At 37.6% G+C, this 65,854-nt stretch overlaps 4 protein-coding genes across 5 annotated transcripts; 2 read left to right on the top strand and 2 right to left on the bottom strand.

The window, feature by feature from the left end:
* Positions 1-5,391: 5,391 nt before the first annotated feature.
* LOC141532031 (cell adhesion molecule Dscam2-like) lies at positions 5,392-29,221 on the top strand (the record flags this gene model as incomplete). The annotated part of the gene is given in 19 exon segments (XM_074250187.1): positions 5,392-5,556; positions 6,694-6,981; positions 7,052-7,483; positions 7,553-7,706; positions 7,802-8,093; positions 8,095-8,230; positions 8,315-8,460; positions 8,529-8,964; positions 9,089-9,382; positions 9,481-10,233; positions 10,291-10,599; positions 10,676-10,892; positions 25,373-26,660; positions 28,020-28,065; positions 28,135-28,309; positions 28,379-28,560; positions 28,642-28,753; positions 28,884-29,060; positions 29,170-29,221. Coding segments are annotated over 19 exon segments (5,654 nt in total), but the record flags the coding sequence as incomplete, so codon positions are not given.
* A 15,070-nt stretch (positions 29,222-44,291) lies between these two features.
* LOC141532030 (uncharacterized) lies at positions 44,292-46,409 on the bottom strand. The gene is made up of 4 exons (XM_074250186.1): positions 46,230-46,409; positions 44,605-46,147; positions 44,405-44,521; positions 44,292-44,334 (listed from the first exon to the last, which is right to left on the bottom strand). The coding sequence occupies exons 1-2, from the start codon at positions 46,384-46,386 to the stop codon at positions 45,873-45,875; spliced, it is 432 nt and encodes a 143-aa protein (XP_074106287.1). The 5' UTR covers positions 46,387-46,409; the 3' UTR covers positions 44,292-44,334; positions 44,405-44,521; positions 44,605-45,872.
* Positions 46,410-46,460: 51 nt separating this feature from the next.
* Positions 46,461-49,312, bottom strand: LOC141532029 (uncharacterized). Of its 2 annotated transcripts, none has more exons than XM_074250183.1 (5): positions 49,175-49,312; positions 49,049-49,108; positions 47,282-47,643; positions 47,029-47,070; positions 46,461-46,644 (listed from the first exon to the last, which is right to left on the bottom strand). In XM_074250183.1, exons 2-5 carry the CDS (start codon positions 49,067-49,069, stop codon positions 46,476-46,478), a joined length of 594 nt encoding a protein of 197 aa, XP_074106284.1. In that variant the 5' UTR covers positions 49,070-49,108; positions 49,175-49,312; the 3' UTR covers positions 46,461-46,475. The 2 variants fall into 2 exon arrangements, with proteins under 2 accessions (XP_074106284.1, XP_074106285.1); XM_074250184.1 differs by having other exon boundaries at positions 46,461-46,626.
* Positions 49,313-49,469: 157 nt separating this feature from the next.
* Positions 49,470-52,787, top strand: LOC141532028 (uncharacterized). The gene is made up of 3 exons (XM_074250182.1): positions 49,470-49,603; positions 49,976-50,110; positions 50,186-52,787. Exon 3 carries the CDS (start codon positions 50,944-50,946, stop codon positions 52,522-52,524), a length of 1,581 nt encoding a protein of 526 aa, XP_074106283.1. The 5' UTR covers positions 49,470-49,603; positions 49,976-50,110; positions 50,186-50,943; the 3' UTR covers positions 52,525-52,787.
* The last annotated feature ends 13,067 nt before the right edge of the window (positions 52,788-65,854 follow it).

Raw genomic sequence — 65,854 nt, 5'->3', positions numbered from 1 at the left:
TATTCCTCAGGAAGTTTCCTACAAAGATTAGTATGTTTTATAAGTCTAAAATAATTTTTTTTTGGAAATATCGGGACTTAAATAAAATTGGATAATTCGGAAATTCTTAATTTCGACTTTGGATCATGAAAGTGGCCATAATTCCTTTTGAGTCTTAAATAATCGTAAGGGTTCAAAGTTCATTTGGTACTTGCTCTTACTTCTGTCATTGAATCCGATTCAAAAAGCATAAGTGATTGTACACTTGTGATTCGTGAATACTTTATTCCGATATACATACTTGTCTCTATGTATGTATATTATCTAGATTAAGGATCTTGTGTATATGTTAAACAAAGGGTAAGTGCAAACTTTAGAAAGGGCAAAGACGCGACTTAACAGTATTGAAAAGAACCTCGACTTATCTGAAATTACATCGAAGAAAACGGTTCTCTAGGGGGCTTATATATTATATTTTTTATTTTTTCCTTCTTATAAGCCCATATACTCATTGTTCAGGTTCAATCTTTTATGACGACCCCTTCTTGTTTCTTGTTTCGTTCTTCTTGCTTCTTGCTTCTTGTTTCTTGTTTCTTGCTTCTTGCTTCTCGCTTCTCGCTTCAAGCTTTCATTCTATTCTCCACCCGCTGCTCTACTCTTGTTACCTATACTACTTTTTATATAAAAGTTATATACTGATGCATGCATCTTTACCCAACACATCCACTCGATTTCATCAACAACTAAACTTTATTTTCTTTTAAATATAACTTATAAAGCTTTTATCCCAGAGAAACATAACACAAAGTATACTCATTAAAATATATATATATATATATATTTTTTTTTAAATCCGGCTTTGCGAAATTATTATTATTATTATTATTATTATTATTATTATTATTATTATTATTATTATTATTATTATTATTATTATTATTATTATTATTTGTTATTAATTGCTCAGGGGGGTTTTCCCCGGAGTCCGACTCTCCGAGGGCCCAGCCTGAGCGCCATCCATTACTGCTGCACCACTCCACACAACAAGGCGGTTAGTGAGTGCAGCAGGCCAAATTCATTTGCCTAAGTAGACGCAGGGATCCCAAAATGACAGCCTTTTGCATCCGCACTGCTAGAGACACGGCTGCTGAACTGCAAGCCGGTATCTTCGCAAGTGAAGACACAAAAGACTGTTTCATCCCTCCAAGGACGCCGACAACCAAAACGACGAGCTTGACACGGTAACCTGGGTACAGTTTGCCAATTTCAAACAGGAGATCCTGATATATCTGGTGTTTGTGCTCTTCTTTGGTCGAGATATTGTATTCGGCTGGGGCCGAAAACTCAATGACATAAATGTCACGAGTAGCCTTGTCAAAGAGCACAATATCAGGTTTGTTGTGGTCAATCCGCCGGGTTGTTGCGAATGGTATGTTCCAATAAATTTTGGAACTGTCATTCTCAACAACCTGCGGAATATCTCCTGGCAGATAAGGCAGCACTGGTGTCTCATCGATACCGCAGCTATATCTGAGATGATAATAGAGTACTCGCAGGGCAGCATTGTGACGCTGTATGTAGGCACCTCTTGCCAGCACAGGACATGCCGACAAAAGGTGCATCAGCGTCTCCGGATGTTGTTTACACGTCCGACAGGACGTGTCCGGAAGCTGCGCCTGGAGCACCTTGCTACGGTATTCGAGAGTGTTGATAACACCATCTTGGCAGGCAAATATAAACCCTTCGGTGTCGGACATCAGGCCAGCTGACTTCAAGAAGGAGAATGTCAGCTGGGTGGACAAGCCATGGTCACGGACGTGTTTGAAATACACGCTGTGCATGGACTTGTCCATGTGTTCACCGAGGAGTTTTTTTCCTCGGCTATCCTGACGACGCTCTTGAACTCCTTTTCGGGAGTTCAATGAGAGCGTTTATTTCTCCGAGACCTAAGGTATTTGCCGCGTAGATTGCTGCCTTATACAAGAACGACCCCTTCCGCGCATTTTCATGACTATGAACAAATTGCATCAGGAAGTCGTCCTCGTCTGCTGTGAAATTGGCAACCTCGTATGTTAAACCCAGAACCAAACGATCGTGAAGCCGCTCCAAGCTCTGCAATCCTCTCCCTCCGATGTTCCGGGAGAGGTACATCCTGGCGACTGATGAGTTAGGGTGCATGCTCTGATTCATATTGATGACTTTACGGGTTTTGATGTCGAGATCTTTCAACTCATTTCGAGGCCATTTCAGGATCCCAAAAGAGTAAAGTAGGACCGGGACAGCGAGCATGTTAGTAGCTGAGACTTTGTTCTTGCCGGAAAGTTCTGATGACCAGATCTTCCGGAGTCTCCTAACATACTCACTGCGAAGAGTTGTTCGGACTTCAGAGACGGCATGCATTTGCCGCTCTTCAATCCCTAGATATCTGTACAACTCTCCGGCGTCTAATTCTCTTAAGACGCTCCCATCCACTAATTCGACATCTCCACCCGTATCAGAGCACTTACCCTTCGCCAGGTGTACGACCGCACACTTGTCCAACCCAAAAGACATTCCGACATCTCGTGTGTACTCTGCTACGATGTTGATGGCCGTTTGTAGATGATCTTTGTTGGCACTGTATATCTTTAGATCATCCATAAACAGTTGGTGAGTGATCGAGTATACTCGATCACTCGGTAGCCCCGCAGAGTACCCGCGAGTTTGTCGGAGGGCAACAGATATTGGCAGCAGTGAGATGCAAAACAACAGAGGGCTCAGAGAATCTCCCTGAAAGACGCCTCTCTTGTACTGAACAGTTCCGGTTACGTGCAATGCATTTCCACTTCCTATGTGAAAACGCGTTCGCCAGAGCTGCATCGTACGTTGTATGCATCCCACTGTTTGGCGATTGATTCCGAGGCATTTGAGCAGATAGAGAATCAACTCACGTGAAGTTGAGTCAAATGCCTTACGGTAGTCAATCCAGGCCATAGACAGGTTGCGTTGGTAGTAGATTGCGTCTTGAATGACGCATCTATCTACCAACAAGTTGATCTTGCAACCTGACACGCCCTGTTTACTGCCACGTTGTTCGTATATCTGTTGCCACACAGGCTCTATCTCCTGCAAGATACGGTTATTTAAGATTTTTGTAAAAATCTTGTAAACCGCATTCAAGCAAGTGATAGACCTGTAGTTCTTTGGGTCGGACAAGTCACCCTTTTTAGGGATGAGTACGGTTTGCCCTTCTACCAGCCAGTCTGGAATTGGTTCGTCGCCCTGAATGTATGATGTAAAAATCCGGGCCAGATGAGCATGTGTAGAAGAAAATTTCTTCCACCAGAAGATGTTTATGCCATCTGGACCCGGGGCAGCCCAGTTCTTGCTGCCATTCAGGGCTTTACGGACCTCTTGCACACTGACTGCAGGGCTCTCTTCGGCGATATCCTGCCGTCGGTGTTCTCGACAGAATGCCTCGAAGTCGTGCAGAGCTGGAGTATCCGGGTTGACGTTTGGTTGATCTCCGTACAATTCACTCCAAAAGGCTTCCACTCGCTCAGATGATGGATAATTCTCGGGAACAGCGGTCTTAGGTGACAGAAAGCGTGAAGGGTTGGATCGAAACAAAGAGTTGTCGATCAACCGCTTCAGCCTTTTCTCTAGTGACTTTTTGGAAGCCACCAGAGCCCGCAACCTGTTAAGAGACTCTTCTTTGATGACAAGAAGAGTACTCTTGTTCAGTGTGTGATGTCGCCTTCGAAGTTCTGCCGCCAGGCGACGAACTTTGGCGTGTACGGTCTTTGAGTACTAACATACTCTATCACACACTGAATGCGGGAGACTTGTTTCCGAGAAATGTCTATTTTGTGTCCAAGTTGAGCGATGCGCAGCTTCAACTTCGCCTCGAAGGAGAGAGAATGTCTTCTCTCTATCGGCAGAAGCGAAGCCGCGGCACCGTAGACAACTTGGTTGACAGTGAGCAGAGTGGAGTCCTCTTGAAGCTGTGTGGGAGATCTTCGTTCACCGTGTCGAGCTGTTGTTTTGAGTGAGTCATCTTTTTGGAGATGCTCACTTGTCGACCTGTAAAGAGGTTGTCGTTGTCCTCGGAGAAACGGTGCCGTTCTTGGTGTAGCGGTGCTGGAAATGAAGGCCGATTAGACTGCCTTCTATTTGGCAGCAGCGATCGTCGATTATGCCGAAGGTATGAGGCGTAATTACGCAGGTGTTTGGGCGTAAAATGTCTGTGCTCCGGATGCATGCCACACCAAAGTGTGTGCATCCGGGCCATATACCCTGATACCTCCGGCTCGCTGTTCTGCCAGCACACCAAGAGATCGGCGCGAAGCTCCTCCGTCCACTTAAACTTAATGCTATAAGCGCCGGGGTCGTCATAAGTCATCGGGTCCGGTGTGCTCCTCCCACCTGATGACTGGTCCTCATCCGAAGAGGACCGGTTGTGGGGAGCACTTCTGAGATTATACTGTTTTGGAACTCAGATATTACGGTGCAACGGGTAGTTGGCCCGTTGCTCCGGTTACGTTGTTAGCCTACAGACCAGATGTTGCGGTCTGCGTTTCCCGCGGTGCGCCACTAGGAGGCCACGTAACAAGCACCGCTTATTATTATTATTATTATTATTATTATTATTATTATTATTATTATTATTATTATTATTATTATTATTATTATTATTATTATTATTATTATTATTATTATTATTATTGAATTGAGAATTGTAAATGTTATTGAAGCATGTAAAGAGATTTATATAATAAGCCAATTTATCAATCACTGATATATAGATATATTGGGTTAATTTAAACATTTTGCATCATCCGTCTCGTTTCACTATGATTCTATTTGCATCTTCACTCGACGATGTCGCTTCATCATCCCTCAAGCTACAACCGCACAGTAGTAATCCCTCGAACCACCCACAAACGGCATGCGTCGATGAAACATCCTTTTCAATTTTATATATTCAGTCTATATTTTCCCCTTCTGATGATCTATCAGTGAAAAGAATTCATCATCGATCGAAAAATCCTTGTCTCATTCCATTCGATCGTAATCAATCACGTTCTTTAAAGTCAAGTTATATTTATAGTGAAATTGGAATCCGTCCCGAATGGATACAGCGGTAAAAGTTTATTGAAAAAAAAAAAAAAAAAAAAAAAAAAAAACTAAACTTTTCTTTTTTATTTTTTTATCTTTTATTCTTCTGATCATGTCGACGTAACCATCCACAGTATATATTGTAACTTTAGCAATCGTAGGACGTCGAAAGAGACTTTATGCAGAACTTTTCTTTGTTATATTCTCTGATATATATATATATATATATATATATATATATATATATATATATATATATATATATATATATATACATTTCACGTCTATTTAACTACTCATATATTTCTTTTTTAGTTCTCACAGTGCCTGGATATGATGTGAGAGTAAACCGATTGCCGGTCGTTGAAGGCTGCAATGCCGTGTTATCTTGTACTGCTAGAGAAGATGTCAAGGAACACTTGACAGATACGTCTTGGTATCGAGACGACGTCATTTTGTTACCTGGAAGTATCGATACAGGTAAAAGAAAAAAGAAAAAAAAAAAAAAACGATTATATTGACCAATTTAATTATTTCAACCCTTTCATATGATGATAAAACCTCGGCCTTATATAACACACACACACACACACACACACACACACACACACACACACACACACACACACACACACACACACACACACACACATACATACACAGGAACCTATCACCGTCAAATCTCTTTTGTTTTAAACATTTTTCTCTTGTCTATTTCCTCTCTCTCTCTCTTTTTTTTTCTTCCCCGTCCATACAACTATTGTGCCTTTGTATTTTCACTTCGACAGCCTCCCGGGGTTCTTTATCTTCTTTTTTTTTTTTTTTTTTTTTTTTCTATATTAATTTCCATTTTTTTTTGTCTCTTTGTATTTTTGTTCTTCTTTTTTAATTTATTATCGAATATGATGATGATGATGATGATGATTATGATGATATTGGTTAGCAAATGGTATGAGGTGGGTCGAGTTTAATCTCCTGACCAAGTATGCCCATCTAGGATACTCGAGCATTCATGTCCCATAGATATTTATGCTACTTGGTTTAACGTAACAGGTTACTTGTCGTGTGGTATATACTTACCAGTATTATTATAGCATTTCGGTTGAGAATATAAGACTATAGCTCTGTGATAGTCCCAAACTACTACTGATGAAAACCCACTTTTGCCCCTACATACATACATACAATCTATCCGCTACATTGATATAGATATATAGATATGAATAATATTGTGCGGGGTTGTTGAGGTGCGATACGTTTGTTTCACCGATATAATACCACACAAAACACACTAGAGCTCCATTGTTGAATTATGTAGAACACGCGTTAAAAAAAAAAAAAAAAAAAAAAAAAAAAATGTACTTTTCAATAATTCGCATGATCCTTGTTTCTCAAGATCAAACAAATTCAATTCTCCAAGAAAATGGTTTATAGAGTGAAAATTTTTCGAATAAGACATATCTCTTGTTCTTATAACGTATACAAAATATATGTTATGTAATATACCAAGAGAGGGAATTCAAGCTATTTATCTCCCGTATTTTTATTCCATCCGCAATGGTGATATTAAATTGCTTTTTTTTCTTCGCATGAAATAATGAATTTTTGTGTCTTCAGGTGGAAGATTTGTGGTAACATCTCAGGGTGATTTGCACATCAGAAATACAAGGGCCGATGACGGAAGGGCACTCTATTGGTGCTTAACTTCGCATACCTTAATTGGAGAGCGAAGAAAAAGCGAACACGTAACGCTGACAGTGACGGAGCCAAGTGGATCGATACCTCCTAGATTGATGCAGCACTCTCAAATTGCTATTTCTGCAGAGAGAGGCTCCAATGTTCATCTGACCTGTTCTGCCCAGGGAAGTCCTCCTCCTCAATTCACCTGGTACCGCGATGTAAACGGTGAGTAGTATATTGTTATTATTATTATTATCTAAAAATTACAATTACCACAATACGGAGGAAATTTTAGGACACTCGATACCGGTGGAATCGTTTGGGAGAATTCAACTTTGGGGCGATTTGATGCAAATCCGTCGGGTAGATGCCCAAGACGCCGGAAGGTATATCTGCCGGGCGAGTAATAAATTTGGAGAGCAAAGAGCTGAAACTCATTTATCTGTTACGTCGAAGCTGAACGCGAGAATTCAACCACGGCTTCAAGTTATTAATTCTGGGGAATCAGTAACTATGAATTGCACCGTAGAAGGGTATCCTGTTGAAAGTGTAGAATGGCTTCACGACGGAGTCCCGGTTCTCAGTTCTCAGGACACCAAAATACGATTGTTGGCGCCTCTGGTTCTTATTGTCGGTTCTGTTGGCCGCAGAGACAAGGGAATGTACCAGTGTTTGGTTCGAAGTGACAAAGAAAATGCCCAGGCGACTTCAGAGCTCAAATTAGGAGGTAAGACTTTTTTTTTTTTTTTTTTATAACGATGATGACCATTTTAATTTTTTATATTTTATTTTTTAGACACTATTCCCGAACTTCAGTACACATTTATCGAGCAAGCCTTGAGACCGGGTCCACCAGTGTCGTTGAGATGTTCGGCAACGGGGTCACCACCTCCATCGTTTACCTGGTTATTGGACGGTGAACCCTTGAGCGAAATAGCTCAGGGACACAGGTAATTCTCAAAGTTATTTTAAATTAAAAGTTGGTTGAATTTAAATTGATAGAGTAACGAAGTAAATTGATATTATTATAAAATAATTATTATAGATACGCTATAGGCCAGTATGTTGATCAGTCTGGGGACGTTATAAGTCACTTGAATATTACATCAGCCGGGGCTGAAGATGGAGGACTGTATGAGTGTATAGCTCGAAATACCCTTGCGGGTGTTGAGCACAAAGCTAGATTAAACATATACGGTCCTCCTTATATTCGTTCGATCGGTCCAGTTCGGGCGATAGCTGGGATTGATACAACAATAGCCTGTCCTTACTCCGGGTATCCTATTACAAGTGTTGAGTGGTCCAGAGGAGGAGTTGAATTGCCTTTGGATATGAGACAGACATCGCGTTGACATTGAGGGATACTTGACTATTGCGACCGTTGATCCGGATGATGCTGGTACCTATACTTGTACTGTTCGCAGTACAAGTACCGGAGAAACAGCCAGCAGAGATATCAAATTAACTGTCAGCAGTGAGTTATTATCTCTTGTATCAATCAAAATTATTAAATATGATAAATATTTAATTTAAAAAAAAAAAAATAATAATAAAATAGGTCCTCCGGTAATGACCCCATTTACATTCCCACTGAATTTACAAGAGGGCAGTCGAGCACAAGTGACATGTGGTGTTACGTCTGGTGATTTACCAATTTATTTTTCTTGGCTTAAAGACGGAGAGCCTCTTCCTTCTTCGCTTCGGGTAATTTTACATTTTATTTTTCCTAATTGTAATATCGAATAAAATAAAATAAAATAATTTTATTTTAGATCGAAGAGAGAGGGGCAGAATTTTTTAGTCTGTTGGTCTTTAAAGAACTTACATCTAAGCACAGCGGAAAGTATACGTGTGTTGCAACAAATAATGCCGCTAAAGTGAATCATACTACGGAATTATTGGTAAAAGTTCCACCACAATGGACGTATGAGCCTCAGGATGTAGCCAGTCTGTTGGGTAATCCATTAAATGTTCACTGCGAAGCTAAAGGTTTCCCACCACCGCGTATTACCTGGTTAAAAAGTAAAGGAAGAAATTCAAATGATTATCAGCAGTTGGCTGACAATTTGGATAGTAGGATTATGATTCTATCCAATGGATCTTTGTGGACTGCTGCAGCGGAGACTCTAGACGAAGGTCACTATCTTTGTCGGGCCAACAACGGAATTGGCTCTGGGCTCAGTAAAGTTATTTACGTTTCAGTAAATGGTAATACCATCTATTATTATTATTATTATTATTATTATTATTATTGTTATTATTTCTGTTATTATTGTTATTGTTGAGAAATTATTGTAGATTTATTTTATTTTTATGGATTATTAATTCACAGAACCAGCTAGATTTGAAAGCCAGAGTAAGAATGTCACCATCAGGCGTGGTGACGCGATTACACTAGACTGTATTGTTATCGGTGATAATCCAATAGAAGTACACTGGCTTCACAATAACGACCGAATAGATACTAATATTCACAGATTGAGTATCAGTCAAGTTAAAACTGATACTGGATTAAAGTCACAATTGTCAATTGGGATAAGCGATAGGCAGGATTCTGGAATTTATAGATGTACTGCCGATAACGCCTACGGAAGAAGTTAACATCTAATATATTTGGCTGTTCAAGGTAACAACAACAACAACATTAACAACATTAACAACAACATAAATAATCATTTTAAATTAATTATCAATACTATTTTTTTTTTTTTTTTTTTTTAATAGAACGGCCAGATCCACCAACAGCCCTCGAAGTTATTGAAATTGGCTCGAGATCAATTCGGCTATCCTGGCGCAAGTCTTTTGATGGAAATAGTCCAATCAGAAACTATATTATTCAGTACAGAGCGCTAAATCATGGTCCAGTTGATGATTGGGAGCCTTCGAAAACACATAATGTTACATTCACCCCCGGCAGTAATTCCAATAACATTGTTATTAACAGCGGTTCTTCGATAAATCAAAATAATAATGGATTAATAAAATTCCAATCAACCTCATCGCCATCCACTTACGAAAATACTGCTACAGAGGATCAAGAAATTGCCCTAGTGGGAGGTTTGCATCCCGCTGTGACCTACACATTCAGAATTATTGGAATAAATTATATTGACGCGAGTGAGCCTACTGAGCCTCCGGTTATTGCCAAAACCCAAGAAGAAGCACCCACCGAGCCTCCGCAGAGTATTAAAATTCAGTCAGCCGGATCTGGAGAGCTGATAGTCAATTGGCAGCCTCCGCCCAAGGAATCCTGCAATGGTGATCTTCTTGGTTATATTGTCACTTGGTCAGAGCACTCATCAGCGACTTTTGGCGTTAATCAAAGCAAAAGTTTGACTGTTAATGGCTGGGCTACGACCAAAGTCCAGCTGACTGGTTTAAGAAAATTCACCAAGTACGATATCTCTATAAAGGCCTTCAATAGTATCGCTGCGGGACCTGCCAGCCAGACAATTGTCGGTACCACACAAGAAGGAGGTAATATATTATTTTTTATTAGTATATATAATATAATCTAATATAATTAAAAAATAGTTCCAGAGGCACCACCTAACCAAGTTACCTGTTCACCATTGTCATCCCAAAGTGTTAAAGTATCGTGGAGTTCACCTCCAACTCATCAACATGGTGGAATTATCCAGGGTTACAAAGTCTATTACCGACCGGTACCGACTGACAATATAGAAATATCGACCGTTGGAGAAGTTAAACGGACCACAAGTGAAGAAACATACTTACATACTTTACACAAGTACACAAATTACTCCATAAGAGTGTTGGCCTACACTGGAGCTGGTGATGGTGTTTTGAGTTTGCCAATCTACTGTACAACTGAAGAAGACGGTAATTAGAATCAAAATAATAACTTGTTGATTGTTGCTATTGTTGTTATTGTTGCTGATAATGATTGATTTTATAGTTCCGGGATCTCCAGCGGGTATAAAAGCATTAGCTTTGACAGCAGAAAGCATCCTGGTGTCGTGGTTACCACCTTTACAGCCAAATGGCCAAGTATCGCAGTATACAATTTACAGTAGAGAAGCAGGAGCTAGTCGACATAATACACATACGATGCACGAGCCGCCGTCTTCTCCAACAGATACTCTCACGTTGGAGCTGCGCGGTCTTACAGAGAGGTATAATATATATATATATATATATATATATATATATATATATATATATATATATATATATATATATATATATATATATATATATATATATATATATAGGGTATTCCATGCCAAATCGACCACTTTTGACCCCGACCCTTTTCGATTTGGCCGAAAGTTTTCCATCCTTTTCTACCCTATAAAAAACGGTTCTCAGAATGTTTTTGAATTTTTTTACCTAACTCCAAAAAAGTTATGAATTTTTCAAAAAAATGGCTTTTTTATTTTCAAATAGCCATAACTTTTTCGAAACTAAACATTTAGGTTGTTATGTCTGGCCAAATTTTTATATATTTTTTCTATCAAGGGAAAATTTTCATAAAATCCCAAGTAAAACCGATAAGAACTTTATCTTTCTTAATGGTCAAAAGAAAAAAAAATAAAAATATAAAAAAAAAAACGCAAGACCATAAAATATTAGTAATATTATTTCAAAAGTACTTAGGTTATTTGCTTAAAAATACCTACACAAATAGCCTAATGCATTTTATTTTCTCTAATATTTTTTATTACTATAATCCAAAAAGGTTCTTAGATAACATAAAACCTTGGTACTAAACGATCCATAAACCATTTAAAATAAATTTAGGAATAAGGGTTTATAATCGTCTGAGGTATTTTTTTTGTAATCTTTTAAAATGTAAAATTTGTTACTTATTTAGTTAAAAATAGTTAAAAGAAAATCCAATGGTTAAATATACAGGACTGTAATACTGCCACGTGTACACCAAATGAGGATAAAATAACAAACTAACAAATTAATAAATTAATAAAGTAATACAGATTAATAAATTTATAAACTAATATACATTCGACATATTAATATTCATTATAATATGTCATTTTTAGAATTGTTAATTATAACAGTTAAAAATTAATAATGAATAACAATTATAAAAACCAATAATATAATTGTAATAGAATCAATAAGAAAAATTTGTTAATGAATAAACATTATTATAAGTACTAAAACGTTGAAGATTGCTAATAATCATTAACATAGAGATAATTAGTTTTAGTTAAATAATTATTTAACAATATGATTATTATTATTTAAAAATGTTAGTTTGTGAGTGGATGTGCACACTGACAAGCTAGCATCAGGGTAGTCCTTTACCTGCCCAAAATAGTTACGGAGTAGGGGTGATACCCTGAAAACTGACCCTGATTGGAAAATGCTGTGCCCCAACTCAAGGCCCAATAGGTGGAGCCTTAATTAGGGAACACTTATATAACTAAGAGTTCGTTACTTTTTTTCTAATCTCCAATACGAGTTCAGTCCTAGTTCAACTCTCTCAACAGTTAGTTATCAGTTACTTGTTTTAAACTTTGGTCAATCGATACCATTTTCAAGTGTTAAATTTTAATAGTTACATTCAAGTATCCGCATACTTAGTTTTCTCTACATACAGTAGGAAAACGTGTAACTGAGAATAACCGTTCACTTTCAATTTGAGTCAATACATTTTTCCTGATTTCATTCAAGTGTCCGCACACTTTGTTTCTCCTCATATCGTGGAAAACGTGAAACAACACAAAAATAACGACTTCGGTAGTTTGAGACAAGTGAACATCCCGTATCCTGATAAAACATACAGCAGGATCCAATCAAGGATCAACTCAACAGGGATCATCGGGTTATTGTAAGTTATAATATTTAACAAATTAAGTTACCTTTATATTCAGACTTTCAATTTAGAATTTGTAAATCTATAGTTAAAATAAATTCACCACAAAAGTAAAACACCCATCTAAACATTATTACATTCCAAACACAATCTCACGATCCCGGTCTATAGGTCGCAAGACTTGGACCAAAATTATATTTCAATAAGTCTAATCTTGGACATAACAAGGTACATTTTTTTTTTTTTAATTTTTGTTTTTAGATGTACTTTCCGATAAAAAATATTAAAAAATTTTTGTAAGTCAATACATATGGAATTTTTCAGTTTTTTGACAAAAATCAATGATTTTTCGAAGTTCGACATTTTTTTTTAATTTTTTTCTAAAATAAACTTTAATCAATTCCACAGTTATCCCTGTAGAACCCAGATTGGGCCGATTTCTCTTTCTATTTTTTTTATTCAATTGAAAAAATATTGTTAAATTATATTTTTTAATATCAGTCGCCGGACGTAAACCAATTTTTTTAAAATGAGATTCCAACTCAAAAGGATTACAACACCGATCAAATACCTTTTTTGACGCCATAAAGACAAATTAAAAAAGCGCTTATAAACTAGAGAAATTATTTATTTATACAACAAATGTAATGACAATCTTTTATAAAACACTAGATTGCACAAAAGATTTATAGGTTATGTTTTAAATCTCAAAATGAAAAAGCCGCACTTTTAATCAAAACATACTAGCTTATAGCATCTAGTTTACTGGCTATAGGTAAGTCGATAATTGTTATCCCTAGTTTATCGATCTAATTGATATATTAAAATTTGAATCTTACTAAATACAGTCATCGATGAAGCCTCTAAATTGTGAATATAATGCCGTAAAATCGTTGAATTGTATTTATCTCATTATATAAATAAAATTTATGAAAAAAAATTTTTTTTCCATTTTTGAAAATTTAACAATATTATTTCAATTGAATAAAAAAAATAGAAAGAGAAATCGGCCCAATCTGGGTTCTACAGGGATAACTGTGGAATTGATTAAAGTTTATTTTAGAAAAAAAAAATTTAAAAAAAAAATGTCGAACTTCGAAAAATCATTGATTTTTGTCAAAAAACTGAAAAATTCCATATGTATTGACTTACAAAAATTTTTTAATATTTTTTATCGGAAAGTACATCTAAAAACAAAAATTTAAAAAAAAAAAAAAGGTACCTAAATGTTTAGTTTTGAAAAAGTTATGGCTATTTGAAAATAAAAAACCCATTTTTTGAAAAATTCATAACTTTTTTGGAGTTAGGTAAAAAAATTCAAAAACATTCTGAGAACCGTTTTTTATAGGGTAGAAAAGGATGGAAAACTTTCGGCCAAATCGAAAAGGGTCGGGGTCAAAAGTGGTCGATTTGGCATGGAATACCCCATATATATATATATATATATTGTGACGTGGGAAATTTCCCCACTAAAAATTTCGCATTAGATTTGTTCTTTTTCTTGAAAATTAGTTAGTTTAGTTGGTCAAGCTGATGGATGGCGGAGATTCGACGCGCCTGTGTCGCCCCAAGAGTCGCCGGCCAGAATGCGAAGCTCGAGGTAACAGTAAGCCGAGCCACGCCAAATTATAACGTAGTTTACTAGGCAATTTACTAGGTAATAAACTATGTAATCGAGAGAGTGAGTGAGCGAGAGAGTGAATGAGACAAGCGACCGGGCGAACCCTCAGTTCAGTTCGCAACCAACTACCCGGGAGACATCTGGGAGGGTCAACGATCAACGAGGGAAACCCGGCATCGGAACTGACCAATGACAGGACGTTGAATCACTGGGAGCACACCAGGGCCCCACCTGAACGCCGAAAAGAATACTAGATTGAGTATCGACCAGCCATCGACGATGGAAATTTATCGAAGACTGCTGATTGGACGCGCAGCGTGGTAGCTGTGCTAGCGAAAAGCCACAGATTGCTGGCACAACGGAAAAGCCGGCAATTCTGAGCCGGCCACTGACACGAGTGTTGATTTTTCCTTTTTTGTTGTAAGATTTTTTTTTTGTCACGTTGCGAAAGCAAAACGACAAGTTTTTTTTTGTAATTTTTACGTAAATTCAGCCGCGCCTTGGCGAATTACTCAATTGTACGAGTTGCTTTTATTTGTGAGCCGATCGAACCGAGGTTAGAACTTCTCTCGGGAGTTATTTTATTTGTCAATCGACAAAGGTCGAGAACGAACGAACGTTTTGGTCCTTTTCCATCGACGGAATTTCCGAGACGCCATCGCCGAGAACCTCTGCCGCCGTCAGCCACGCCGTCACTTTCTGCTGGAGTCACATCTTCACCAGGAAGTCGATTGAACTGGGGTAAGTGCGGTCGCAGTTATTAATACACCTGGTTGATGTCACCGAGTCCGTACTTAAGTCGAGGTCGGAGAGGTCGTACCTGTCCGATTTAGAATTATAATTAATTATTAAGTTTTGTTTTGATTTTTTTCGATTATTGATGAAGTTTTGTGAAATTGCACACTTTTGAGACGCAATTTTTTTATTGACGTCAGCCAGGTATTCGGTGCCAAAAATTGTAATCCGTGTAAGGAATGTTGTGTATATTGTCGATTTAGTATATCAAAATTTGAGAATGCAGGCCGAATAAAATTGGCGAATCAAGGGCCATCTACGAGCGTAGTTATTAATCATACCTCGAGCTTTGTCCCGCGTGTTGCCCGACGGGTAACCAGAGTTACCAATAGTTCATTTACCCGCCGGAATTGATAACTGATTGATTGATTGTGACATCAATAGTCAAACGACGACAAATCGATGCTATTGATAAATTCGACATTAACATAAACCACGAACCAGTTAGAAATATTTTTTTATTAAAAATTTTATTAAAAAAAAAAAAAAAAAAAAAAATTTTGGTTACTTGTCTATTACGAAGGGACGCCAAGACGTTTATTTTTGTTAATTTTACTTTATTTAATTTTTGAAACGATCAAAATTCGGTTGCCACGATAATTCGATAATTTTTTTTTGGTATTGTTAAATCCGGAAAATTTGTTGCTAGGAAGAAAATACGAAACAGTACATTTTTTTTTGTTGTTGATTTTTTTTTCTTTTTTTTATTTATTTAAAAATTGTTATTACGAAAACGGGCTACGACCATAAAATTTGTTTTTTCTTAAATTCGAAATTTGTTGTTACGAGACAACCAGCGAAACAATTATTTTTTTTTTTGTTGTTAATTTTTTTTGTACTTATCATTTGTTGTAAAGATAGTAAAGCGAGGTCACATATTTTCCTTACTTCGAAATTTTGATTGTCATTGAATAAACACGAACTCATTATTTATAATTTCGATCGTATTCAGATTTTTTTTTTGTTCATTGCACAGTCCCTGCGCATTACTGATTTCTTTGGTGGTCTCAATTTGGTTGTTATCCCCTTCGACAAAATATTCCGCATCGATTTTCCTCTTCGCTCCACGAACTCTAGAATCTCTTCGACGTTGACCTGCCGCCCGACGACGATCAATTGCTGAATCCGAACCGTGGAACGTCAAGTTCCTGGCGCCCAACAAGCGACGAACCAGGTAAGCCAACATTTAGGTGGAACTCCCCGGTGCTGTCGACGCCAGCCCGTGAAGAAAAACCCATTATAAATTTTGGCGCCCAACGTGGGGCCATTTTGAAGAGATTTCGACGCGTCGCGACTAATTAGAGAGAAAACTTATACCAGATAGTTAAATTAATCAATTTACGATGAGTTCGAGCGACGAAACTCCACATGACCCGATCAATCCACATGAATGCGAGAACGTGGACGACACCGAGAACCCCATCGATCAACCACTCCGCCCGAATCCGATCCCGCCTGCTCGATCAGCTACGCCACCTCCGGGTACCTCGACGCAGGGAAACTCGAAGGTTGAAATCGACCCTCTCGCAGCCGAGCGACGACGACTCACGGCTGAACGACTCCGTATTCAAGCCGAAGTCGCTGATTTAGAGCGACAAACTCGAGAATTGAGTGCCCGAGAACACTCCATGCGCACCCTCGATCAGACAGGATCGACAACCCGGACTGTAGATGAAGCTGACGAATGGGTTTACGCATTGAACTCCCTACAGGTTAGCGAGATGCTCGTGACCCTGAATGCGAACCCATTGGGGACTTCAGGGGTGCTACGAGACCGTCTGCTGCGCGCGTTGAAGCGTACTGTCGACCCAGATACGGTATGGACCCTCGAAGATCAACCAATCACGCGATTTTCGGACGATCTCACGACGAAAGGAACCTACAGTCGCATGGACTTGCCTCCTCACTGCGTCAATGCGGTGTTGACGACGATGACGACCACCACGACAGTCACGACGACGGCTACCGGCCGATTAACGGTCAATACGACCCCTACAAATACTGAGAAGTATTTGTTGACGGAATCGCGACCCCGTATGTCGATAGGCGACCCATCAAGGTCCACTCGACCCACCCCGAGTCCCCGAACAATCCGAAGTCCTCCCCATGTACGATTCCCACCCGCAGCGAACTCCACGATGAGCCAGGTGAATCATCAGGCTCATAATGCCGGGTGTTCACCCATCGCGAGAGAAACTCACGACTTGGACAGTCGTCAGGGTCTCTCACGTACTGGTGGGGCTCATTATCAGCCCGCCATGTATGAACGCGTGTCCAAATGGAATTTAAAGTTCTCTGGACAAGACTCGTCTAAACTGGAGTCATTCCTACGACGTCTCGAGGAATGCCAGGTGACTTGTGGTCTTCACGACGCCGACGTGTTGGCTATTATGCCACTTGTTCTCACAGGAGCGGCCAAGACATGGTGGACCCACATGAAGGGGGCCATTGACTCATACGAGGTCTTGTGCAACGCTCTTCGTGAACGTTTCGGCGAACCCGATATTGAGTGCCGCCTCCTCGGTGAGGTCGTGAATCGCACCCAAGGCCCGTTAGAGTCAGGTTTGGATTACCTGGACTCCATTTTAGCGATGTGGGCATTAGTTAGTGAGCCTTTGCCGCTACGCCTACAGTTGAACTTCGCTTTCAACAATCTCCGTTCGGAGTATCACGTCGTGATACACCGTGAAGACCACATCGTTTGGCGAGCTGTATCGACTCGTCCGTGACTTCGATCGACCCAGGCGCCGCACGCAACCGCGTACCCCGCTCACGCCGAATGAAAGCGTGATGCCGGAGCTGGCGTATCAGCCCGATCGATACATGTCTCGAGTACCGATTAAGACGACCAAATCGCAGGTGGCGGCCATTGATGACGTTTCGTCATCACCAAAACCACCGAAATCGCCAAACTCGCCTCGCAGGAAGAGGAAACCTTCCCCGACCTCAGGGGCGCAGCACACAGCCGTCGAGAAAACCGCACCACTGCCACCAGTGGCTGCGTTGGATGCCTCGGCGTCAGCTTTTGTGCCACGTGATAAGGTAGGACAACCTCGACCATTCACGATCGATCCTGGACTGCGAGGGCGCTGTTTCAATTGTGGCCAGGCAGGTCACTTGCGAACAGGCCTGCCCGAGTCCACCCCGAACCGGTTACTGCTGGACTTGTGGTTCAGCAGATTGTACGACAGTGGGGTGCCCTGGGTGCATCCGCTGGCAACAACGTCGGGCTGCGTCGTCGGGAAACGCTTCCCGAGGACAGCAGTAGACGATCCACCGCTGATCTCCGCCGAATTTGGGATCGAAAGTCCGGTTAAAGAAGTGGTCGCTGTGGCTACCTTGCCTATACCGGACATCTTCGACATTGAAATAGAGCCATTCGGCCCTGCGAACCAGAAACCCGATGCGGACAATTCCGAACCCTACGTACATCGACCCGTAATCGAGACGACCGCTCAGACCCGACCCAAGCATAAGTGCAATGTATGCGCATCGACCAAACAGCTATGGCGCTGTCGGCAATGTAAGAACGCATATTATTGCTCGAAAGAACATCAATTGGAGGATTGGTCGATTCATCAGCACATCTGTGCCACACCTGACGAACGAAAACGAACATTTCGAGAATTAGCCGCTGAAATTTGCCCCGCGACGACCGAAGGGGACGATCAACGACCTTTCGTGAACGTACGAATCGGAGAACGCACTATTAAAGCCCTATTAGATACAGGGGCCTCAGTCACATGTCTCCGAGAAGTAGACGAACGCAATTGGGTCTATGGACTCGGCGTACGCGTTCGTCCGACGATACATAAAACCGCTGCCGTGGCTGACGGATCGGTTATGTCGATACACGCGCTCGTAACTTTACCATTGGTGATTGATGACGAGATGCGACTCGTTGAAGTGCGAGTCATACCATCGCTGAAGTACGAAATGATCCTCGGCATGGATGCAATCATTGCCTTCGGGATCTGCTATGATGGACACACCCGTCGCTGGTGGACGAAACGAACCAACGACATATACGATTGGAACTCGAAAACGTACCTAAATGAACAAGACGTCGCGGCAATTGTCGAAATTACGCCCGAACAACAAAACGCTCTCGATGAATTACTCGCCCGTCGACTGCCAGCCGTAAATTACACTGGTGAGACGACATTTACGAACCTTTGACCCATCAAATCGACGTACAAGGGCACGAACCGATCCGACAACGGAATTACCCGACGTCACCGATCATCGAAGCCGAGATGCGCCGCCAGGTAGACGAGTTACTGGCTGCGGGCATAATTGAACCCTCCACGAGCGCTTGGTGTAATCCGGTGATCATGGTGAAGAAAGCAACCGGGGAATATCGAATGTGTCTGGATTTCAGACGACTGAACGCTATTTCGAAACCGTGTGCCTACCCACTACCGTTAATGACTTGGATTCTCGATCAGCTAAGCGGCGCAAAACTTATATCGAAGATAGATTTGAAACACGCGTATCACCAGGTCAAATTAGACCCAGCGTGTCGAGAATACACCGCATTTTGTGTCCCAGGGCGCGGCATGTTCCAATACGTCGGGATGCCGTTCGGATTAGCTGGTGCACCTCCTCATTTCCAGCGACTCATCGACAAGATGTTGGAACGACGACGAGCACTCAAGGTCTTTGGGTACCTGGATGACCTGATAGTGGTCACTGAGACGTTCGAGGAGCACCTCGAGGCCCTGGAGGAGATATTCGACGCACTAGAAAGTGCCAATTTGAAAATAAATATCGAAAAATGCGAAATCTGTACTGATGAAGTACGTTATTTGGGGTACCGCGTTAATGATCAAGGACTGCTTGTTGATCCAGACCGGGTGAAACCCATGCTGGAGTTCCCTAGACCGTCAAACATGAAGCAGGTACGACGATTCCTTGGAATGGCGTCGTGGTATCGACGTTTCATTCCTGACTTTGCGACCCTGGCCGAACCACTGACGAGGTTGACGAGTAAGAAAGTCCGTTGGACTTGGACCGCCGAACAAGATACCGCATTCGAAGCCTTGAAAGTGGCTTTGGCTACAGCACCAGTACTGGCGTGCCCAGATTATTCAAAGACTTTCGTATTACAAACCGATGCCAGCGCGACAGGCTTGGGTGCTGTTCTGACGCAAGAATACGAAAGTGGAGAGAAAGTCGTCGCGTACGCCAGCCGAATAATGAACAAGGCCGAGAGGAATTATTCGGCAACCGAACGTGAATGTCTAGCAGTTTTATGGGCCTGCGAGCACTTCCGACGATACCTCGAGGGATATCGCTTCAAGGTGATTACAGATCACAGCAGTCTGCGTTGGTTGCGTGATTTGAAAAGCAAAACGCCTCGATTGAGCCGATGGGCGATGCGATTAGCCGAATATCAGTTTCCAATCGAGTACCGCAAGGGATCTTTAAATGATGTACCCGATGCCTTGTCACGAATGTTCGAACGTGATGAATACGAACCGGATGACGAACTGTGCGTAGTTGACGAAACAGAACCCGAACCTGCTGATGTACCAGCGGCTGAGCGTGTTGACGACTGGTATACACGACGCAAACGGGACGTAATGACGAACCCGAACCGATGGAAAGGATGGCGAGTCGAAGACGATCGCTTATACCGATTTCGACCGAACCGATTGATTACCCAGGTCGTCGAGGACCTGGACGCCTGGAAACTAGTTCCACCGAAAGCTGCTCATTGGGGAATTATCGCTGAAAACCACGATCCACCCGAAGCTGGTCACTTAGGAGTTGAGAAAACGGTGAATCGAGTCGCGATCGACTATTATTGGCCTGGGATGGACGAAGACGTACGTAAATACGTCGGTGAATGTGTAACATGTCAAACTGTGAAGGTTTCACAACAACCACCAGCGGGATTGATGTGTAGACGAACCGTATATACGCCTTGGACTGTGGTAGCCGCTGACTGTATGGAATTTCCAGCCAGTAAGAACCAGTTCAAATATATGATCGTATTCCAGGATTTATTCACCAAATGGATTGAGTTATGCCCAATTCGGAAAGCCGATGGCCCGACGATCATCCGTGAGTTCGATAAACTCATCGTACATCGTTTCCGCTGCCCGGAAGTGCTGTTGACTGACAATGGCACCGAATTCGCGAACAAACTGATGGACGAGGTCGCGCATGCGTATGGAATACATCATTCACGAACTCCACCGTACCACGCTCAAGCGAACCCTGTCGAACGCGTTAACCGCGTCTTGAAGACGATGATTATTTCGTATGTTGAGTTGAATCACCGACTATGGGACGAACATGTCCATGAATTCCGACATGCGTACAATACTGCCGTCCACAGTTCGATACACGTTTCTCCAGCCATGCTGAATTATGGTTGGCAACCCAGACCGCCGAAGTACTACCGAAAACTGATCGAAGGTGACGTAGACATTCCCTGCCCAGATACTACCGCTTGGGAAAATCGTATGACCCGACTGACCCAACTCCATGATCTGGTAACTGACAATTTAGGACGTAGCTTCGAACGCCAAGCCCGCTATTACAATCGGCATCACCGAGACGAGCGTTTTGCCGTCGGGGATGTCGTTCGAGTTAGACAACACGTACTATCCCGAGAGCCGACCGATTCTCGTCAAAACTCGCGCGTAAATATTCCGAAGGAACCTATATCGTCTCGAATGTCATTTCGCCTGTCGTTTACGAACTTGTTGAACAAAATGGGCGACCGATAGGTCGCCAACATGTCAAAGCGCTGCGACTCGTACGCCCACAGTTGACTAATACCGATCTCGACGATTAGGGACAAAGCTCGAGCAAACATCGTACATGTAAAAATGGTTTGGTTGGTTTATGTATTGTTGTTGCATGTTATATGTGTGGAATTGTAATCTTTACAGAATGTCGACCTACGAAGCCGTGCGGTATGCTCAGCTCCTGTGTTGGGCTGAGTACTTCCAGCCAGATTGGGTGAAGCCGCTGCAGGAGGCGGAGGAGACTCACCGCCGAAGCTTACAGATCACGCCGCTTTCTTCGTCGCGAGCCAGGTTCTGGGCACAAGTACGGTCCTGGTGGTACAGGGAACCACAACCCAACCACTCAGCGGTGATTCCGCTGATGTGGCGTTGCTCCTGCTGCAAGGCCGCCGTCGCTAGTCCGGGCCAGTGTGTGTTACGGGCTAAGCAGGTCCTGGAGAGCCATTTACGCCCGATACAGCAGGTGGAGTATGCCATGGCGATCTTGCGTCGACATACACCACCAACGCTCGTACCGAAAGTGCCCCGCGACCTCGCCAGGATGCGGGCGATGGCGCTGGCCGAAAAGCTTCGCCAGGAACCCGACCTGCCGCCGATTCGCTATGCAGGCTGTTGGAATTGTGGCCTGGGCCACAATATGACCGAGTGCCCATTCCCGAGGGGAAGCTTCTGCGCTCATTGTGGGCATCAAGGGTTCTACTTCGAGGAGTGTCCGCGATGCAAGCCGACCCTTTTCGGACTGCCGCCTCGAACCGCGGATTCCCGCCAAGGAAGACGTTAACCCGGCCGAAAGGCGTGGGTAGCCGATACGTCGGCCAACGAGGGCTCGTCGTACGCCCGTTAATTACGGATTAGACTGTTTATGTTTTTTCTTTTCTTTTCTATTACTGTTTATATTTTATTTTTTTATTTTTATTTTTATTTCCTAATTTTTTATTTTTTTATTTTTTTAATTTTTTTTTGTATTATTATTTCGTGTGCGCCGTTGCGCTTGTGGTTTCGCTAAGCGAAGCCTGATCTCTGCCGCCCCAAGAGGGGAGCATGCACTGAGTGATTACTCATAGTCTGTTTTGGTTAGTTATATTCGATGTATTAGCATAAAATTTTGTGTGCCTCTATACGCCGTTGCGTGGAAGTTGAGTCACCGCCGCGTGACGTCATACATTGAACGTGCCGCTGAGCGGAGTATTAACAATGTAAGTTTTGCTAAATAAATGTTCGTTTGGTACATTTGCTATTGTTTATGTCGCATCCTACCCCTATATTCAGGTGAAGGGATCTATGGCACCGTTCTGCGACCCATGTGGCTCCCAGTCGACGTCTGGGGGGAGGTGTTGTGACGTGGGAAATTTCCCCACTAAAAATTTCGCATTAGATTTGTTCTTTTTCTTGAAAATTAGTTAGTTTAGTTGGTCAAGCTGATGGATGGCGGAGATTCGACGCGCCTGTGTCGCCCCAAGAGTCGCCGGCCAGAATGCGAAGCTCGAGGTAACAGTAAGCCGAGCCACGCCAAATTATAACGTAGTTTACTAGGCAATTTACTAGGTAATAAACTATGTAATCGAGAGAGTGAGTGAGCGAGAGAGTGAATGAGACAAGCGACCGGGCGAACCCTCAGTTCAGTTCGCAACCAACTACCCGGGAGACATCTGGGAGGGTCAACGATCAACGAGGGAAACCCGGCATCGGAACTGACCAATGACAGGACGTTGAATCACTGGGAGCACACCAGGGCCCCACCTGAACGCCGAAAAGAATACTAGATTGAGTATCGACCAGCCATCGACGATGGAAATTTATCGAAGACTGCTGATTGGACGCGCAGCGTGGTAGCTGTGCTAGCGAAAAGCCACAGTGCTGGCACAACGGAAAAGCCGGCAATTCTGAGCCGGCCACTGACACGAGTGTTGATTTTTCCTTTTTGTTGTAAGATTTTTTTGTCACGTTGCGAAAGCAAAACGACAAGTTTTTTTGTAATTTTTACGTAAATTCAGCCGCGCCTTGGCGAATTACTCAATTGTACGAGTTGCTTTTATTTGTGAGCCGATCGAACCGAGGTTAGAACTTCTCTCGGGAGTTATTTTATTTGTCAATCGACAAAGGTCGAGAACGAACGAACGTTTTGGTCCTTTTCCATCGACGGAATTTCCGAGACGCCATCGCCGAGAACCTCTGCCGCCGTCAGCCACGCCGTCACTTTCTGCTGGAGTCACATCTTCACCAGGAAGTCGATTGAACTGGGGTAAGTGCGGTCGCAGTTATTAATACACCTGGTTGATGTCACCGAGTCCGTACTTAAGTCGAGGTCGGAGAGGTCGTACCTGTCCGATTTAGAATTATAATTAATTATTAAGTTTTGTTTTGATTTTTTTTTTCGATTATTGATGAAGTTTTGTGAAATTGCACACTTTTGAGACGCAATTTTTTTTATTGACGTCAGCCAGGTATTCGGTGCCAAAAATTGTAATCCGTGTAAGGAATGTTGTGTATATTGTCGATTTAGTATATCAAAATTTGAGAATGCAGGCCGAATAAAATTGGCGAATCAAGGGCCATCTACGAGCGTAGTTATTAATCATACCTCGAGCTTTGTCCCGCGTGTTGCCCGACGGGTAACCAGAGTTACCAATAGTTCATTTACCCGCCGGAATTGATAACTGATTGATTGATTGTGACATCAATAGTCAAACGACGACAAATCGATGCTATTGATAAATTCGACATTAACATAAACCACGAACCAGTTAGAAATATTTTTTTTATTAAAAAATTTTATTAAAAAAAAAAAAAAAAAAAAAAAATTTTGGTTACTTGTCTATTACGAAGGGACGCCAAGACGTTTATTTTTGTTAATTTTACTTTATTTAATTTTTGAAACGATCAAAATTCGGTTGCCACGATAATTCGATAATTTTTTTTGGTATTGTTAAATCCGGAAAATTTGTTGCTAGGAAGAAAATACGAAACAGTACATTTTTTTTTGTTGTTGATTTTTTTTTTCTTTTTTTTATTTATTTAAAAAATTGTTATTACGAAAACGGGCTACGACCATAAAATTTGTTTTTTCTTAAATTCGAAATTTGTTGTTACGAGACAACCAGCGAAACAATTATTTTTTTTTTTTTTGTTGTTAATTTTTTTGTACTTATCATTTGTTGTAAAGATAGTAAAGCGAGGTCACATATTTTCCTTACTTCGAAATTTTGATTGTCATTGAATAAACACGAACTCATTATTTATAATTTCGATCGTATTCAGATTTTTTTTTTGTTCATTGCACAGTCCCTGCGCATTACTGATTTCTTTGGTGGTCTCAATTTGGTTGTTATCCCCTTCGACAAAATATTCCGCATCGATTTTCCTCTTCGCTCCACGAACTCTAGAATCTCTTCGACGTTGACCTGCCGCCCGACGACGATCAATTGCTGAATCCGAACCGTGGAACGTCAAGTTCCTGGCGCCCAACAAGCGACGAACCAGGTAAGCCAACATTTAGGTGGAACTCCCCGGTGCTGTCGACGCCAGCCCGTGAAGAAAAACCCATTATAATATATATATATATATATATTTTTTTTTTTTTTTTTTCTTCACCATTATAATTTATATTTTTTATAACTCTACTTTAAATTGTTTCAGCCAATTGTACGAATTTTGGGTATCTGCAACGACAGGACTCGGCGAAGGAGAACCAACGACAATAGTTACCCAGACAACAAACTTCCGAGCACCAGCACGAGTAGCATCTTTTTCTCAATTACTTAGACGAGCAGTTAAATCCTCAGTGAGTCTTTCCTGTCTGGTTGTAGGAAATCCAACACCTAAACCAATTTGGAATTACAAGAATAATCAGGTCACCACAGGACGGCAGTACGAAATAACTTCTGAAGGAAATTTAAATATCCACGGCCTGGATCAGTCTCTTGCCGGAAATTACAGTTGTTCCGCGAGGAATCTCTTTGGCGACGACTCGATAACCTATACCCTGGTTATTGTAATGCCTCCCAAGGCTCCGATTCTTGAACTTCAGTACACGACAACTCACAGCGTTAAATTACATTGGAATTCACCGGAAAACGGTGGCGCTACCATTCAAGGATACGTTCTGAGTTACAAACGAGACCAAGAAGGGTGGGAAGAAATAATGTTGTCGCCAGGGCAAACTGAATTTACCTTAAACGGATTAAAATGTGGCTCCTCGTACCTATCACACCTGACAGCTCACAATCGCGTAGGAACTGGGGATCCAAGCCCGCTGATAAGCACAATAACAAAAGGGAGTGCGCCTCAATTGCCCAAAGAACGGGACATTATATCAGTTAATTCAACTTTTGTGCGGCTTAATTTACTGTCGTGGCCCAATGGGGGCTGTCCAATTCATTATTACACTGTCGAGTATCGCAGACGGATAAACTCTGAGCCGTGGATTTTAGTTGCAAGCAAGGCCACTGAGAATTTGATAATTCGAGATTTAAAGCCGGCCGCTTGGTATACTTTGCGACTGACTGCTCACAATGATGCGGGCGCTACTCAGACCAAGATCGAGTTTGCCACAACAACCCTCAGTGGAATCAGCATTGGCCCGCCCAATGACTTGATAATGGATGAAGAGTTGGCCAAAACTCCTCAAAGTCACAGAGTTTTTTACGTTATTGTTCCGTTGATCTGTGCCGTTGTTTTGATAATCTCCGCTGGGATTTTTGAATACGTTATTATCAAAAAGAACGGCAGATCGAGTGGTAGCAGTTACCTTGGTGAAATTTTGCCACCTGGACAGTCTTCCAGTCAAACTGGATTGGGTATAAATCCTCAGCACCATCAGTCGCATCATCTTCACCACATGTCCAGCTGCATGTCTGAGGTCCAATTAAAATCTACTGCTGAACGTGACAATAGACGAAACCACCAAGTGTATACCAGTTCACCGGTCAAGCAACAACAACAACAACAACAACAACAACAACAACAACAACAACAACAACAACAACAACAACAACAACAACAACAACAACAACAACAACAACAACAACAACAACAACAACAACAACAACAACAACAACAACAACAACAACAACAACAACAACAACAACAACAACAACAACAACAACAACAACAACAACAACAACAACAACAACAACAACAACAACAACAACAACAACAACAACAACAACAACAACAACAACAACAACAACAACAACAACAACAACAACAACAACAACAACAACAACAACAACAACAACAACAACAACAACAACAACAACAACAACAACAACAACAACAACAACAACAACAACAACAACAACAACAACAACAACAACAACAACAACAACAACAACAACAACAACAACAACAACAACAACAACAACAACAACAACAACAACAACAACAACAACAACAACAACAACAACAACAACAACAACAACAACAACAACAACAACAACAACAACAACAACAACAACAACAACAACAACAACAACAACAACAACAACAACAACAACAACAACAACAACAACAACAACAACAACAACAACAACAACAACAACAACAACAACAACAACAACAACAACAACAACAACAACAACAACAACAACAACAACAACAACAACAACAACAACAACAACAACAACAACAACAACAACAACAACAACAACAACAACAACAACAACAACAACAACAACAACAACAACAACAACAACAACAACAACAACAACAACAACAACAACAACAACAACAACAACAACAACAACAACAACAACAACAACAACAACAACAACAACAACAACAACAACAACAACAACAACAACAACAACAACAACAACAACAACAACAACAACAACAACAACAACAACAACAACAACAACAACAACAACAACAACAACAACAACAACAACAACAACAACAACAACAACAACAACAACAACAACAACAACAACAACAACAACAACAACAACAACAACAACAACAACAACAACAACAACAACAACAACAACAACAACAACAACAACAACAACAACAACAACAACAACAACAACAACAACAACAACAACAACAACAACAACAACAACAACAACAACAACAACAACAACAACAACAACAACAACAACAACAACAACAACAACAACAACAACAACAACAACAACAACAACAACAACAACAACAACAACAACAACAACAACAACAACAACAACAACAACAACAACAACAACAACAACAACAACAACAACAACAACAACAACAACAACAACAACAACAACAACAACAACAACAACAACAACAACAACAACAGCACCAGCAGCAGAATAATTTACAAAAACCTATTGATCATGCTTCAGGTAAATTTGTTAAATTAATTTTAATGATGAAAATTGAAAATTGGTTACTAAATAATATGATATCAACAGAAATGTATGAAATTAGCCCTTATGCGACATTCAGCGTTCCAGGAAGAGAAAACAGGTCAGTAACGACAGCGACTCTGGACTATACAATGCAGTTTAAGACTTTTGGGCACTTGGAGAATGAGGACATAAACACAATAGACTATGAGAGGTCGACCAGTGTCGTGGACTTTGAACGGTACTTGATCTTTAATTTTAAAACTCTGTCATTTGTAAAATGAATCTGTTGTTTTTGTGCATAAATTAGGTCTAAAACCCCGAGATGGCACAAGCAAAGGTACTTTCCGAGTATTGCCGAAGTCAAGAGCAAACTTCGGGCCTCGAGTCGGGCCGCTGTTACTAGAGGTGGCTCTGGGAGTGATACTTCCGGTAGCCCTTGCGGGGAATGTGCTGGACCTAGTTACCGCGTTCCAGTAAAACCTTGCCGAGGTTATTAATTTTTTAATTAAAAATATTGTTATTATTATTATTATTAATTTTGATTTTGATTGTTTTTTTTCCCCTTTGCAGATGTATTTTCTCGGGGAGTAGAATCGAGTACAGAATCAAACAATGAAGGATCTCCCTCGTTAACGCGACGACCAACGAGAAATCGGCAACAATCGATAAGGTCCACTCGCAGGTAGCCAAGGTTTGTTTGGATTTGATGCAATAGCACATTTACAATTATTACCATCATTAGTCTTCATCAATATTATTTTAATTTAATTAATAACAAGAGAGTTTATCAGAGATATTGATTCTGAGTTTAGTTCTGTGGAGGACATGACGCTTTTACCACCCATTGGTTTTAGCGACAGACGGGAGCTCAGCGAAGCAGAGTGTGATCGGGATCGTGACTGGCATCCAAGCTTGTCTATCGCTACTACACGACACGGAGGAAGTCTTGCAAGACTTCCTATTGAGGCTGTCGAAACAATGTTTGCCAGGTTTATTTTTTTTTTTTTAATTCATAATAATTATTATCCTTGAGGAAAAAATTCAAAATTCAAAATTATTATTATTATTATTATTATTATTATTATTTTTTTTTTACAGATATCAGCAAAGAAAAGAACAGGAAAAGCAAGAATTGACCATACACGTATAATAATAGTAATCTCATCATCAAATTAAAATTAATTAGTACAATAGAAATAACTAATAGATTATTTAAACTAGAAAATAAATAAATAATTAATTCGGTCACGGAATCGCGGGACGAGTATCAATGGCCAATATTAATAAACGTGTCTCAAAGTAATTTTAAGAATTCATAATAATTATATTTAAGAAATTAGTTGAATAAACAGAAATGGAAGGTTGTTTCGAGTCCCTTGTAAATACATTAATCATCTCATAAATAAATTAATAATTGTAATAACTGCCACGAAATAAACAAGACTGCCCTTCGTATAATAATAATAATAATTAATAATAATAATAATAATAATAATAATAATAAGCGGTGCTTGTTACGTGGCCTCCTAGTGGCGCACCGCGGGAAACGCAGACCGCAACATCTGGTCTGTAGGCTAACAACGTAACCGGAGCAACGGGCCAACTACCCGTTGCACCGTAATATCTGAGTTCCAAAACAGTATAATCTCAGAAGTGCTCCCCACAACCGGTCCTCTTCGGATGAGGACCAGTCATCAGGTGGGAGGAGCACACCGGACCCGATGACTTATGACGACCCCGGCGCTTATAGGATTAAGTTTAAGTGGACGGAGGAGCTTCGCGCCGATCTCTTGGTGTGCTGGCAGAACAGCGAGCCGGAGGTATCAGGGTATATGGCCCGGATGCACACACTTTGGTGTGGCATGCATCCGGAGCACAGACATTTTACGCCCAAACACCTGCGTAATTACGCCTCATACCTTCGGCATAATCGACGATCGCTGCTGCCAAATAGAAGGCAGTCTAATCGGCCTTCATTTCCAGCACCGCTACACCAAGAACGGCACCGTTTCTCCGAGGACAACGACAACCTCTTTACAGGTCGACAAGTGAGCATCTCCAAAAAGATGACTCACTCAAAACAACAGCTCGACACGGTGAACGAAGATCTCCCCACACAGCTTCAAGAGGACTCCACTCTGCTCACTGTCAACCAAGTTGTCTACGGTGCCGCGGCTTCGCTTCTGCCGATAGAGAGAAGACATTCTCTCTCTTTCGAGGCGAAGTTGAAGCTGCGCATCGCTCAACTTGGACACAAAATTGACATTTCTCGGAAACAAGTCTCCCGCATTCAGTGTGTGATAGAGTATGTTAGTACTCAAAGACCGTACACGCCAAAAGTTCGTCGCCTGGTGGCAGAACTTCGAAGGCGACATCACACACTGAACAAGAGTACTCTTCTTGTCATCAAAGAAGAGTCTCTTAACAGGTTGCGGGCTCTGGTGGCTTCCAAAAGTCACTAGAGAAAAGGCTGAAGCGGTTGATCGACAACTCTTTGTTTCGATCCAACCCTTCACGCTTTCTGTCACCTAAGACCGCTGTTCCCGAGAATCATCCATCATCTGAGCGAGTGGAAGCCTTTTGGAGTGAATTGTACGGAGATCAACCAAACGTCAACCCGGATACTCCAGCTCTGCACGACTTCGAGGCATTCTGTCGAGAACACCGACGGCAGGATATCGCCGAAGAGAGCCCTGCAGTCAGTGTGGAAGAGGTTCGTAAAGCCCTGAATGGCAGCAAGAACTGGGCTGCCCCGGGTCCAGATGGCATAAACATCTTCTGGTGGAAGAAATTTTCTTCTACACATGCTCATCTGGCCCGGATTTTTACATCATACATTCAGGGCGACGAACCAATTCCAGACTGGCTGGTAGAAGGGCGAACCGTACTCATCCCTAAAAAGGGTGACTTGTCCGACCCAAAGAACTACAGGCCTATCACTTGCTTGAATGCGGTTTACAAGATTTTTACAAAAATCTTAAATAACCGTATCTTGCAGGAGATAGAGCCTGTGTGGCAACAGATATACGAACAACGTGGCAGTAAACAGGGCGTGTCAGGTTGCAAGATCAACTTGTTGGTAGATAGATGCGTCATTCAAGACGCAATCTACTACCAACGCAACCTGTCTATGGCCTGGATTGACTACCGTAAGGCATTTGACTCAACTTCACATGAGTTGATTCTCTATCTGCTCAAATGCCTCGGAATCAATCGCCAAACAGTGGGATGCATACAACGTACGATGCAGCTCTGGCGAACGCGTTTTCACATAGGAAGTGGAAATGCATTGCACGTAACCGGAACTGTTCAGTACAAGAGAGGCGTCTTTCAGGGAGATTCTCTGAGCCCTCTGTTGTTTTGCATCTCACTGCTGCCAATATCTGTTGCCCTCCGACAAACTCGTGGGTACTCTGCGGGGCTACCGAGTGATCGAGTATACTCGATCACTCACCAACTGTTTATGGATGATCTAAAGATATACAGTGCCAACAAAGATCATCTACAAACGGCCATCAACATCGTAGCAGAGTACACACGAGATGTCGGAATGTCTTTTGGGTTGGACAAGTGTGCGGTCGTACACCTGGCGAAGGGTAAGTGCTCTGATACGGGTGGAGATGTCGAATTAGTGGATGGGAGCGTCTTAAGAGAATTAGACGCCGGAGAGTTGTACAGATATCTAGGGATTGAAGAGCGGCAAATGCATGCCGTCTCTAAAGTCCGAACAACTCTTCGCAGTGAGTATGTTAGGAGACTCCGGAAGATCTGGTCATCAGAACTTTCCGGCAAGAACAAAGTCTCAGCTACTAACATGCTCGCTGTCCCGATCCTACTTTACTCTTTTGGGATCCTGAAATGGCCTCGAAATGAGTTGAAAGATCTCGACATCAAATCCCGTAAAGTCATCAATATGAATCAGAGCATGCACCCTAACTCATCAGTCGCCAGGATGTACCTCTCCCGGAACATCGGAGGGAGAGGATTGCAGAGCTTGGAGCGGCTTCACGATCGTTTGGTTCTGGGTTTAACATACGAGGTTGCCAATTTCACAGCAGACGAGGACGACTTCCTGATGCAATTTGTTCATAGTCATGAAAATGCGCGGAAGGGGTCGTTCTTGTATAAGGCAGCAATCTACGCGGCAAATACCTTAGGTCTCGGAGAAATAAACGCGCTCATTGAACTCCCGAAAAAGGAGTTCAAGAGCGTCGTCAGAATAGCCGAGGAAAAAAACTCCTCGGTGAACACATGGACAAGTCCATGCACAGCGTGTATTTCAAACACGTCCGTGACCATGGCTTGTCCACCCAGCTGACATTCTCCTTTTTGAAGTCAGCTGGCCTGATGTCCGAGACCGAAGGGTTTATATTTGCCTGCCAAGATGGTGTTATCAACACTCTCGAATACCGTAGCAAGGTGCTCCAGGCGCAGCTTCCGGACACGTCCTGTCGGACGTGTAAACAACATCCGGAGACGCTGATGCACCTTTTGTCGGCATGTCCTGTGCTGGCAAGAGGTGCCTACATACAGCGTCACAATGCTGCCTTGCGAGTACTCTATTATCATCTCAGATATAGCTGCGGTATCGATGAGACACCAGTGCTGCCTTATCTGCCAGGAGATATTCCGCAGGTTGTTGAGAATGACAGTTCCAAAATTTATTGGAACATACCATTCGCAACAACCCGGCGGATTGACCACAACAAACCTGATATTGTGCTCTTTGACAAGGCTACTCGTGACATTTATGTCATTGAGTTTTCGGCCCCAGCCGAATACAATATCTCGGCCAAAGAAGAGCACAAACACCAGATATATCAGGATCTCCTGTTTGAAATTGGCAAACTGTACCCAGGTTACCGTGTCAAGCTCGTCGTTTTGGTTGTCGGCGTCCTTGGAGGGATGAAACAGTCTTTTGTGTCTTCACTTGCGAAGATACCGGCTTGCAGTTCAGCAGCCGTGTCTCTAGCAGTGCGGATGCAAAAGGCTGTCATTTTTGGATCCCTGCGTCTACTTAGGCAAATGAATTTGGCCTGCTGCACTCACTAACCGCCTTGTTGTGTGGAGTGGTGCAGCAGTAATGGATGGCGCTCAGGCTGGGCCCTCGGAGAGTCGGACTCCGGGGAAAACCCCCCTGAGCAATTAATAACAAATAATAATAATAATAATAATAATAATAATAATAAGCGGTGCTTGTTACGTGGCCTCCTAGTGGCGCACCGCGGGAAACGCAGACCGCAACATCTGGTCTGTAGGCTAACAACGTAACCGGAGCAACGGGCCAACTACCCGTTGCACCGTAATATCTGAGTTCCAAAACAGTATAATCTCAGAAGTGCTCCCCACAACCGGTCCTCTTCGGATGAGGACCAGTCATCAGGTGGGAGGAGCACACCGGACCCGATGACTTATGACGACCCCGGCGCTTATAGGATTAAGTTTAAGTGGACGGAGGAGCTTCGCGCCGATCTCTTGGTGTGCTGGCAGAACAGCGAGCCGGAGGTATCAGGGTATATGGCCCGGATGCACACACTTTGGTGTGGCATGCATCCGGAGCACAGACATTTTACGCCCAAACACCTGCGTAATTACGCCTCATACCTTCGGCATAATCGACGATCGCTGCTGCCAAATAGAAGGCAGTCTAATCGGCCTTCATTTCCAGCACCGCTACACCAAGAACGGCACCGTTTCTCCGAGGACAACGACAACCTCTTTACAGGTCGACAAGTGAGTAACTCCAAAAAGATGACTCACTCAAAACAACAGCTCGACACGGTGAACGAAGATCTCCCCACACAGCTTCAAGAGGACTCCACTCTGCTCACTGTCAACCAAGTTGTCTACGGTGCCGCGGCTTCGCTTCTGCCGATAGAGAGAAGACATTCTCTCTCCTTCGAGGCGAAGTTGAAGCTGCGCATCGCTCAACTTGGACACAAAATTGACATTTCTCGGAAACAAGTCTCCCGCATTCAGTGTGTGATAGAGTATGTTAGTACTCAAAGACCGTACACGCCAAAGTTCGTCGCCTGGCGGCAGAACTTCGAAGGCGACATCACACACTGAACAAGAGTACTCTTCTTGTCATCAAAGAAGAGTCTCTTAACAGGTTGCGGGCTCTGGTGGCTTCCAAAAGTCACTAGAGAAAAGGCTGAAGCGGTTGATCGACAACTCTTTGTTTCGATCCAACCCTTCACGCTTTCTGTCACCTAAGACCGCTGTTCCCGAGAATTATCCATCATCTGAGCGAGTGGAAGCCTTTTGGAGTGAATTGTACGGAGATCAACCAAACGTCAACCCGGATACTCCAGCTCTGCACGACTTCGAGGCATTCTGTCGAGAACACCGACGGCAGGATATCGCCGAAGAGAGCCCTGCAGTCAGTGTGCAAGAGGTTCGTAACGCCCTGAATGGCAGCAAGAACTGGGCTGCCCCGGGTCCAGATGGCATAAACATCTTCTGGTGGAAGAAATTTTCTTCTACACATGCTCATCTGGCCCGGATTTTTACATCATACATTCAGGGCGACGAACCAATTCCAGACTGGCTGGTAGAAGGGCGAACCGTACTCATCCCTAAAAAGGGTGACTTGTCCGACCCAAAGAACTACAGGCCTATCACTTGCTTGAATGCGGTTTACAAGATTTTTACAAAAATCTTAAATAACCGTATTTTGCAGGAGATAGAGCCTGTGTGGCAACAGATATACGAACAACGTGGCAGTAAACAGGGCGTGTCAGGTTGCAAGATCAACTTGTTGGTAGATAGATGCGTCATTCAAGACGCAATCTACTACCAACGCAACCTGTCTATGGCCTGGATTGACTACCGTAAGGCATTTGACTCAACTTCACATGAGTTGATTCTCTATCTGCTCAAATGCCTCGGAATCAATCGCCAAACAGTGGGATGCATACAACGTACGATGCAGCTCTGGCGAACGCGTTTTCACATAGGAAGTGGAAATGCATTGCACGTAACCGGAACTGTTCAGTACAAGAGAGGCGTCTTTCAGGGAGATTCTCTGAGCCCTCTGTTGTTTTGCATCTCACTGCTGCCAATATCTGTTGCCCTCCGACAAACTCGTGGGTACTCTGCGGGGCTACCGAGTGATCGAGTATACTCGATCACTCACCAACTGTTTATGGATGATCTAAAGATATACAGTGCCAACAAAGATCATCTACAAACGGCCATCAACATCGTAGCAGAGTACACACGAGATGTCGGAATGTCTTTTGGGTTGGACAAGTGTGCGGTCGTACACCTGGCGAAGGGTAAGTGCTCTGATACGGGTGGAGATGTCGAATTAGTGGATGGGAGCGTCTTAAGAGAATTAGACGCCGGAGAGTTGTACAGATATCTAGGGATTGAAGAGCGGCAAATGCATGCCGTCTCTGAAGTCCGAACAACTCTTCGCAGTGAGTATGTTAGGAGACTCCGGAAGATCTGGTCATCAGAACTTTCCGGCAAGAACAAAGTCTCAGCTACTAACATGCTCGCTGTCCCGGTCCTACTTTACTCTTTTGGGATCCTGAAATGGCCTCGAAATGAGTTGAAAGATCTCGACATCAAAACCCGTAAAGTCATCAATATGAATCAGAGCATGCACCCTAACTCATCAGTCGCCAGGATGTACCTCTCCCGGAACAACGGAGGGAGAGGATTGCAGAGCTTGGAGCGGCTTCACGATCGTTTGGTTCTGGTTTTAACATACGAGGTTGCCAATTTCACAGCAGACGAGGACGACTTCCTGATGCAATTTGTTCATAGTCATGAAAATGCGCGGAAGGGGTCGTTCTTGTATAAGGCAGCAATCTACGCGGCAAATACCTTAGGTCTCGGAGAAATAAACGCTCTCATTGAACTCCCGAAAAAGGAGTTCAAGAGCGTCGTCAGGATAGCCGAGGAAAAAAACTCCTCGGTGAACACATGGACAAGTCCATGCACAGCGTGTATTTCAAACACGTCCGTGACCATGGCTTGTCCACCCAGCTGACATTCTCCTTCTTGAAGTCAGCTGGCCTGATGTCCGACACCGAAGGGTTTATATTTGCCTGCCAAGATGGTGTTATCAACACTCTCGAATACCGTAGCAAGGTGCTCCAGGCGCAGCTTCCGGACACGTCCTGTCGGACGTGTAAACAACATCCGGAGACGCTGATGCACCTTTTGTCGGCATGTCCTGTGCTGGCAAGAGGTGCCTACATACAGCGTCACAATGCTGCCTTGCGAGTACTCTATTATCATCTCAGATATAGCTGCGGTATCGATGAGACACCAGTGCTGCCTTATCTGCCAGGAGATATTCCGCAGGTTGTTGAGAATGACAGTTCCAAAAGTTATTGGAACATACCATTCGCAACAACCCGGCGGATTGACCACAACAAACCTGATATTGTGCTCTTTGACAAGGCTACTCGTGACATTTATGTCATTGAGTTTTCGGCCCCAGCCGAATACAATATCTCGACCAAAGAAGAGCACAAACACCAGATATATCAGGATCTCCTGTTTGAAATTGGCAAACTGTACCCAGGTTACCGTGTCAAGCTCGTCGTTTTGGTTGTCGGCGTCCTTGGAGGGATGAAACAGTCTTTTGTGTCTTCACTTGCGAAGATACCGGCTTGCAGTTCAGCAGCCGTGTCTCTAGCAGTGCGGATGCAAAAGGCTGTCATTTTGGGATCCCTGCGTCTACTTAGGCAAATGAATTTGGCCTGCTGCACTCACTAACCGCCTTGTTGTGTGGAGTGGTGCAGCAGTAATGGATGGCGCTCAGGCTGGGCCCTCGGAGAGTCGGACTCCGGGGAAAACCCCCCTGAGCAATTAATAACAAATAATAATTATAATAATAATAATAATAATAGTAATTAAGGTACTAAGACACGATCAAATATGTGTATAAAAATATAAATAGATAAATTGTGGGGCAATAATTAAGAATTGATCAAGTTTTAATAATTAAATATTAAAAAAAAATCATGTCAATAATAGACGTATGTTTACACGATAAATATTATAAATGTATTTAAATAATTGATTAAAAAATTATTTCCAATAAAATTTGTTATTATACAGGGTGTCTCTGAAGTGGCGGGAGTAATTGTTGGGGTCGATAGAGAAAAAAATACTGAATCGAAAGTTCCTGAGCCAAAAATTTTTTTGGGCCATAGAATTTGAGTTATGAATTAAAAACGATAGCCAATCAGAAGCGCGCTATTCGAGAAATGAAAATGAGCGGGGAAGTAGAGGAGACGCGAGAGTGAGATGCTGCAATAGCAGCTTACTCGCTCACACAAAGCCGAGCATGAGAGGGGTTTGTGACGCTATGAGCCGAGTACGTAAGTGTGAATGAGTGGATGTATGAGGTCGCAAGCGGACGGCTTAATGTATGAGTGTGTGTCCGTGTATCGCAGCATTATTGGAGGCGTTGTAACGCTGAATTAAAGCTAACCGGGTACTCTAAGACAGAGGAAAAATTTTAATTTTTATTTTTATTCGAAAAAATTTAATAAAAAAATAAAAAGGCCCAAGATTTAACCAGACCCACAGAAACGGAGAGTAAATTTTTAATTCTCATTTATTTTGCTGGGGATTATTTTCAAATACAAAAAAAAAAAAAGGCTAAAATTCAACTGGAATCCAAAAAGAGATGGATGAAAAAATTTTATTTTTTATTTTTAATCAGCAAAATTATTTTTCTTTAAAAAAGAGCCCAATCTCGACTGGAGCAAGAAAAAATGATTGAAAAATTTTATTATTAATTTTCAATATATATAAATAATTTTAAATAAATATAAATAATTTTCATCAACAAAATTATTATAAAAAAATAAATGGGCCCAAGTCTCAACCGGACCCAAACAAACGGATAAAAATTTTTATTACTTACTTAATTTGCTGGAAATTATCTTTAAAAACGAAAAAAATGCCCAAGACTCGATCGGATCCAAAAAAATAACAGTACAAAAATTTTTTCCTTATTTTCAATCAGCAAAATTGTTTCTTTTAAAAAAAGGCCCAATCTCGACTGGAGCAAAAAAATGATTAAAAAATTTTATTATTAATTTTCAATCAACAAAATTATTTTAAAAAAAAATAGTCCGCAGACTCAACCGGACCCAAACAAACAGATAGATAGTTTTAATTACTTATTTATTTTGATGGGAATTATTTTAAAAACGAAGAAAATCGCCCAAGACTCGACCGGACCCAAAAAAAAAAAAATAAATTGAAAAATTTTGTTTTCATTTTCAATCAGCCAAATTAATTTCTTTTCGAAACAAGGCCCAATCTCAAACAGACTAAGAGAAACTAATTAAAAAATTTTATTTTTATTATTAATCAAATATTATTTAAAAAAGAAAATAAGCCACAGACTTAACCGGACTTAAACAAACGGATAGAAAATTTTTATTACTTACTTAATTTGCTGGAAATTATCTTTAAAAACGAAAAAAATGCCCAAGACTCCATCAGACCGAAAGGGAGATGAATAAAAAAATTTTACTATTCATTTTTAATCATCATAATTAACTTTTTTATAATAAAAGGCTCAATTTAGACCGGACCCAGAAAAAATGATCCAAAAATTTTATTTTTATTGTTGATCATCAAAACTAATTAAAAAAACAAATGAGGCCCTAGACTCAACTGGACCCAAACAAACGGATAAATAATTTTTATTACTTATTTATTTTGCAGGAAATTATTTTTGAAAACGATAAAAATGCCCTAGACTCGACCAGACCCGAAATAAAATAAATTGAAAATCTTTGTTTTTCTATTTTTAATCAGCAAAATTATTTTCCTTTGAAAAAGGGCCTGATCTCGACTGGAGCAAGAAAAAATAATTGAAAAGTTTTATAATGAATTTTTAATCAACAAAATTTTTTAAAAAAGAAAATAGGCCCCAGACTTAACTGGACCCAAACAAACGGAAAGAAAACTTTTATTCCTGTTTTTTTGTTGGGAATTATTTTTCGAAACAAAAAAATTGCCCAAGACTCGACCGGACCCGAAAAAGATAAATCGAAAAATTTTATTTCTAAATATTAATTAACTAAATTATTAAGAAAAAAAAATAGACCCAAGACGCAGCAGGACCCAAATAAACGGATAGAAATTTTTTATTACTTGATCACCAAGATTAATTTTCCTTGAAAAGAAAGGCCCAATCTCAAATAGACTTCGAATAACTGATTGAAAAATTTTATTATCAATTATTAATTAACAACATTATTCTTAAAAAAATTAATAGGCCCCAGACTCAATCGGACCCAAACAAACGGATCGAAAACTTTTATTTCCCATTCATTTTGCTAGGAATTATTTTTAAAAACGAAAAAATGCCCAAGACTCGACCAGAGCCAAGAATAGAAGAATGCAAAAAAATTTATTTTCTCTTTTCAATAACAAACAAAAATTTATTGAACAAAAATCAGCCTAATCTTGACAAGACGATAAAAAACTGATTGAAAAAATTTATTATCAATTATTAATTGACAAAATTATTTCAAAAAAGAAAATAGGCCCCAGACTCAACCGGACCAAAACGAACAGATAGAAAATTTTTATTACTTATTTCTTATGCTCGGAATAATTTTTGAAAACAGAAGGAATTGCCCAAGACTCAACCGGACCCAACCAAACGGATGGAAAACTTTCATTTCTCATTTATTTTGCTGGGAATTATTCTGTAAAATAATTTTTCAATTAATCGTCAGGTAAAATGTCAAAAATAAATTAAAACAAACATTGAACTCAAGTCCCAATAATTTTGATATTTTAATTAAAATTATTTTTTAATTAATTGACAGGTAAAATGTCAAATAAGGAATTGAAAAAAAAATCGCTCTCGAGTCCTGATAATTTTGATATTTTTATTAAAATTATTTATCAGTTAATTAACAGGTAAAATGTCAACAAATAAATTAAAAAAAAATTGAACTCAAGTCCGAATAATTTTGATATTTTAATTGAAATTATTTATCAGTTAATTGACAGGTAAAATGTAAAAAATATACTAAAAAAAAATCGCTCTCGAGTCCTGATAATTTTGATATTATTATTAAAATTATTAATCACTTAATCAACAAGCGAAATGTCAAATGATAAATTAAAAAAAAATTGAACTCAAGTCCGAATAATTTTGATATTTTTAATAGAATTATCTATCAGTGAATTAACAGGTAGAATGTCAAATTATAAATTAAGAAAAAAATTGAACTCAAGTCCGAATAATTTTGATATTTTTATTAGAATTATCTATCAGTGAATTAACAGGTAGAGTGTCAAATTATAAATTAAGAAAAAAATTTGAACTCAAGTCCGAATAATTTTGATATTTTTATTAGAATTATCTATCGGTGAATTAACAGGTAGAATGTCAAATTATAAATTAAGAAAAAATTGAACTCAAGTCCATTGTTTGTCCGGTTGATTCTGGGCCCTATTTTTTTTTCAAAATAATTTTCTCGATTAATAATAAAAATAAAATTTTTCAATCAGTTTCTTCTAGTCCGGTTGAGATTGGGCCTTTTTTGAAGAAACATGATTTTGGTGATTGAAAATAAGGTAAAAATTCTTTTAATTATTTTTTTGGGTCCGATCGAGTCTTGGGAATTTTCTTCGTTTTTAAAAATAATTTCCACCAAATTAAGTAAGTAATAAAAATTTTTATCCGTTTGTTTGGGTCCGGTTGAGACTTGGGCCCATTTATTTTTTTATAATAATTTTGTTGATTGAAAATTAATAATAAAATTTTTCAATCATTTTTCTTGCTCCAGTCGAGATTGGGCTCTTTTTTAAAGAAAAATAATTTTGCTGATTAAAAATAAAAAATAAAATTTTTCATCCATCTCTTTTTGGATTCCAGTTGAATCTTAGCCTTTTTTTTTTTTTATTTGAAAATAATCCCCAGCAAAATAAATGAGAATTAAAAATTTACTCTCCGTTTCTGTGGGTCTGGTTAAATCTTGGGCCTTTTTATTTTTTTATTAAATTTTTTCGAATAAAAATAAAAATTAAAATTTTTCCTCTGTCTTAGAGTACCCGGTTAGCTTTAATTCAGCGTTACAACGCCTCCAATAATGCTGCGATACACGGACACACACTCATACATTAAGCCGTCCGCTTGCGACCTCATACATCCACTCATTCACACTTACGTACTCGGCTCATAGCGTCACAATCCCCTCTCATGCTCGGCTTTGTGTGAGCGAGTAAGCTGCTATTGCAGCATCTCACTCTCGCGTCTCCTCTACTTCCCCGCTCATTTTCATTTCTCGAATAGCGCGCTTCTGATTGGCTATCGTTTTTAATTCATAACTCAAATTCTATGGCCCAAAAAAATTTTTGGCTCAGGAACTTTCGATTCAGTATTTTTTTCTCTATCGACCCCAACAATTACTCCCGCCACTTCAGAGACACCCTGTATATTACCAATTATCTATTGTCTATTATATAAATGTATTTAATTAATTTGATCATGTTTTTATAAAAATATTGTTTCTTTTATATACGCTGTCAATTTTAAATTGTATTTCGCTAAAATTTTGAGATTCCAATTAAATATTACTTTTTAACGTTATTCTTGTGTTGTTATATTTTCTACCCTCTTTTAATTAATATAACTTTAATTAATATAATCAAAGTTATTATCGAATTATTTTAATTCAAGTAATATATAATTATTTAAGTCAGACACATATTCGCGAAAGATTGACTTACTTTACTTTTACTAATAAAATTTCATTTTAAAAGTTTAATTTTATAACAATTATTATTAGTTGTTAAATCGAGTAATTATCAAGAAATTCAAATATAATTAATTTGATTTAATCAGACGGTAAATATTTACTTATAATTTATATTTTTTGGAAAAAAATAGTAATAATAAAAGGATGCATTAATAATTTTTTATTTAATTTAAGGGTAAAAAATATAAAATATTTCGAGTTGCCTAAAAATGATTGTTTTGTTAAACTTGCCGTGGCTACTTGTGTGTTAGAGTAATTAACACACTTTTGACCAGCCGATTGGATTTAGACAACGCGTCAATTACTCTCTCACTGGCCTTGATAGTGTCGTTAATAGTGGGGCTGATAAAGAATTTAAAAGGAATTACCGATATCTCAGTCTTTTTGATTAGTCTCAAGTTTCATCGCTAGCTCGTGTTTCCACGTCTTTTTAAAAAAATTTTACTCCAAAATCTGGTATGATATATTTAATTAAAAAATTAAAAAATTAAAAAATTATAAAATTATTAAAAAAAAATTTATTGTAGTTAGACCTTCGGGCTCAAAAATTAATGAACTTCCCTTATTAAACAAAATGATTAAAAATGATTTCACAATGTTGAATGCCCCTTAAGAGATATGATTTGAAATGATTGACATGATTTGACAGGATTAAAAATAATTAGAAAAATAATCATTTTTAATCATATCAAATCATTTTGTTTAATCAGGGTTAATTATATTAAGTGTAGTGAGGAAAAAATCATACAAAGGTTTTTTGATTATTTAAAAATTTTATTGAAAATTTTTTTTTTGAACCAATAATAAAATAAAATAAAATAAAATCTGTAATTTAATCTAAAGGAGTTTTTTTTTTTTTTAATGAATAGAAAAATATTTAAAAAAATTTTTTTTCTTTGTATTTCACTTGATAATTTTTTAATTTTATTTGAAGAATTTTAAAAATTAATTGTAAAAATAAAATTTTTAACTTATTTAGTGTTTAAGATCGGTATATAACTGCCCCAATAAATAATTCGAAATTATAAACTAATTTATTATTATTTTTTATCAGATTAATTTCGAAAGGAATATCATCAATCATAATCGGAAAAAATGTCAAAAATAATTTTGGCTATTTCTTTAGTCGTTCTGTGTGGGCTCGTTTTTGTCACTGAGGGAATTAAATTAGGAATTGATCTAGGACTTGATCTAGGACTTGGTCTAAACTCTACTCTAGGAATTACTCTAGGAGGGCCTGGTGATCCAGTAATAATATTATTATTATTATTGTCATTATTAGTCGATAAAAAAGATAAAATAAATTAATTTTTCTCTGATTTTGCAGTGCCAAGATGATGATGATTGTGATCAAGAAGAAAATCAATTATTCTGCGGATTCTCTGATGATGGTGATGGAAATTTCGGTGGAATGATATGCCTAAGGGTTGACCCATAAACTCCAAATGATTCATCATGAGATAATTTGTATTTTTATCTTGTTTATTTTACCGTTAAAAACATTTTTTTTTAATTTGTAAACTAGTTATCAAATAACTAGTTATCAGATAACAATTGCTAGTATGTTTCAATTTATATAACTTAATCAATAAAGTCAATCATTTTTTTCCATTTAATTATTTAATTATACTTAAAAATATGTCGTTAAAAATCCATTAGTATGGCTATTAGTTAAGTAGTGGTATGTGAACCTTGTTTGTTTTAATGTTTTAAAAAAAAATTATCAGAGACTTTAATAAAAATATGTATTATTATTATTATTATTATTATTATTATTATTATTATTATTATTATTATTATTATAAAAATCTAACTATTGTAGTCGTGTCTTGACGAAGTTTAAAAAAATTAAACCATTCACCCATTCATATAAATTTTAAAATCTTATATACTCAACATGCGTTATTATATACTGATAAAGAGCAAGGTTAAATTCTTTTTTTTTTTTTTTGACCACTTAAACTTGGTGTAATTATACTACTGAACTTGAGTAAATAATTGTATCGTAAAGCTCTTTTAAATTTATTGTAATATTACGAATTTTTAGAGTTCGTTAAAGGAAACTATTTTATTACAATTTTTGACTGTATGTAGATTTAATATTTTAAATTAATTGATAATTCTATAACGAATAAAATAAAATAAATAATTGATATTTAGCACGGTAGGAAAAAAAAGTATTTTCAATTCGATTTTTTTTTGCTAATTTTTCAGCCAGATTTTATTATTATTAATAGATAATAGCTTAATTTAAGGCGAATTAAACTAATCAAAGTTAGTTATTACAAATTAAAGACAATATTTTTTAGGGTAAAATCAATAAAACCAAAACACTAATTATCATGAATCATGATAAATTAGATGGGTTTATTATTAGACCTCATCCACTACGAATGTCGACAAGTTGACACGTTTTTATAATGGATTCTCCATCACCACCCACGGTGAATGCGCAATATAGATCAATAAGCGCTTGTGAACAATTTGAATCGTCCGTGCACTGCAAAATCAGAGAACAATAAATTAATTTGATCGTTTTTATCGATTATTAATAATAATAATAATATTACTTCTTCACCAATACCCAACAACCCATTTTGTCCCTCAGTGAAAAAAACGAGCCCACACTGAACAATTAAAAAAATAGCCAAAATTATTTTTGACATTTTTCCGATTATGATTAATTCCTTTGAAAATTGATTCAACAAAAAATAATAAAATAATTAAAGTTTCATTAAAAGATTTTTTAAAATAAAAAATACTCACGTACTTTGTTGTTGGTAAATTGTTGTATGCTTATTTTAAATTTCTAACGATTTCTCGGGAAGCTTATATAGCGAAATTTTTTTCGAAAACTCAAATATTTCATGATTGTCGATTTTTTGGATTCGTCAAAAAAAAATAAAAATTATATCGTACTCACGATAAGCGTCAACATATAAAATTTGTTTTTTTCTCGTTAAAATTCTACCGTTAGTCATGCAAATTATCAACAATAAAAAAATATCTTACTTAAGTTTTATTTTTTTTTTTTTTTCCAGTGAGTCATAGCAAACTATTTTATTTTATTTTTTTTTTTTAATTTAATTAAAATTAATCAAATGTATGGTAGTCCAGATACAGAGTAAAATAGTTCAAAAAAGAGTTTTAGCTTTAGATATTTCATTTACGAAAAAAAGTCCGATTTCCGATTACCGATTTTTTATTAGAAAAAAATTTATGAGGTTTAAAAACCTTAGAAAAAAACTATGGGTTTTTTTAAATTGGCGAAAAGATGTTTAAATAAAAAAAATTTATAGTGGATCTTGAAGCTGAAACTATGAGGATTTCAAAAATATCCTTTAATTACTTTAATCTTATAAAAAATTTTCCAACTATTTTTTTTTTCGCTAGAATTTTGAGTTTTTAGCTTTAAAAATTTTTATCAAATGACTTGTTGATTTTATAAAAAAAATTATTAAAATTAATTGGATGCTAAAGTTTAATTACAGATAAAGTTTTGGATTGTAAAACACAACTTCCCTGATAGCCATGTTGTTTAAAAGTTAACGTTAAAATGTAGTCTAACTTATGGACAATCTAGAGCCGCAAATTAACTTCAAGTTCACTCAATATTTTGGATTGCAAGCCTTGACGCAAACTTGTGGATAACTTTGAGACAACACTTGTTAACATCACAGATTTTAGGAATTCGCCTGCTTTACCTATCGGTCAGTAACTTGCCGGTAGTAGTTTGAAAGAATTAGTCGGTAAAGCAAACAAAGCATAAAAATTTCTGTTACCAGATGGCGCTGAGTACAATTTCGAACCGTAGATGAAAAATAGAAAATCATTAATATTTTGAAAGAAATTGTAATAAAATGTTTTTTTATTGCATACAAATTAAAAGATTACAGTTTTTTTTTTTAATTTAAAAACATATTAAAAATTATTTAAATAATACAGAGCAAAATATTATAATAAGAAATTAGTAACTATTAACTTTAAATGTCTTTTTAAAATACTGTTTTCCATTTAAAATAAATTAAAAACTTAGTGTTAATTTTCCACAACCAACATTTCACAATTTTTTTGATTGCCATTTTCGTCACGGTCGTCATCGTCTTCTTCCAATAACTCTTCATCATCTCTTAGAGTCCACGCTCCCAGGAAATGTTCCTCTTCATTTGCTTTATTTTTCTTTGGTTTCGAGTTCTCGTCACGACGACTGTTTTTCTGAGCCAGGACTCTAGAATTAGCAGCATTCAACGCTGCAGCAACAGCTCTTTTGAAGGCCACAAATGTCATATCCGGGTACATTCCTCGCAAAGCAGCTAAAAAGAAATAAATCAAGATTTTCATCTTTTGAAGTAATCACTAATTAGGAACAAACAGGAAATATAAACAGTTATTTACAACACAAATCATGAGCAATACGATGTTTTGCCAAAAGTAGTTTGTTCGTCTTCTGCCCCTTCTTTCCCATCCAAATAATTTGAGTCAATAAGTCATCTGTCATTAAACGATTTTTTTGCAGAATATCTCTGGTGTTATCTTTCAGGTTAGTGTGCATATTATAAAATGATAAGTATTTTTCTATAATTCAAAAGAAACTTAATCAGTATTTAACTCAGGTTTGAAAAGTAAATTACTAAAAATATTTCATTTGCTATTAACCATTTCAGTAACTTGTGCATCTGAAGATTCATTATATTTCAAAATATCTGCTTGAGTTTTGAACGGAAGATAATTTGGTCGATGAAATGAGTCGTCGTTAGAACTTTGGCAAACTTTAACTGCAGCTTCTAACGTACTATGAATAAAAGAAAATCTAAACGGTTAAATTATAATTATAATTAGGGTAACGTGGGTAACTACAACTAATTACAATGAAGACATGCTAAAGGAACTGATTAATACAAAAAGTGAGGGAACAGGAAAGTTATTTAATGACGATGATGTTGAAGATTACGCGTTATTCAAACTAACTACAAGCATAAAAACAAAAGAAAATTCGTCGCGAGAAAAACTGTGCAAGTTAGGTGGTTGAGAAGTGATAGTCATTTAAGTGAAAGCATTTTCTGTGAATATAGAAATGTCGTCAGAATTAATGACAGAATTGATAACTTTAATCAGTATAACCATCGATACTTTTACTGATTTGTAGTTTATTTCAACACAATACGAATAAATAGCTGCAGTTTTATATACTTACTTAAGACGTTGTGTTATCGCATCCACTTTCTGGTTTAGACATCTAAAACACCAAATAAATCAGAATGGGCATTAATTGTATGTTATAATGGTTCACAACTACATGAGGAAAGTCATAAGCTCTCGGTCAACATTTAAAACAGAAACATTTGAAGGTTAATTACGTATAATAAGCTAACGTATTTAAGACCATTAAGGTTTTTTAAACCGCTCACTTCACTTGTGTATTCATGCAACTTCATAATTTTACTTACGTCAATTTATTATCAATCATTTGGAAACCTTCTTTTAAAAGTTTCAAAATTTCAGGCCCTTCCTTCGATTGTAATACAACTGGTGTACGGCAAGATTTTACGGTAGCCGGTGGTTGAGATGGTAATCCCTGTTGCCCCTGATGCACGCGGTTTTGGTCGGAAGCTGTTGAGTGGTTTTTGGTAATCAATTGAGTCAATGGTTGAAGCGGTAGCCTTTGTTGATGTGTTTGAAGGCTTAGGTCGGGAGTTGTTGAACGAGATCTTGGAGCCACCGGAGTCAATGATCGAGGTGGTAGTCCCAATTGTTGCTGCGTAGCCAGGCTAAGTTCAGGAGTTGTTGGTCTTGATAGACCATATTGTTGCTATGGTAGAAAATACAAAATATTAGCACAGCGATAAATGTTGTATTGTCATAACCTAAATGCCATTACTCCAGTAAGACAGAAAGAAAAATTTAGCTTGTCTGCAGTGAAAACAATATTTATGGAAATAGCTTCAAAATAGTGGGCTATACACAAGATTATGTGTAAATTCAATTATTTACCTCCTTTCCTCGACAAGCGTCAATTAAATCGCAATGTAATTTAACAATCGGACTGTTGTCTGCTAATTTTCAATTCCGGATTGTAAATACTATGGAGAAATGTTTATTAATGCTTATATTGAAGAATAGTGAATTATACGAGAATCTAAACATCATAAACTGGAGCCAGTCAAAACAAACGACTAGCGATGATACTGTATATTAGGAAGATATACTAGTTAGACTTTTTTCTCTCTGATACATGCATAATAGTCAATTCTGATAGTGGCTGAAGTTATTAGCTTTTAGAATATTGAAACGTGGACATAATAATGAAACGACTTTCGCAAAAATGAAAATGAACACAAACAAAGAAAAGGTCATCTCTCAATTAGTTGAAACATGTGTTACAGTAATATACTCACCAAAAATTTTCAATTTATCGACAATAATAAAACGTCTGGTTGTTTTTCTCTAGAATGCTAGAAGCTTATTAATACTTACCTAAGTGAATATGCAATTCTTAATAATTAATTGCATATGCCACTGACGAATAATTTAACTTATTACGAAACAGCTGTAAATTTACAGATGTTACTGAAGGTTGGTGAATTTCCCCAAATTTATCCTATACAATAAAAATAGCCGCAATCCAAAAATGGGTTGTCAAATTTGTAAATGAATCGTTGCCAATGCCACTATCGGACTGATGATAACATTTTCAGCTACTGAAAAATTATAATGACAGTAAATAATGTTTTTAATTCTATACTGATTTAATCGAAAGTAGTAACATTGATGAAGAAACCAAATTTCCAAAAAAGCTTACAATCAAAACATATAGAAATAAATCAACACAAATTCTCATTCACCTAAAACAGCAGGGAAATAAAAAGATATACGTTGAAAAAATTTTCGAACTTGAAATAAAAATATTTTACAATAAACCCAAAGAAATTACATGACGACCTATCATAACCTATTATTGTGATTAATTAACAATAATAATTCCATACCTCCAATTATTAAGTTTTGTTAAATTTCATGTCATGGTAAATTGTTTTTTTTATAAAAGATGCGTATAAATGCCGCTAACATAAATTAACTTTTAAAATAGTAAATGAAAATTAGAATATTAAATATTAATCCATTCTTTAAACACACAATATTCAAACAATGACACTCATTATAATTTATTTAACAAAATATAAACCTTGATATTAACTAAAAATAAAAAAACTAACCTTTCGACTTGAGTGTGACATCGCTGAGCCTGTATTGTATTGCTATTCGCTTTTTAACACCTGTAAAATATAATTCGAAATTACAAGCAATACTATTGTTAAAAATTGCAACAGAAAAATACTTACCCAGATAATTAAACATAAAAAATTCGCTATGGAAAATCACGTACGCGTCCTTACAATAGTGTTATTACAATTACATATAATAACAAAAAACAGTCAATGTTCAATGGTGGAACCAGAGTGGGAGAATGACTATACCCGAGAAAATAAAGGGCTGCGTATGTATTAGTGTATACGTGACTACCAAATATGCGCACTCCCCAGTCGCAATATCCGCCATGTTTTTACGTCTGTGAGCAGTGTATGTGTACGTGTGCTCAGCCTCACTTATACATTCACAACATAACAACAAGTGTTTCGATTATGAGTGTCAATTGAAAATTCTCAAAATTTAAATAAATGATATAAAGTAACTTAAAAAAATTTTTGAACGCGTGTTTTACAAGATTCTTGATACTTATAATAGAAGAAACTTTTACAAAGAAATGTAACGTAAGTTCACAAGTATAACCTATATTTAACAATTGAACAAAAATTTAATTTTTTAATAATTAAGTATAAAATTCAAGTAAAAGCTTTTTGAATTTCTGAAAGAAATAAAAATTCAATAAATTATCTTATCAAAGTTACTTTTATTGATAGTACTATGTACTCCATTAGTTACAGTTAACTGTTAGATGATTCTGTTGATGCGCTTTATTTCATTACAATACTACTTCAAATTTTTATCCAATATTTAGCAGTTATGTTTTCGATCAGTTTACTTGTGGATTTATTATTTAGTAGTAAATGCATTTCGTGCATTTGGTAAAACAGATACATTGGATTGAAGTATAAACTGAGTTATAATATTTTATATTTCAGGAGTAACAATCTAAGGATAACGGAGTGTCAGAACGTTTTAGCCTTATTTCTTAGCCAGTGTTTTCTAAGCTTAATACTATTATGAAAGTATTGGTCATTGAAGAAAATATCTTAAATCAAGTCCGACACTTAATTGTAAGTATAATATTCTTATTTGTTTTGAGAAGAAAAAAATTTAATAATCTGCAATCGATTTTTTTTGCTTTCTAGGTCAAAACTTTCTTGAAAATATCAACGATGGATCCTAATAAATTTCATCCCGATTGCCGTCCAGGCTCGCGGAAACCCTGGGACTTACTTTCAGACAACCACAAAAGAAAAATTAAGAAACAATATTATGATTCGTTCGATGCTTCCTTGAATTGTAATGAACGTTGCTCTACGAAGAGTAATGTAGTTTTTCCCATTATTAATAACAGTTCATCGTGTAAATTGCTGGTGTTGACTAAAAATGGAAGTGAAAGCCGGATAGGAGAAGAAAACTCATCTATTATCCAGGAAGAAAATGTAACTGAGAAGCCGATTGAAGAAAGAAGCTTATCTGAAATGCAAGACACAAGTAATGACACTTTCGCAAAAGATGATAGACAATCATCATTACATTTATTGGGATTGCCAAGCAATCTCAGTGATAAAGTTAGCAGAAATAAAAATATTAATATGCAAGGATTATTTACGTGTACTGCCCCTGACGAAAGTTGTTCAACATTAGATACGAATAACATCGTAGAGCAAGAGCCTAAAAACATTGAATCAATTGCACAAACATTAAAAGCGCATCTGGCCAAATGTTTTGTTGAAAACAAGCTGAATCAAGTGCAAAGTAATGCCGTATTAAAAGTTGTAAGACTTCACCCACAACTACGGTTCTTGCCTCAAGATTGTCGGTCTCTATTGAAAACTCCGCGCGATAAAATTACAGTAAAAGAAGTCGCTCCGGGAGAATATTTACATTTAGGCTTAGAAAAATGCTACAATCGATTTTAAATCGTGTACGATTAAAATCTATACCTGACAAATTATTGATTGACTTCAGTACAGATGGTGCAGAATTAAATAAAGAAATTACTTTATGGCCTATTCAATTTCGTGTAGTAAATTTGGAGGAATATGATAAGCCTGAGCTTCTTGGTATTTATAAAGGTGACAAAAAGCCACAGTCTTTTACTGATTTCTTTGCGGATTTTGTTGGAGAAGTGAAGAATATTATGATGAATGAAGGCATAGAATATAAACAAAAAAAAATTCCTATTGAACTTAGATGTTTTATTGCTGATGCTCCGACTTGGGCTTCAGTACTTAATCATCGTGGTCATACGGCAAAAACTCCCTGCTCTAAGTGCCATGTCGAAGGATCTCAACACGGTGGATCTAATCGGTTTCCTGGTATCAATTATGAGCCCAGAACTGATGCTGATTATAGAGCGTTGAAAGATGTAGATCATCATGAAGGAAAGTCGGCTCTGCATGATCTACCAATAGATCTGGTGCATCAAGTATCTTTTGACTATATGCACTTAGTGTGTTTAGGCATAATGAAGAAAACTATTGGATCGCTAGTGTTCGGGAAGTGTAAACTCAAGAAACTACCAAGCTTTAAAGTGAAGCTGCTGTCAAATCGATTAATAACTCTTCAACTTCATTGTCCACGAGAATTTGCTCGAATACCTCGAGAGTTGGATAAATTGGTTAATTTTAAAGCTACAGAGTTTCGTCAACTGCTTTTATATACTTTTATAGTTGTGTTTCGCGGAATAATTACTGTTGAACAGTATGATCACTTCCTGTTGCTCCACTCTTCTATGCGGGTTTTATTAAATAGTTCATCTTCTCCAGAAAATGTGGACTTCGCTGAAGAGTCACTGAAAAGTTATGTGATTAAGGCTGAAGATATTCACGGCTTGCAGTTCTTGACTTATAACGCTCATGGTATTTTACATCTGCCTGCGGACTATAGATTATACGGATCCTTGGATTCTGTTTCTGCATTTTCATATGAAAATAAAATGCCCGTTTATCGTGGTTTTGTAAGAAAATCAGATAAACCGCTTCAACAAATCTATAAAAGAGTTCATGAGGAAGTACAATTTTCTGTCGTGACAGAAAATGATACCAAAATTTTTAAAGCTTCTGGCATTCATAATTGTGGTCCGATTCCTACCGTATTTGAAAATTTATCAACTCAGTATGAAAATGTGCAAACTCCAACTTTCTTCTTCTCTATTCAGAATAATGATAACACAGTAATTACCCAACAAGGTAGAATTGGTATTATAAAGAACATCATTATTTACAATAGTAATTACTATTTTGCTTTACATGTTTTTGAAAAGTTACAATCGTTTTACACAATTTCAAATCAGCCATCTACTAAATTTGGGGTTTATCTGTGTACTTCACTCAATGATACTCAAGCTGTCATTATTGCATATAGTGAAATACAAAGCAAATGTTATAGAGTTCCATTATGGGTAAACAAACAATTTTTAGATCATACTGTTAATGATGAACAGTTGAATAATGCATACGTTACTGTTACTTTATCCTGAACTATTCTAAATTGATATATAGAGTTGATCTCATAATTCTGGATATAGTCATTTATAAAATATTGTCTCTCAATGTTATAATATTTGTATTTTAATAATTAGAGATAAATATAATATATAATAAAGAAGTATAGTACTATTTTTATAATTTATTAAATGTATAATTGTAATTACAGTTATTACAGTAAAATAAAAATAAATGATGAACTGAAAAATTTATTATTTTTAGGTTCTCGAATGTACAAAAATGTATTGATGATAAATTAATTTTAATAATAAATATTTAAAGCTACAAAATAAACATGATTTTTCAATTTTCTTTAACCTAAAAATATTTCAGAAATAAAATTTTTACATGCTATTCATTACGCTTTCCAGTTTTTTTAAACCTTGCGATTTTTCTTCATTATTTCTTTATATGTACTAGCCAATTAATTTTGGTAAGCTTAAAAGAAAATAGAGTTTTTTAACTTTCTAACGTAACTTAAAGTTAAATTTAAACTCAGGATATCTACAATTTTAAACAAAAAATATTTTCTTTAAATCTTACAGTCAAAGTTTTTACAATTTTCTAATAATAAATCATTTCAACTTTTCAATAACATTTTGAATGCAAAAACTTTGTTAAAATTTGGATTTAAATTGCGGCCGTAGATTTACGTTAAGTTACTATACATTTTCAACGCATATTGTATATACTTTTTACAATACAATACTTGGCGTGAAGTTGGTATTAACTTGACTAAAATCACTACAGGGTGTCTCTGAAGTGGCGGGAGTAATTGTTGGGGTCGATAGAGAAAAAAATACTGAATCGAAAGTTCCTGAGCCAAAAATTTTTTTGGGCCATAGAATTTGAGTTATGAATTAAAAACGATAGCCAATCAGAAGCGCGCTATTCGAGAAATGAAAATGAGCGGGGAAGTAGAGGAGACGCGAGAGTGAGATGCTGCAATAGCAGCTTACTCGCTCACACAAAGCCGAGCATGAGAGGGGATTGTGACGCTATGAGCCGAGTACGTAAGTGTGAATGAGTGGATGTATGAGGTCGCAAGCGGACGGCTTAATGTATGAGTGTGTGTCCGTGTATCGCAGCATTATTGGAGGCGTTGTAACGCTGAATTAAAGCTAACCGGGTACTCTAAGACAGAGGAAAAAATTTTAATTTTTATTTTTATTCGAAAAAATTTAATAAAAAAATAAAAAGGCCCAAGATTTAACCAGACCCACAGAAACGGAGAGTAAATTTTTAATTCTCATTTATTTTGCTGGGGATTATTTTCAAATACAAAAAAAAAAAAGCTAAGATTCAACTGGAATCCAAAAAGAGATGGATGAAAAAATTTTATTTTTTATTTTTAATCAGCAAAATTATTTTTCTTTAAAAAAGAGAGCCCAATCTCGACTGGAGCAAGAAAAATGATTGAAAAATTTTATTATTAATTTTCAATCAACAAAATTATTATAAAAAAAAATGGGCCCAAGTCTCAACCGGACCCAAACAAACGGATAAAAATTTTTATTACTTACTTAATTTGCTGGAAATTATCTTTAAAAACGAAAAAATGCCCAAGACTCGATCGGATCCAAAAAAATAACAGTACAAAAATTTTTCCTTATTTTCAATCAGCAAAATTGTTTCTTTTAAAAAAGGCCCAATCTCGACTGGAGCAAAAAAATGATTAAAAATTTTATTATTAATTTTCAATCAACAAAATTATTTTAAAAAAAAATAGTCCGCAGACTCAACCGGACCCAAACAAACAGATAGATAGTTTTAATTACTTATTTATTTTGATGGGAATTATTTTAAAAAACGAAGAAAATCGCCCAAGACTCGACCGGACCCAAAAAAAAAAATAAATTGAAAAATTTTGTTTTCATTTTCAATCAGCCAAATTAATTTCTTTTCGAAACAAGGCCCAATCTCAAACAGACTAAGAGAAACTAATTAAAAAATTTTATTTTTTATTATTAATCAAATATTATTTAAAAAAGAAAATAAGCCACAGACTTAACCGGACTTAAACAAACGGATAGAAAATTTTTATTACTTACTTAATTTGCTGGAAATTATCTTTAAAAACGAAAAAATGCCCAAGACTCCATCAGACCGAAAGGGAGATGAATAAAAAAATTTTACTATTCATTTTTAATCATCATAATTAACTTTTTTATAATAAAAGGCTCAATTTAGACCGGACCCAGAAAAAATGATCCAAAAATTTTATTTTTATTGTTGATCATCAAAACTAATTAAAAAAACAAATGAGGCCCTAGACTCAACTGGACCCAAACAAACGGATAAATAATTTTTATTACTTATTTATTTTGCAGGAAATTATTTTTGAAAACGATAAAAATGCCCTAGACTCGACCAGACCCGAAATAAAATAAATTGAAAATCTTTGTTTTTCTATTTTAATCAGCAAAATTATTTTCCTTTGAAAAAGGGCCTGATCTCGACTGGAGCAAGAAAAAATAATTGAAAAGTTTTATAATGAATTTTTAATCAACAAAATTTTTTAAAAAAGAAAATAGGCCCCAGACTTAACTGGACCCAAACAAACGGAAAGAAAACTTTTATTCCTGTTTTTTTTGTTGGGAATTATTTTTCGAAACAAAAAAAATTGCCCAAGACTCGACCGGACCCGAAAAAAGATAAATCGAAAAATTTTATTTCTAAATATTAATTAACTAAATTATTAAGAAAAAAAAAAAAATAGACCCAAGACGCAGCAGGACCCAAATAAACGGATAGAAATTTTTTATTACTTGATCACCAAGATTAATTTTCCTTGAAAAGAAAGGCCCAATCTCAAACAGACTTCGAATAACTGATTGAAAAATTTTATTATCAGTTATTAATTAACAACATTATTCTTAAAAAAAAATTAATAGGCCCCAGACTCAATCGGACCCAAACAAACGGATCGAAAACTTTTATTTCCCATTCATTTTGCTAGGAATTATTTTTAAAAACGAAAAAATGCCCAAGACTCGACCAGAGCCAAGAATAGAAGAATGCAAAAAAATTTATTTTCTCTTTTCAATAACAAACAAAAATTTATTGAACAAAAATCAGCCTAATCTTGACAAGACGATAAAAAACTGATTGAAAAAATTTATTATCAATTATTAATTGACAAAATTATTTCAAAAAAGAAAATAGGCCCCAGACTCAACCGGACCAAAACGAACAGATAGAAAATTTTTATTACTTATTTCTTATGCTCGGAATAATTTTTGAAAACAGAAGGAATTGCCCAAGACTCAACCGGACCCAACCAAACGGATGGAAAACTTTCATTTCTCATTTATTTTGCTGGGAATTATTCTGTAAAATAATTTTTCAATTAATCGTCAGGTAAAATGTCAAAAAATAAATTAAAACAAACATTGAACTCAAGTCCCAATAATTTTGATATTTTAATTAAAATTATTTTTTAATTAATTGACAGGTAAAATGTCAAATAAGGAATTGAAAAAAAAATCGCTCTCGAGTCCTGATAATTTTGATATTTTTATTAAAATTATTTATCAGTTAATTAACAGGTAAAATGTCAACTAATAAATTAAAAAAAAATTGAACTCAAGTCCGAATAATTTTGATATTTTAATTGAAATTATTTATCAGTTAATTGACAGGTAAAATGTAAAAAAATATACTAAAAAAATCGCTCTCGAGTCCTGATAATTTTGATATTATTATTAAAATTATTAATCACTTAATCAACAAGCGAAATGTCAAATGATAAATTAAAAAAAAAAAAAATTGAACTCAAGTCCGAATAATTTTGATATTTTTAATAGAATTATCTATCAGTGAATTAACAGGTAGAATGTCAAATTATAAATTAAGAAAAAAATTGAACTCAAGTCCGAATAATTTTGATATTTTTATTAGAATTATCTATCAGTGAATTAACAGGTAGAGTGTCAAATTATAAATTAAGAAAAAAATTGAACTCAAGTCCGAATAATTTTGATATTTTTATTAGAATTATCTATCGGTGAATTAACAGGTAGAATGTCAAATTATAAATTAAGAAAAAAATTGAACTCAAGTCCGAACAATTTTGATATTTTTATAAAAATTATTTTTTAATTAATTGACAGGTAAATAAATAATAAATTAAAAAAAAAAATTGAACTCAGGTCCTGATAATTTTGATATTTTAATTAAAGTTGTTTATCAATCAATTGACTGTTAAAATCCTGAATAATAAATTAAAAATAAATCGCACTCATGTTCTCATAATTTTGATCTTATAATTGAAATAAATTTCTAATGAATTGACGGGTAAAATCCCAAGTATCAAATTAAGTAGTAATCGCACCCAAGCCCTGATAATTTTGATATTTTAATTTAAATTATTTATCACTTAATTGATAGGTAAAATGTCAAATGATAAATTAACAAAACATTGAATTCAAGTCCTTATAATTTTGATATTTCAATTTAAATATTCTTTTTATTCACTGACAGGTAAAATGTCGAAGAAAATATGAAAAAGAAATGGCATTCACGTTTTAGTAATTTTGATATTTTAGTTTCCCTTTTTCTTAGCAAAGAAATCATTTCAAAAAAATCTACAGGTGTTTCGGCAGTTCAAGGATAACTTTACTTTAATGTTATTAGTTTGCATTCACATCATTACACTTTACTCCTTTTATTAAGCAATTAAGATTCCAGTTGAATCTTAGCCTTTTTTTTTTTTGTATTTGAAAATAATCCCCAGCAAAATAAATGAGAATTAAAAATTTACTCTCCGTTTCTGTGGGTCTGGTTAAATCTTGGGCCTTTTTATTTTTTTTTATTAAATTTTTTCGAATAAAAATAAAAATTAAAATTTTTCCTCTGTCTTAGAGTACCCGGTTAGCTTTAATTCAGCGTTACAACGCCTCCAATAATGCTGCGATACACGGACACACACTCATACATTAAGCCGTCCGCTTGCGACCTCATACATCCACTCATTCACACTTACGTACTCGGCTCATAGCGTCACAATCCCCTCTCATGCTCGGCTTTGTGTGAGCGAGTAAGCTGCTATTGCAGCATCTCACTCTCGCGTCTCCTCTACTTCCCCGCTCATTTTCATTTCTCGAATAGCGCGCTTCTGATTGGCTATCGTTTTTAATTCATAACTCAAATTCTATGGCCCAAAAAAATTTTTGGCTCAGGAACTTTCGATTCAGTATTTTTTTCTCTATCGACCCCAACAATTACTCCCGCCACTTCAGAGACACCCTGTATACTACAAGCATTTACACAAAAAGTGTGGCTATCAGGGTTAAAGCTGAAAGCTGATGTATCTCTCTAGATAACAATACTTATGTTATTTGAATAGCTACCAACATTACCGACTTCTGCTAAAAATTTATAAAATTTATGATTCTCCGTCAGTTGGTAATAAAAATTCCATTTAATTTTTTTTTGTCAAACGGCACATCTTGCCCTGATAGACAGAGCTTTCTCAGTAAGTGTTGACTTTCAGCAGTTACGGTTAATTTATACATCAAGTTGGCGGCGGTAATTCTCCTTCAACAACAGTTGTAAGCAAATTGATGGAAATCTACGGCCGCAACTTGAATACAAGTTAACAATCAAACTTGTAGTTAAATTTCCTTTCAACTTGACTACAATTTGAAGGAAATACTTGTACAGCAAGTTTTGACGTCTATTTGCAGAGTAAGTTATAGGTAACTAATAGGTAATCGCTCGCTTTGCCAACTCTTTCCGTCAAGTTTGCTTCAAATTGCGGACGTAGATTGACAGTAAGTTATAGGTAAGGTGGCTATCAGGGTGATGACTACAACTTTTGTTGTCGTCTTAAAAATTTTATTCATCAGTCACTCGATTCCAAAATACAACCAATTAAAAAGAAAAATTAATTTTTTAATTTTCAATTTTTAATAAATAAAATTATTAGACTTTTAACTATCAAAAAATCTCATTGAAGCGCGAATTTTGAGCTGGTAGGACCTAAAATAAAGACTTAAATCATGCAAAATCTCACGCTCGACAACGCGTGAAATTTCCCGTTTAACTTTTCCCCCTCGTCACGCTCCCCTGGCCGACGCTAGTTAACCCCCTCCCTTTTTAGCGGCCAAGCTAAGCACGCAATTATGTCAATTTATAAAAAAAAAGTAGATATCGCGGGTCGCGACTTTTGATAGCGTGAATAGTAATTATTTAGTCTCCACGATATCGAATCCGGAATATTATTATTATTATTTTGTTATTAAATGCTCAGGGGGGTTATCCCCGGAGTCCGATTCTCCGAGGGCCCAGCCTGAGCTCCATCCGTTACTGCTGGACCACTCCGCACAACAAGGCGGTTAGTGATCACAGCAGGCCAAAGTCATTTCCCTTAAGAGACGGAGAGAACCAAGTAAAACAGCCTTCTGCATCCTAACTGTCAAGAACTCAGCTTTTGATGAGCAAGCTGGAACTTTGGCAAGTGAGGATACAAAAGACTGTTTCATCCCTCCTAGGACGCCAACAATCAGGACGACAAGCTTGACACGGTAACCTGGGTAAAGTTTGCCAATTTCAAACAGGAGATCCTGATATATTTGTCTTTTGTGCTCTTCTTTGGCTGAGATGTTGTATTCAGCCGGGGCCGAGAACTCAATGACATAAATGTCACGAGTGGCCTTGTCGAAGAGCACAATATCAGGTTTGTTGTGATCTATCCGCCGGGTTGTTGCAAATGGCATGTTCCAATAAATTTTGCAACTGTCATTCTCAACAACCTGGGGAATATCTCCTGGCAAATAAGGCAGCACTGGTGTCACGTCAATACCGTAGCAATGACGAAGATAGTAGTACAGTACTCTCAGGGCAGCATTGTGACGCTGGATATATGCACCTCTCGCCAGCACTGGACATGCCGACAAAAGGTGCATAAGCGTCTCCGGATGTTGTCTACACCTCCTACAGGACGTGTCCGGAAGCTGCACCTGGAGCACCTTGCTACGGTACTCAAGAGTGTTAATGACACCATCTTGGCAGGCAAATATGAACCCTTCAGTCTCGGACATCAGGCCCGCTGACTTTAAGAAGGAAAACGTCAGCTGGATGGACAAGCCATGATCACGCACGTGTTTAAAGAACACGCTGTGCATGGACTTGTCCATCAGTTCGCCAAGGAGTAGTTTTTCCTCGGCGTTCCTGATGACGCTCTTAAATTCCTCCTTTCGGAGTTCCATAAGAGCGTTTATTTCTCCAAGACCAAGGGTTCTTGCCGCATATATTGCTGCCTTATACAAGAATGACCCCTTATGCGCATTTTCATGTTTATGTACAATTTGCATAAGAAAGTCATCCTCGTCTGCAGTGAAATTGACAACTTCGTGTGTTAAACCCAGGACCAAACGGTCGTGAAGCCGCTCCAAACTCTGCAAACCTCTCCCACCGATGGACCGGGAGAGGTATAATCTGGCGACTGATGAATTGGGGTGCATGCTCCGATTCATATTAATGATCTTACGGGTTTTGATGTCGAGATCTCGTAAATCCTTTCGGGTCCATTTCAGGACACCGAAAGAGTATAGTAAGACTGGGACAGCGAGCATGTTAGTAGCTGAGACTTTGTTTTTGCCGGAAAGTTCGGAGGACCAAATTTTCCGGAGTCTCCTAACATACTCGCTCTGGAGAGTTGTTCGGACTTCAGAGACCGCATGCATGCGGTGCTCTTCCATTCCCAGATATCTATACAACTCCCCGGCGTCTAATTGTCTTAAGACACTCCCATCTACTAACTCGACATCATCACCCCTCGCCAGATGTACGACCGCACACTTGTCCAACCCAAAAGACATTCCGACATCTCGTGTGTACTCTGCTACGATGTTGAGGGCCGCTTGTAGATGATCTTTATCAGCGCTATACAGCTTCAGATCATCCATGTAAAGCAGATGGGTAATCGAATAGTTTCGATCACCCGGAGGCCCCACAGAGTACCCATGAGTTTTACGGAGAGCAACAGATATAGGCAGCAGTGAAATGCAAAACAGCAGAGGGCTCAAGGAATCGCCTTGGAAGACCCCTCGTTTGTACTCTACAACTCCGGTTACGTGCAATGCGTTTCCACTTCCAATGTGAAATCGCGTTCGCCAGAGCTGCATTGTACGCCGAATGCATTCCACTATTTCGGGATTGACTCCCAGGCATTTGAGTAGATATAAAATCAACTCATGTGGAGTTGAGTCAAATGCCTTGCGATAGTCAATCCAAGCCATTGACAGGTTGCGTTGATAGTAGATCGCATCTTGTAAGACGCATCGATCCACTATCAGGTTCTCCTTGCAACCTGACAGGCCTCTTTTACTGCCACGTTGTTCATATATCTGTTGCCATACAGGCTCTATCTGCTGCAAGATACGGTTATTTTTAAATTTTTGTAAAAATTTTATAAACCGCATTCAAGCAGGTGATAGGCCTGAAATTCTTAGGGTCAGACAAGTCACCTTTTTTAGGTATCAGTACGGTTCGCCCTTCTACAAGCCAGTCCGGAATCGGATCGTCAGCTCTAATGTATGATGTAAATATGCGGGCCAGATGGAGGTGGGTAGAAGTAAACTTCTTCCACCAGAAGACATTAATGCCGTCTGGTCCCGGGCAGCCCAATTTTGCTGCCATTTAGAGCTGAACGAACTTCATCCACACTGACTGCAGGGCTCTCTTCATCAGCATTCTGTCGACGGTGTTCCCGACAGAATACTTTGAAGTCGTGCAGAGCTGGAGTGTTGGCGTTCACGTTTGGTTGATCTCCATACAACTCAGTCTAAAAGCTTCCACCCGCTCAGGTGTTGGATAATTCCCGGTAACATCGGTCTTTGGTGTCAGAAACCGTGAAGGGCTGGATCGAAACAACGAGTTGTCGACCAACCGCTTCAGCCTTTTCTCTAATGACTTTTTAGCAGCCACTAGAGCCCGCAATTTATTAAGAGACTCTTCCTTGATGACATGAAGAGTACTCTTGTTCAGTGTGTGATGACGCCACCGAAGTTCAGCAGCAATGCGCCGAATTCGGGGCGTGTATGGTGTTTGAGTTGTGTCGTACTCAATCACACACTGAATGCGGGAGACCTGTTTCCGGGACATGTCAATTTTCAAGCCAAGTTGTGAGATGCGCTGTTTCAACCTTGCCTCGATCGAGAGACATTGTCTCTCTCTCGGAAAAGCCGAAACTGCTGCACCATACACAACCTGGCTCACAGTGAGCAGGGTGGAATCCTCCAGGATGTTTGCACGGAGATCTTCGTTTACCGCATCAAGCTGTTGTTGGGAGTAAGTTATCTTTTTAGATATACTTACTTGCCGTCCTACAAAGGGATTGTTGTTGTCCAAGGAGGAACGGCGTCGCTCTTGGTGTAGTTGCGCCGGAAAGGAAAGTCTATTAGACTGCCTTCTGTCCGGCACAAGCGATCTTCTATTTCGCCGAAGATGAGCGGCATAATTACGCAGGTGTTTGGGCGTAAAATGCGCTAGCTCCGGATGCATATCACTCCAAAGAGTGTGCATCCGGGCCATATAGCCGCTCACCCCCGGCTCGCTACGTTGGTAGCACACCAAGAGATCGACTCTCAGTTCCTCCGTCCACTTAAAGTAAGTCCTTAAGGCGCCAGGGTCGTCATCATTCATCGGGTCCGGCGTGCTCCTCCCACTTGATGAATGGTCCTCATCCGAAAAGGACCGGTTGTGGGGAGCACTTCTGAGTTGGTATCTTGTGGTAACTCAGTTATTTCTATGCAGTGGGTAGTTGGCCCACTGCACGGGCTACGTCGTTCGCCTACAGACCTGATGTTATGGTCTGCGTTTCCCGCGATGCGCCGCTTGGAGGCCACGTAGCAAGCATCGCTTATTATTATTATTATTATTATTTGTTATTAATTGCTCAGGGGGGTTTTCCCCGGAGTCCGACTCTCCGAGGGCCCAGCCTGAGCGCCATCCATTACTGCTGCACCACTCCACTCAACAAGGCGGTTAGTGAGTGCAGCAGGCCAAATTCATTTGCCTAAGTAGACGCAGGGATCCCAAAATGACAGCCTTTTGCATCCGCACTGCTAGAGACACGGCTGCTGAACTGCAAGCCGGTATCTTCGCAAGTGAAGACACAAAAGACTGTTTCATCCCTCCAAGGACGCCGACAACCAAAACGACGAGCTTGACACGGTTGTTATTATTATTATTATTATTATTATTATTATTATTATTATTATTATTATTATTATTATTATTATTATTATTATTATTATTATTATTATTATTATTATTATTATTATTATTATTATTATTATTATTATTATTATTATTACCAACCGCAAGGACCTCTTCCCTCCCTTTAACAATAATTAAAGTCACCTAAAATTGGAGATTTAGAATATATATTTTTCATTCAAATTGGGAGAATTAATAAAAAAAAATTAATCGAGCTTGGTACATTGGTGGCTTGCACCGCGAAAGTCCCGAAGATGAGCAAGGTGCGCTCCAAGGTGGAAGGTGGTGACGGCCGTTGAGGCAGCTGATCTCCCCGGAACGCCAGCAGGTGAATACCTCTCAGATGGAGTAAAGAGGAAGGAGGCAAGAGGAATATTTTAGTGGTAAGCCGTTTTTGTTGCCAGGCAGCTCATAGAGAGATAAAAAAAATTATTTATCAAATTATCATTTTTTATTCTCAGGGGGCTACTTTCGACGCAAGTATCTGGGGATCTATAGAGCGCTCCAAAGATCATCGATAGGGGAGAGTTTTCTGAACTAGAGTCTAGAGCTCTATAGCTTGGTTATTTTTTAAATAATTAATCGGGATCGTGTAATGAAAATAATAAGTCGAATAATGAAAATATTAAAATTTTCCATAAAAATGAAAGCGAACCTTTGAGAATGAATTGACATAACAAGAAAAAAGCCGTTTAAGGATAATAATAATAATAATAATAATAATAATAATAATAATAATAACAACAACAATATCACGAAGAGTGTTTGAACGGAACCGGCATATAATCGAAAGATTAAATCGCAAATGGAAAACAAAGAGCGTTGGAGCGTCAACTCGGTGTTGAATCATAAGTTATAAGTTATAAGTTTTAAGTACAAGTACAAGAAGGGACCATCTGTTGACTCAAGGAAGTTTCTGTTTAGGAAGTCCATGGGAACTTTGACTCGGACTCGGACATGGGAACTTGCTTCGATACCGAACCGTCTTTGTGTCCTTCATTAATATTTTACTTTTTCGTCGGCAGTCTAATCGATTATTTTATACTTATGTCGACTATTATTAGTAATGCCGCCGTTCTTGGCGGATTCTACCGAATCTGTAGATATCGAAAAATTTGGGTCGCTATAGTTTCTGCTAATTAATTTTATATCAATTAAAAATACATTTATCAATATAATAGATTGTAATTAAATTAAAATCGATATATAAGTGAATAAATTATATTGAAAAATCTTTTTCAAGCATAAAAATTTCAATAAAAATTTCAATAAAGTAAAAAAAATTTCGTAGCCTAAGAATACCGTTCCCATAGCTGTATACACATACTTGGTTCTTCTAGTTTTGAACTGAACTTGGCGCCACATTCTACCAAATCGGTGGATTAAAAATCGATCAGCTATTTACATGAATAGAATTTATTCATGAAAACAATTTATCACAAATCATATAATTAACACAAATAATATAGTTAATGAAATAAATTATTCAATACGCTGAAAACACAAAAAAAAAATAACCAAGAATAGTTTTAACAAACAATTCTTGAATAAACTAATATATAAATAAAAATAATCCTAAATAATACAAAATCAAGTGACTTGGAGAGCAATGTGATTGGTCTGGAGTCAGTTCATATTATTACCGCGTTATTTGAATTGAGAATACACGATAAATGATGACAATTAAGTTAACCAACGGCTGAAAAATTTCATAATTTTTTCTACTAAAAAAATTATTACAAAAAAAAATTATATCTGGAGAAAATTTGAAAACCTACACGTGCTATTTTTTAAAAATATTTTGTAGTACTAATTACATGATTAAAAAAAATCAAATAATTAAAAATGTTGGATAACTCTTGTGTCATCGACATATGATGAATTTTTCGAACAAATGTTACTTACAGTGTTTTATTTTATTTTTAAATAAAAATACAGAAAGTCACATCATATTTTATTATTTATATAATTATTTACTGAAAATGGTGTGGATTTAATTGCTATAAGTTTCGTACTAAATTATTTTTATAAACTTATTTGGATATTTGCATAAAAATTAAATTATGCAACCACTATTTTTCTGGCTAAATATTATAATGGATCAATGAAAGATTAAATAAAAAAATTAGAATTACAGTGAAAATAAAAACGAAATTATAATAATTCATGAATATAAAATGTACGGCCCTGGTTTAAACCAAGGCTCTCCAGTGAATGATTTTATAACGTAGGTAGTGACATCTGAAAGAGACTAAAAATATCACACTGATTTTTAGAACTCACTAAAGTTAGCGACCCAAAGTTTTTTTTTTTTAATTTTTAAACTTTTTTTTATTACATCGTTAGTTATTTATTTATTTGAATAAATTTACGAATGATATGCCTTTAAGTTAGCCCCCTTTCGCATTTTTAATATTTTGGTAGCAATACGGGTCATTAAACCTGTGTTTTTAATTGCTCATATGTATAGAACATTTTTTCCTACTTCACAGTGTTTATTTGTTGTTTAAGTAAAATTTTTAATTAGCTGAATATTTGTATTCAAAATATTTGCACTGCGCATGCGTCAACATTACGTTTAGACTTTTAGCGCGGTCTTTTGAAAATTATAATGACAGTGATTAGAGTAAGTATATTATTGTTGTATTTCATTATAGTAGAAATTACAGGACGAAAAGGCAACGTGTAGTTTTTAATAATTTTATAAAAGTTTTATTTTAATAAAGTATTAAAAATTTATTGTTATTTGTTATTTCTTTTTTATTTTGATACTAGTTCGTATTATTCATGGGAATAGAACAGATGAGTATGAAAAAAATATACATGCATTGACTCAAAGTTGATTCTATATTTTTAAGAAATTCAAAATGAAATAGATATTTATTAGTTATTTATTTATTTACTTAATGATATTGAAATTGGCTGACGTCAAACAATTTTTTTATAATTATTTAAATTAATTGAAAATTGATTCCTAAAAGATTACACTTGTAGATTTTTTAATTTTTTACACATAAGATGTGCTTGTCACTATAATTTTCAAAAGACCGCGCTAAAAGTCTATATACGTAAAGTTGACGCATGCGCAGTGCGAATATT

Source organism: Cotesia typhae, unplaced genomic scaffold (assembly GCF_013202065.1).
Source record: "Cotesia typhae breed Kobodo isofemale line unplaced genomic scaffold, CoteBio_Ctyphae contig_55, whole genome shotgun sequence".
NCBI lineage: Eukaryota > Metazoa > Arthropoda > Insecta > Hymenoptera > Braconidae > Cotesia > Cotesia typhae.
The sequence above is the reverse complement of the archived record's forward strand: the minus strand, read 5'-3'. Positions and strand labels throughout refer to the sequence as shown.

Coding starts and splice junctions, on each gene's coding strand:
- LOC141532030 (XM_074250186.1), bottom strand. CDS start 46,386: ATGCACACTAACCTGAAAGATAACACCAGAGATATTCTGCAAAAAAAT. Junction 46,148..46,229: donor TATTGCTCATGATTTGTGTT/GTAAATAACTGT, acceptor ATTTCTTTTTAG/CTGCTTTGCGAGGAATGTAC.
- LOC141532029 (XM_074250183.1), bottom strand. CDS start 49,069: ATGTCACACTCAAGTCGAAAG. Junction 47,644..49,048: donor TGTCACACTCAAGTCGAAAG/GTTAGTTTTTTT, acceptor TTTCTACCATAG/CAACAATATGGTCTATCAAG. Junction 46,645..47,028: donor GCGATAACACAACGTCTTAA/GTAAGTATATAA, acceptor TTAACCGTTTAG/ATTTTCTTTTATTCATAGTA.
- LOC141532028 (XM_074250182.1), top strand. CDS start 50,944: ATGCTACAATCGATTTTAAATCGTGTACGATTAAAATCTATACCTGAC.